General features: G+C 38.3%; 5 protein-coding genes and 1 pseudogene across 11 annotated transcripts; 3 read left to right on the top strand and 3 right to left on the bottom strand.

Annotated features, from left to right (window-relative positions):
• The first annotated feature begins 3,444 nt into the window (after positions 1-3,444).
• Positions 3,445-9,283, top strand: LOC146643188 (formyl peptide receptor 2-like). Of its 2 annotated transcripts, XM_085396799.1 has the most exons (4): positions 3,445-3,670; positions 4,302-4,452; positions 5,981-6,835; positions 7,792-9,283. In XM_085396799.1, the coding sequence occupies exons 2-3, from the start codon at positions 4,309-4,311 to the stop codon at positions 6,794-6,796; spliced, it is 960 nt and encodes a 319-aa protein (XP_085252925.1). In that variant the 5' UTR covers positions 3,445-3,670; positions 4,302-4,308; the 3' UTR covers positions 6,797-6,835; positions 7,792-9,283. The 2 variants fall into 2 exon arrangements, with proteins under 2 accessions (XP_085252925.1, XP_085252924.1); XM_085396798.1 differs by having other exon boundaries at positions 5,981-9,283.
• Positions 9,284-15,445: 6,162 nt separating this feature from the next.
• Positions 15,446-25,707, bottom strand: slc39a7 (solute carrier family 39 member 7). Its single transcript, XM_085396619.1, has 8 exons — positions 25,555-25,707; positions 22,887-23,384; positions 20,051-20,219; positions 19,327-19,407; positions 19,056-19,190; positions 18,733-18,846; positions 17,773-17,969; positions 15,446-16,605 (listed from the first exon to the last, which is right to left on the bottom strand). The coding sequence occupies exons 2-8, from the start codon at positions 23,373-23,375 to the stop codon at positions 16,351-16,353; spliced, it is 1,440 nt and encodes a 479-aa protein (XP_085252745.1). The 5' UTR covers positions 23,376-23,384; positions 25,555-25,707; the 3' UTR covers positions 15,446-16,350.
• Positions 25,708-25,875: 168 nt separating this feature from the next.
• On the top strand, positions 25,876-30,680 carry LOC146643190 (major histocompatibility complex class I-related protein 1-like). 3 transcript variants are annotated; one of them, XM_085396651.1, is made up of 7 exons: positions 25,876-25,965; positions 27,401-27,667; positions 28,137-28,415; positions 28,586-28,888; positions 29,530-29,634; positions 29,810-29,827; positions 29,936-30,680. In XM_085396651.1, the coding sequence occupies exons 2-7, from the start codon at positions 27,544-27,546 to the stop codon at positions 29,947-29,949; spliced, it is 843 nt and encodes a 280-aa protein (XP_085252777.1). In that variant the 5' UTR covers positions 25,876-25,965; positions 27,401-27,543; the 3' UTR covers positions 29,950-30,680. The 3 variants fall into 3 exon arrangements, with proteins under 3 accessions (XP_085252777.1, XP_085252775.1, XP_085252776.1); XM_085396649.1 differs by lacking the exon at positions 25,876-25,965 and adding an exon at positions 26,600-26,706; XM_085396650.1 differs by lacking the exon at positions 25,876-25,965 and adding an exon at positions 26,600-26,706 and having other exon boundaries at positions 29,939-30,680.
• Positions 30,681-31,129: 449 nt separating this feature from the next.
• Positions 31,130-35,697, top strand: LOC146643191 (major histocompatibility complex class I-related protein 1-like). 3 transcript variants are annotated; one of them, XM_085396646.1, is made up of 6 exons: positions 31,130-31,234; positions 32,572-32,838; positions 33,434-33,712; positions 33,861-34,163; positions 34,731-34,823; positions 34,939-35,697. In XM_085396646.1, exons 1-6 carry the CDS (start codon positions 31,189-31,191, stop codon positions 34,974-34,976), a joined length of 1,026 nt encoding a protein of 341 aa, XP_085252772.1. In that variant the 5' UTR covers positions 31,130-31,188; the 3' UTR covers positions 34,977-35,697. The 3 variants fall into 3 exon arrangements, with proteins under 3 accessions (XP_085252772.1, XP_085252773.1, XP_085252771.1); XM_085396647.1 differs by having other exon boundaries at positions 33,861-34,080; XM_085396645.1 differs by lacking the exons at positions 34,731-34,823; positions 34,939-35,697 and having other exon boundaries at positions 33,861-34,708.
• A 1,616-nt stretch (positions 35,698-37,313) lies between these two features.
• On the bottom strand, positions 37,314-55,913 carry LOC146643192 (uncharacterized; annotated as a pseudogene). The gene is made up of 8 exons (XR_014909425.1): positions 55,622-55,913; positions 54,769-55,047; positions 53,488-53,778; positions 43,472-43,741; positions 42,822-43,100; positions 41,125-41,454; positions 38,068-38,169; positions 37,314-37,876 (listed from the first exon to the last, which is right to left on the bottom strand). The product of XR_014909425.1 is annotated as an uncharacterized LOC146643192 (transcript).
• Positions 46,444-50,688, bottom strand: LOC146643193 (N-formyl peptide receptor 1-like). The gene is made up of 3 exons (XM_085396551.1): positions 50,581-50,688; positions 47,917-48,126; positions 46,444-47,262 (listed from the first exon to the last, which is right to left on the bottom strand). Exons 1-3 carry the CDS (start codon positions 50,686-50,688, stop codon positions 46,444-46,446), a joined length of 1,137 nt encoding a protein of 378 aa, XP_085252677.1.
• Positions 55,914-70,925: the final 15,012 nt, after the last annotated feature.

Raw genomic sequence — 70,925 nt, forward strand, 5'->3', positions numbered from 1 at the left:
TAATGTACGTGAACTATGCCCAGTATAGAAAATATTAAGCAGAGATACAAATAGTAAGTATCAAAAATGTTCAATTTCTTTCTTTATATAATTTGACTGTATAATGAAAGAAGAGCGCAGTTAATGCGGAGTCATTTCTTTGTGGTGACTGTGTCCAACACTTAAACACCAACTTAAATAAGGCCATTTTAAACTACTTTTACCATATTAATGGAGGTTCAGAATGTGTCTTTTCTCAGAGGATCACACAGTTTAATTCCAATGTGTCTGTATAGTTTTTTCTCTGTTTCAAATTCATTCTTTTATTGTCTGCACCTTTAAATGCAAATGAGCTCCAGCTAGTTTCACAATGAAGGGTGCTTTCCTAAAGTCCCTCCTATCTCCTTTTCCTACCTCCTTTTTAATGACCTTGATTATGTTTTCAGTAATAAATGGCAATGTAATGTAATGTACTGCATTAATCTTCTTAAAAGTAACTTTGTATGTTCCAGTATGTTACTTAATTACTCACCAGAGAAAATAATTAATTACATTACGTTCTCATTACTCAATAAAATGACATGAAAATCAGTGTCTCATAAGTTAACAATATGAACATGAAGCTACAGTCACGCACACCAACACAAATACTTATACTAATGAGGACACAAATAGGATCTTTCTTTTAGTGTTTACATATGAGCACAAAGCAGACAACACAAAGTAAAGATGACAGCTGGCCTAAAGACACTTAAAAGTGATTTTCACAATTTTCACACTTTAAAAACAAGAACCTACACGGAGGCTGCAGCCTGACTGCTCATCACTGTGTTATCATCACTCTTGGTTCTTGGCTAGCTTTGCGTTAGTATGCTGTATGTAAAGATCCTTGCAAAGAGCTGAGGTTGTGTTAGCAGTATAATGTGGTTGTTTCTGTACTGGATGCTGTTTGCACTTTACCATTGCATTTTTATCCTTTAGTGCATTAAAAATGAAAGTAATATTCATATCTCCACTCCTGAAAAGCTGTATCACTATACCACTGCAACATTTTCCTTTTTTCGAACACATACTGAAATTTCCTGATTGTTCCCCTAGTGCCCAGGAAGAAAAGAGTTTGATGGGGTTTTTTTCTTTTTATGGCATACAGATACCTGAAGTACCTTTAATTCTGGCATCATGGCATATGTGTTTGCAAGAGTTTCCCTTTGACAAGGATCAAAGCTGAATGTATTATGCATGGGTGATTTACTAATACTTGTGGCATGCAATTTAGTACAAATAAATGTAATGCTGAAGAAAGCAGTAACTTCCCTTATGTGTTTCAGGTTGTGTACGTCTGTGTGCCTTTGCCTGATTTTGACGTTTTGTACATCAGTGTGAATAAATGGCTCACCTTTTGTTCTCTCCATCTGCCTCCTGTGTATCTGTAATTAGGTTTTAATTGCATGCTTTGTGACACATTTTGTCTCTTTGTTGATTTTTGTTTTGCTAATGGAAATGTTGCATTAGAAAATGTCTGCCTATTAGGCTCCCTTCTCTTCTGTAGTGCAGCTAGATGTTGCTAGAACTGCACCCAAAATGCTTCACCAGATGATTTTCAGGCATTTTACCCCTGAGTACCTGAGTGTAGTGCTATATATAAATTATAGATTTTTGCCTCTATTAAGTTGTCATGTTCAATAACAACTGATGACTGATACACCAAAGGGATTGTGCTTTTGTGTTAGTGTGCCTTCAATTTAGGTTCAAATTGGTTTGATGTCAGGAAGGCAATAAGTGAACTAAGTCACCTCAAAGGTGAAATGAGAATTATCATACTCTTTCACAGAAATTAAAATGAGAAAATGATGGAATCGTTATGGTCCTAGATCATCTTGACCCAGCGTTCTCAGTTTTTTTTTTATTCTGTATGGTTCCTAGGTTGTTCTATTTAGTTTAGTTTATTAGATTCCCCCTTTCATCTTTGCCCTCTGTCTCCCTCTGTGTGTCTGTTTATTTTATTGTGAGTTCTTATGCCTTGTTTCCCCTCCTTGTGTTTCCCCAGCCCGTCAGGTCTGTGCTCTCCCCGTGTTCTCTCTCCCCCTCGTGTCTGCGTCTCTGTCTTCCTGTTTTACTTTGATAGTCTCCCGTCAGTGTACGTCACGTTGTGTTTGCTCCTGCTCTGTCTTGTTACCATTATCTGTGTCAGCTGGGTTCCCCGTGTGCTCCCACATCCCTCGTTTCCTTGAGTGTATTTATGTCCGGGTCTCCCTCAGTTCTGTGTCGTGTCCTCCCTCTTGGCTGTGTTTCCTGATGTGTCTTTTCGCATTATTAGTTATTAATTTTCCAGTTTAGTTTTGTACCACCTTTTTTCCCATTCAGCGAATATAGCTGCATTTTAGGTCGAAATCCAGTGTTCCACCTGCACACAGCCAATTTATGAAATTGGAATGGTAACATTTTATAAACTTCAAGACAGATGTCAACTTTACTGTGACGTCAAAATGTTCTGCAAAAACCCAAATTTCTTAAGAACAGAAAGAGCAGTTGTGACCTTTTGTGACACAGATACTAAATTCCTTCAAAGTCTTCAGTTTAAATTATATTTGTTTTTGTCTGTGGACAGACATGGATGCAAACTTTTTTTTCTTCCTTTGTTTCTATATGTGGTTGAAGAACATTCTATGGTCACTGTCATGCCATGTTTATTTCCCCTTTCACTGCAGCAGCTTTGCTTCTCTAAACTGAAGAAACCACCTTTGTGCAGAACAGCTTTTTCCTTTGAGGAGTTGTTGTTGTCTTCTTTTCATTTGCACTATAGATTCTTTTTGCACGACTAATGATAGGGCATGGTTGGAACATTATTTGCTTAACATGAGAAGTATAATTTTAATCTCTTGTAACGGGTTTTAATGGTTACATCCTATAGTTTATGTTAAACAATAACAACAATAATGGGCGGTGCTACCAATCGGAGGAGCATCTTCATGTGGATTTCTAAAGTTCTGAATTGATTTTTAGATTTAATGGATCAGGCCAATGACGTAACCTTTTTAACACTTTTTTAACCAAATATAATCTCCATAGCAGCGACTAGACTACTGTTTACCTAATTATAGATATATAAACTGGAATACTTACGTTGTTAACCCTTGGTAAGTTGTTGTCAAAGCAGAAGTCAAATATCTTCAAAGGTTTAGGTCTGAGGAATAAATCTCGCCATAAACACCACCTGGTACCATTTCTGGAGTTTTAGACTTTGCTGATGGTATTTGCCTAATGTTGTTGAATTGTGTGGGGGTTTTTTGTTTTTTGCATAGTTATATTGCATTGACCTTTGCCACTGTTTAAACTTAACTATTCCTCAGATGCCTTAAAATATAATTCAACCATGCACAACAGTAGTTAAATGTAAAAATAAAAATAGATAAACATGTAAGTTCCAGGTGGAGGCTGGTGGAAGACTGAGTCAGGCTGGCTATGAATGAGGACCTGTCCAGACCTGTCCTAGTTCCTGCTTCCAATGAGCTGTGCATTTAGCCCTGGGCCTTCCGGTGCGCTGTGTGAACGTGTTTCTAGGCTGAGAAGAGCTTGGCTGCGTTGTATATATTGTAAATAGCTTAAATAGACCTTTTTGTTGTTGTTGATCTGGTACCTGTAGGGGTAGGAAGTCGTTTTCTTTTAGTACATTTGGGGATTCTCATTATAGGTAAGGCAGTTCTGTTTCATTTCTAGAGTGTTTTGTTTGTTGTTTTTGCTATGCCCACCCTGACACTTGCTACCTTTTGAGTTTAATAAAAACCTGCTTGTTGTAAACCGTAATCCTGTGGCAGCGTTCGTTTTTCCTTGGCAGCAGGGAGTGTGGGCATTTTTACTTTCCTTTTTTTCTTTTTCTTTTTTGTGTTGTGCTCCGGTATCCCACACGGCTCAGACCTGTAGATACAGGTCTGCGTTATCATGCACAGCTACTCTTCCAGAGTTCAGGAATAAAAAGTATCTTATTATAACAGTATCACCAGGCTAATGTATCCCTTGAGATTAGGAGCATTAGCTTACAGATTTTGGCAAAATAAGTTCATGAAAACTTTTGCTTATATAAACTGATTTGGCCTTGCCTGAAATTATTTCTAAGATAATAATCTATTAAGATGACTTGCACTCCCAGATTTACCTCTTCTGTTAGGCTTCAGTCAATTATCTGTTTGTTTGTTTGTTAGTCAGGAAGTATGATACTATAGAATGACATATGAGGAAATCCTATGATTTTGTGCTCAGTGTCAGATCAGGAGTTACGTGGTTATTAATATTTTGAATTTTCTTTTCAATTCTCTTTTTTCCAGCAACGTAATGTCTTCCAATGCATCTCTGTCCACTAAGGACAATGATGACATCATCATTAGAAACATCAACTTTGTCCTCTACACAGTGACCGTTGTGCTCGGCATCACAGGAAACGCTGTGGTGATCTGGATGGCTGGAATCAAACTTAAGGTGAATATAGAGTGTTTTAAATATCTAATTTTGTTTGTCAGTAATATCTTCTGTGTCTCAGTGAAAACGCCAAAACGCGGCAAATCCCCGTTAGCGAGTTAACGTGGATCGGCCCGGGCGCTAACGCATTAACGCGCTAATGCGTTGGCGCCCGGCCGATCCACGTTAACTCGCTAACGGGGATTTGCCGCGTTAAAGCGGTTATGATGTTAACGTTGTATTAACGAGATTAACGCTGACAACACTACTTACATGTAAATGCAGAAACAAGAATATGTCAAACACTATACTCGTGGAAACACACTCAGTGACAAGTTTATCAAACACTCAATAGAGTTGAAAACTTTTTTTATGCTTAAAAAATGCTGTACAAAAAGTTTTAAAACTCTGTTAAAAAAAGAAAAAGCAAGTAATAAGAATCCTGTAAGTCTTCACTGTGAATATCATGACTAAGTACAGTACAGTACATCTAAGTTAAAACCCAGAATAAGGCCATATGTTCTTGAAAAAACAACATCATTAATATAAGTGGTTGCTAGTAACTAAGACTTATGAATAGTATTGTGCAAAAGTCTTGAGTCAAACTTCATTTCTTTATGTACAGTATACAATACATCTGGAAAGTTTTTACAGCCCTTCACTTGTTCCCTAATTCCCCGTGTTTCAGCCTAATTACACAGCAGATTAAAGTAATTTTTCATGTCAAAATTCTAAACGAAAAACCCCATAATGACAAAAAGTGTGCTTGAAATTGCCAGGATCCTGGCACAAGCATTTATTTGGCTTAGCAGGCAAATTCCAGGCTGATAGAATTCAGTGACTTTGCTTCCCATCTGTTCTTGAGTTCCTTTAGATCAGGGGTGTCCAACTCCAGGCCTCAAGTGCCAGTGTCCTGCATCTGTTAGATATTATCCTGGGTCCACACACATGAATCAAATGATTAGTTCCTTACCAGGCCTCTGGACAACTTCAAGACATGTTGAGGAGGTAATTTAGCCAATTAAATCAGCTGTGTTGGATCAAGGACACATCTAAAACCTGCAGCACACCTGCCCCTGAGGCCTGGAGTTGGACACCCCTGCTTTTGATAATGGCATGTGATGCTGTCTGACATCTTCTAGGCTACTTAACTTTGTCAGGTAGATTCTATTTAAGTGATTTTATACATGTTTTGCATGTCATTACCCTGCATGGACGTCTAAAACTAACACATGAGTTAGAGTACGTTTTTATTGTGCTATGAAGTTCCTTTTATATCTGCAAGAGCAACCTAAGTTTATGTGCTCTGGGAACTGAGTTTGGGCTAAAACACACAGTTTTACAAAGTGACATAATTGCTATTTAACAATATTAGTTGACACCAGATTTTACATCCACTTATTCACATGATCACTAGATGTGTGCATAATGCATGCTGCTCTGTTTATTGATAAATTGATAATGACTGGGGGGATAATAATATCAAAGTCTGGTTACTTGCGTCATGTAAATAATATATTATTTTACTTTGTCTCTTCTTTCTCTTCAGCCAGCAGTCAACAATGTGTGGCTGGTGAATCTGGCGATAGCAGATCTGATTTTCTGTTTCACACGAATCTTCTCCCTCATCCAGATGAAGTTAGAACGGTGGCCTTTTGGTCTCTTTCTCTGCCAGTTTCATGGTTTGTTCAAACACACCAACATGTTCTGCTCTGTCTTCCTGCTGGCTGTGATCAGTCTGGATCGAGTGCTTTGTGTCCGTCAGCCCATCCTCACGAAGCGTCGACGCACCCTCTTCGCAGCGAGGGTGGTGGCAGTCTGTGTCTGGATTATAGCGCTCCTCTTCAGCATTCCCTACTTCACCTTCCGCAAAATCTACATGGACAACAACAACCAAACTAAGTGTAAAATGGTGTGGGTGGAGAAGCCAAAGGAAAACAAAAACACCAAAGTTGCTCTCTACTCCATGCAATTCATATTCAGCTTCATATTTCCCTTTATGGTCATTCTCATCTGTTACATCCTGGTTGGCCTGGGCCTCCGACGCACTCGTCTGTCAGGGAAATCTCGGCCCCTTCGTATATTAGTATGTTTGGTCATTGCCTTCTTCCTGTGCTGGGCACCTTACCAGTGCCTTCTATTAGTAGACATTGTGTATAATGAAAACCAAGTGGTGAAAAAGTGGTACTCTATAACAAAGAGCATTGCTTATTTTAACAGCTGTGTGAACCCATTGTTATATTTCTGTATGGGGCTAAAAGTCAAGGAGGGGTTTAGACAGAAACTCATGAGAGTTTATAAAAGGGCTCTGAGAGATGATATGGATGGCCAGATGGCTCAGCCAACTGATCCCTCTTTGGATTAAAGCTCTGGGTTAAAACAGAGTAGGCGGAGAGGAGTGGATGTAAGTAAATTTTACCTTTCCCCAGAAAAATACATGTCCTTATACATAACCATTAATATAATATTGAAATGCCGAAATCATTTTTTGCTTCCATTATATGATCAAAACCAGTATTTCAGAGTGAAACATAAAAGGTGGGAAGACTACAGTAATGATAATCGGTCAAATTAAAAGATTTATCAACAAAGGCTCAACAAAACAGATGTGTGAACTCCTACCTTTCGCTAAATCTGTTTCACCATCACTATATTTAAAGTCAAGTCTTAAGAACAGTGATAATTTGTTTGTTGTTTATTTATTTATAATACCTGGAAAATTCATATTGACACCAGAAAATTCACCCTCAATCACTATGTCATATTTTACATATTGTATATTATGTTTCTTGCTTTTGCTTTTTTCTTTTGTTTATCTATAGTTACCTAATTATAGATAAACTGGAATAATTACGTTGTTAACCCTTGGTAAGTTGTTGTCAAAGCAGAAGTCAAATATCTTCAAAGGTTTAGGTCTGAGGAATAAATCTCACCATAAACACCACCTGGTACCATTTCTGGAGTTTTAGACTTTGCTCATGGTATTTGCCTAATGTTGCTGAATTGTGTGGGTTTTTTTTGTTTTTTGCATAGTTATATTACATTGACCTTTGCCACTGTTTAAACTTAACTAACCCCAGCATTAGCTTATAGGTTTTGGCAAAATAAGTTCATGAAAACTTTTGCTTATATAAACTGATTTGGCCTTGCCTGAAATTATTTCTAAGATAATAATCTATTAAGATGACTTGCACTCCCAGATTTACCTCTTCTGTTAGGCTTCAGTCAATTATCTGTTTGTTTGTTTGTTAGTCAGGAAGTATGATACTATAGAATGACATATGAGGAAATCCTATGATTTTGTGCTCAGTGTCAGATCAGGAGTTACGTGGTTATTAATATTTTGAATTTTCTTTTCAGTTCTCTTTTTTCCAGCAACGTAATGTCTTCCAATGCATCTCTGTCCACCAAGGACAATGATGACATCATCATTAGCAACATCAACTTCTTCAGTCTCAGCTGACAGCAGGTTTCCCCAACTTCATAAAACTCATAAAATTTTATAGTGGTAAAAAAAAATTACTATGAAGATAAAAGCTCCTACTTACCTACAATGAAAAAAAGAAACAAGAAAAAAAAAGTGTTTACCTGTAGCTTAAATGCCTTTTTTATTTTAGAACCCCATGTTACACTCAATTAAAAATGGCATATTATGTAATCAACTTTTCAACCAAAATACCAGATGGACTTTTCAGACCGTTACAGGAAGCTTTGAAAAATATAGAGCACATTTATTTACATATGTTTATGCCTGGCCTGAGTGTATACTGTATAAATAATACCGCACCCAGCTATCTTACTGATCTCCTCAGCTTTTATACCACTGGAAGAGCGCTTACATCAGCAGGCCAAATGCTCCTGACCTTGGTTTAAGACCACAGGTGACCACACATTCGCCTCTGTTGCACCCTACCCTCTGGAATAATCTCCCCGAAGCTATTCGCGTGTCTATTTCAATTCAATCTTTTAAATTTCAATTAAAAACTTATTTAGTGTAGCCTTCCCGGCTTTCTAGAGCCCGCATTTTGTAAGTCTGATTTAACCTTCAGCCTTTTGGCTTGTGCCTACAATGCCTGGTGTTAGTTATGTCTCCCACCTGTCAGTGTATTTATATTTGTATCTGTTATTGATCTTAATTGGTTCTGTGAAGCACTTTGGCATACCTCTGTTTTTTTGTGCTATATAAATTGTAATGTATTGTATTATATTTAACCTCACAGGACTTTTAAACAAATATCTCAACTATCATTGTCTTACAAAAGGGAGTCTATGTATACATCTGACAAGATGATACTGCTAATCTTTTTGCAGAGATTTATCTCCAGTGGAGGACATATAAGGAGGTACATCCCTTCCTATCTCTGTCCAGGTGTTCCACAGGTTTCACAAAACTTTGTCGAGTAAGGTCAAAGTAAAGTTTTATAACATGTTAACATTCAACATGATGTATCTTTTTTTCTAAGTTTTTCATCAACTGTTGTATAGTTCCCAATACATACATTTTTTATGCACACAAAATAAAGACAATTTATGAAAATTCTAGATATTTAAATATTTTGTTAAACATTGATCAACACTGCAACATATATTTGCCATTATAGTAAAAAGGAAATGACTTTCTAAATGTAATAATCTGTTCTGATTGTAATAATCCATTGTGATTTTAATAACTTGGAAAAACCCTGGAAACTGTGGCGAACGGAGCTCAGTCGATCCAAGTTGGTACCATATTTTTCGGACTATAAGGCGCACCTAAAATCCTTTAATTTTCTCAAATTGACAGTGTGCCTTATGATTGAAGTCTGGTTGTGCTTACTGACCTCGAACCGATTTTGTGTTGTACACGGTGCTCGAAAATCAAAACTCTGTCAAAAAACGTTTTAATACGACTCTGGTAAACTGCGAAGCCGCACTGCTTGATGGATTGTTGGAGTATTACCACTGTCGTAGTCAAGAGTTAGCTCGCTAGTATCCACCTAAACATGATATACAGTGGTCCCTCGCTATAATGCAGTTCTCTTTTCACGGCCTCGCTGTTTCATGGATTTTTTTGTGTGCAATTTTTCTTTCTTTCTTTTTTTACAGCGCATTGTGTTCTGCGTCCTGATCGTCTGTAGACCACTGTCAATCAATCTCATGTACAGTACAGAATGCATTCAGCATGTCAAACTTCCATAAATCTTTGATCGCTAGCAGTGTCAATCTGAAGTGCTGTACTGTATGTTTGTTTTCTCCCCAACAAACACAACAATGTCAGCTAAACGTTTTGCAACGTCAAAGGCACCTGCGGTAGCACCCGAAAGGCAGGGTGAGATGCTAACCATAAGGCACACCGGATTTTTATACTACATCTGCTTTCTGGTGACCTCTGACTCAACATCGCTGTCCTCAATCTCAAAGTCCTCCATGGAGCTGTAGCTTGAGTCTGCATTAGAGCTGGAGCTATGCTGGAAGGCAATTGAACAAACATTAGCACAAAAAATTATTTCTGTACAGTTAAAAGAATACAAATAATCTGTCTATGTAATATAGTTGCAAATACCCTTTTGCCTTGCAGGTAAGACTTCTGTTTTTCAAGTTTCTTTATCGCTTTGGATTCTGTGTCCACAATGGCTACATAATGTATGAGAGTGTGAATCCTGAACACAATGAACACAAAATAAGAATGTTAGATTCTCTTGGTGAGTATCAAAACACTGCGATTTGATGTAAGAGGTCACCTGTGGTATAGCATCGCAAGGAACTGGATCACAACTGAAACTGCAAATCCCAAAATAAACATGAAGGCAATTGGATCAATTTGGATATCATCTCCAAGTAACAGCGCTTTCAACCTGGAATCACAAGACATAAATGGTGCCCATTCTTGATAACACATCTTCCAACACTTACTTTGTTTCTCAGCTCTCGCAGCTCATTGGCCATCTTTTTCTGTTTTTCTTTGTCATCAGGCAGAGGTTCAAGATACTTCTTTTGAAGTTCTTCCCAGAATTTATTTTCCTCCTGGAAAAGTTAGAAATATTTTTAAGGTGTTTAAAGCTAAATAAATAGCAACAAAAGCTTTAGAGGAAAATAATATGTTCATTAATGGAACATATCTATAGCTTGTAAAGTGCCATGAATTAAAGACATTTTTGGGGGGCAAGGTAAGCATTTCTGCATGTTAATGAACAGTAATTATTACCCAAACACATAAATATCATACTATACATAAGACCATCATCATTTTGGGGAGTATGGGAGTAATGATAAATTCTAGACAGAGGTCATTTAAGCAAGGCAAATGAATTAATCAATAACACATGCACACCTGGTCGAGTGAGTCCTCTTGAAATGTCAGGTCACTCGACAAACTCTGGAGCTTTTCAATCCAGCCTGCTGAAAACAGCAAGGCAAAAATTATTTAATTGCAGTATATTTGTCTGATTTTAAAAACAAGCAAAAAAACTTTGCCAGGGTGTGGTTTGTGGCTCAGCTTCAATCTCATTGAGATTGTGAGACACGCCCATGTTCCCTAAACATAAAAGGCAAATTGTTCAAAGAAAATTGGCTGAAATTGTAAAGCTGGGAGTAATAGAAGAGTCACACATTAGCTATGTCCCAATTCCTAGGCCGCATCCTTTGAAGGACCAGGCTTTCGCGGTCTATGGGGGCCGGGTCCTCCGAAGGCCGGAAGTGCGAGGTTGTGAAATGGGACGATCTAGCCTTCAGATTTGCATCACCAGCTGTCTCAGTAGAGTTTAATAAACTCAGCCGTCTACTCCTTGCTCACTAAAATATAAGAGGACATTGGAGTAAATTCTCTACCATCTCACACTTCTGTTTAATCAGCTTGACATTTATTCAGCTGTGTAAACTTTAATCCATGCCAAACCGATTTACTCAGGAACAAATAAAACCCTGAAAAAAGACTAACAATAACATTTTTAAGCTATCTAAGTGACTTATATATCATGTTTAACCTGAATAGCAAAGGATTGCGGGGAGTTTCAAAACGATGTGCCGGGAGTTTGCTGTTCTCACTGGCTCTAGTGAGCCTTAAACCCCCGAAGTGGTGGTTTAAGGCTAACTATCGAAGTGGTGGTTAACAGATGTTTCCGAAAACGTTGGAGCACTTTTGCAAAAATGTGATGTCTTGATAGATTGAGCAAATATTTGAAGTTTACACAGCTACATTCTTGCCTGAAAATATCTTAAAAGTTTATTTTGTGACTCAGAAAGAGTAATATTAAAACTAAGTAGCTACCACCGTTGTTGGAAACTGGAATTGGCTGGGCCGCGCAATGAATTTTGGGATAGGATGGGGCACAAAGGATACACCCATCCTTCAAATCGAGGGAAATAAAGGACGTATTTGTCGGCCCCATTTGGAGCAGCCTTTGAATTGGGACAGCCTTCATGGCCTGGCTGTGACATTATTGGCCTCCAAATGCGGCCTTTGAAGGATGTGGCCTAGGAATTGGGACATAGCTAGTGTGTGGTGTAGCCCCATAGTTCTCGTAGTGAAGAAAGATGGGTCTATACAATTCTTTGTAGACTACAGCAAGAATGAGGTGTCACAATTTGATTCCTGTCCCATGCCCTGCATTGAGAGCTCCTGAACCCGTTAAGCATGATGATGATGATCCAATTGGTAAAGTAAAGGCACTTGGGATCTTTCTTGGCAAAAAAAAAAAAAGAGTAGCAGGTGAGCTGCACAGCTGTATAGCGTGGTTTTTTTTTTTGTTTGGTTGGTTTTTTTTGTACAACCGGTAGGCGACGGAGTAACAACTGATTAAGGTCAACATCCAATTACAACAGTAAATGAAAGGAAATAAAGTTTTATGGGTACATTAATGGTATGCCAGTCTTTTGCTTGCATGATGATTAGTGTAAATAACATCTGCAGAATGTAGGTTAGATATTTTCAAGAGAAACACATTTATGCCACTCCTTTGATAAATCAGTCAGTGAATGTATTCCTTTTTTTTTTTTTTTTTGCCTGTCCTGTTTGGATCTTTAGCCATCAGAATTGTTGTCTGAAAGCCAAGAAAGATGACAAGTGGATTTACTTTACCAAGTGGATCATCATGGCCTTGCCATATTGGTCCATTTGATTGACCTTTATTATAATTATGTATTTATTGTATTTTCGTTTTTTAAAGACAGGACAGACATGACTGTGGGATAGGACAGGGAGAAAGAATGAAAGAAAGAGAGGGAGAGAAAGAAAAACAGAGGAGGGGAGAAGAGACAGTGAGAAAGGGGGGAAGAAAAAAAAGGAAAAACAAACAAAACACCTGGATCACCTGTATGGAGATAAAAAAAAAAACAGAAGAGAAAACAAACAACAAAGAGCAACATAATAAAAACAACACCATCACAATAAACTAGCTAACAGTAGATACTAAATATTACATCTTATTGTGTTTTGTTTTTTCCTTTTTTAATTTCACCTGTTGAGAATGAAAAAAGGAAACAAGCAGAAGAAAACGAGAGCAACATAATAAACAACATCACGATGATCTATGGGACTATAAGAGTAAATACTAAATGTTAAACATTATTGTGCAGCACGTACGATTCGCACAGTGTGCTTTGAGGTAGGAGCCAAAAAGGGTGTAGTTTGTGTGTGTGAGCACCCGTGTGTACACCTGTGAGCATGGACGCGCTGGTTTTTAAAAGGTTCCTTCATGTAATGATTTGCTAGAGGGTGTGGGGGGGCCACTGCCCCGTCCTCCAGGGCATGAAGCAGGTATGGAGGAGATCAAAACTCCAGACATCCAGAGGCCCTCAGAACATAAGAGACCAAGGAAGACCCACAGAGGGGCAGCCGCACCACTGTCCCAGAAAGAGCTGAGGAGAGTCCCAGATGAGGGCTCACTCAGCAGCCGCGGAGCAGAAGCCAGGGGTTGCAGTGACGCGCCCGGGAGCCAGCTATGCCAGAGTGATCGAGCCCAAGTCCGAGAGGCCGAGGGCACCCACCCCCAAAGTGGCCCGAGCGAGCCCCAGGCTCCAGGCCCCGATAAGCGGCCGCCAAGGAGTGAGCCGGTGTGTACCTGGACGCCCATCCCCAGACACAAAGAACCACCAACGCACCGACACCTGAGGGAGTCAGTGAATGTATTCCTAATGTAAAACTGCAATTGGAGATAATGGATTTCGATAGTGGTTATCAGTTTCGACTGTTTAGCCCGGCTATCTGCTTCGGGCTCACATGTCACGTGACACCAAGGCACATGCACAAACGGATCCCTGTGAGTGCCTCCCACACCAATCTGAGATGTTACTCAATGATAAAATGGTCATAAACATCTTACACATAAAAATCTATAAGAACATAAAATTCAACACACTCTGCGTCTCTGTTTATTTACAGTGTGATGCCAACAGATTAGAATTCTGAAACTGGAATTATTTATACATTAAATTGCTGTCCTACAGACTAACAAAGGAATCACTTTATTAGGCTCGAAATCACTTCAGAGTAAAGTGATTTTAATTTTACTGATTGAACAGGTATTCTCTGTGTCTTCAGTGTTCTACTAGCTTGCAATACCAACATTGTAAAAGAGACTTGGCACCAGATTACATAATATATATAAAAAAAATAGACATTTTCTGCATCACCAAATTAATACATACAAATTCTAGCAATGCAGGCAGTTTGCATTGCTGTAAAATTGCAGCTGGGCTTCATTCTTTATGTTAGTAACTTGCATCTTAACAAGGTGCACAAATAAAACACTTATTATATGCCGTAAATTTAAAAAAACTTCTAGATGAGCCAAAACTCAGAACATAACGGTATTCTGACCAAGTTATGTGCTCAGCATAAGTTACCATCGTGATTTATCCAGGTAGAAATAAAATAATTTTTGTCACACAGAAAATTCTTGACTTTAAGATCAACACCTTGCTTTGTAGCAGAGCCCTCACACCAAAAGACAGCCTGTGTAGAGTAGGATGACTGAATTAATCAGCACAGAGCTAAATGTCATGTCACATTGTGACCTTATTGTTGTTTAAAGCTACCAGTTGTATAAAGATCAATAATTTTTTCACAGATTTCACAGGTTTGCGTGCATCAACAGGCTCAGTTTGTTTTTGTTTCTAGCTTTTCCTCGTTTTAAAACTGCATTTTACGAAACGTTGTTTGAAGGTCGTGGAGCAGGAAAGACCAGATTAGATCAGCTAAGTAGGTCAGGTGGGAGTGACCTGTTTGATTGGTATGGTTTGGCTAAACAACAGAGTTGATCAAATCTAGTGGCAAATCGCAGAGCAGCCATATAAAAAATGTTTATTTTGCCAAACAACTTGCCTTCTGAGTCTATAGTGAATTCTAAAATAACTAAATAAATAATTGTGATTAGCCATTTTGCCTAAACATGGTTAAATCTGGAGATTATGGTCTAAGGAGCTTGGAAAGAAAGTGACTGAACCCTCATCCAGGATCATTTTCTTATAAAGCCAAATGGCCTATTGGCCGTGCACCTCACCACATACACCAAGGTGTGGAAAAAGGCGTGGGTCATTCTCAGCAGAGGTTTTGGTTGAAACCATTGTGAAACCTTGGAGGTTCTCAGTCATCTAGGTCAGATTGTTCTGCCACTATCTTTAACTCTTGTGAAATAAAAAAAATAAACCCACAAACACACAAGTGTGTTGCTTCACAAGTCCAGCAAATGTCCTTTAAGGTGCTTTTAACATGATTTGAGGACGTGAGATCTGTCAAGCACAACAAATGCTGCGCGAGACATCTCTTACTCCCTCTTGTGGTCTTTTCTGAAAATAGCCACAAAAAACATCTTGACACATGCTCAATCATCCAGGTAAGTACATCTCCACAAGTTGGTTGTGTTCATCTGAACGTTTTCTCCCACTGAAAACGCTACGTCCAGATGAACAGAATCAACTTTTGGAGAGTCACAAAAAACATTTCTGTGTTTGGTAACATCACTTCTAACAACTTAAAACCATTTCATTATAATCTTGTTACGGTCAATTACAGAACATACAGAAAAATCATCAACACTTTGAAAATAATTACCCTTTATTGAGGATTTCAGAACAGCTGCAAGTGTTTTATTTATTCTTTGTCATCAGCTGAAAAAAATAGTTTGGTTAGGAATGTGAAAACTGCTTCTACTTTAACAAACAACCAGGTGAGAGTTTAATAATTTCAGAGTAATTATGTTGCCATTTGTAGCACATGCGTAAAAGCCACATTCACTTTTATTGTGTGGAATGTAAAAATATTGAGATTGGGTACATTCAAACTAAACAGATATTAATCAAGTAGAACAGAGCACTGAGTCACTTCAGTGGGAGCCACACCAGCACTGTCTCCACTCTTTCACTCACCAAAGCTTGAAATGAACAGAAGACCTGTTACATCTTAAACTGATATGGATTCAGATGGAAAATGTTTCTGACTTAGAGGGAAGTTACTTGTCAGCTCAGCATGTAGTTAGATGGCGGCCGGATGGTCGATGTAGTGAAGATGTTAAGTTGATACTGAGCCGTTGTACAGAAAGAGTCCACATCCACGTTCTTCCCTTTCCCAAAAATCCTTCCACTCATGTTATTTCTTCCAGCTGTCAGTTTCTTTAGTGGAGCAGTGTTAACAATCAAGAAGTTAACACTACTCCTCTCAAAAACCACAAAGTAGTTAAACAAATCAGGGATGTGCGCATGAACTGCTAAGAAAAACAGACACTACACAACAAAAACATTTCCACTTTCCATCAAGTAGTGGCGTTTGTGCCAAAATACAACTCAATTTAAAAAAAAAAAAAAAAAGAAACAAACAAGGAAACACAGCTTTGACAAAAATAATCCACATGATCTCTACGTGAAAAGGCTTTTTTAACCGTTTGACCTCTTCTCTCTGTCTCTCCATCCCCTGTGCTGTAAGAAGTCTGTGCGCTCTGCAGCGCCTCACTCGTACTCCGCAATCAGCACCATCATGCCAACTCCGAACAGCAGGGCAAGAATTTCCATTAGAGACTGGCCGAAACTGGAGCGACCCGCCAGCAGCTCTGGGAGCACCGTCACTGTGGCGATGTAAACGAACCCACCAGCCGTGAAGGGCAGGATCCAGGCGGTAGCAGCGGCACCCACACCTTCAGCCAACAGCGAGCAAGCTGTCCCAGCCAGAGCTCCCAGAGCGGTCAGCAGCTGTAGACACATGGCCTGCAGGCAAGGAGGGAGAAGACAATGCTTCATTAATTTTCTATAGTTTTATATATATTTTTAAAAATCTTTTAAAGAGAACCAGAATATTTTGGTCCCCATTTTAATCCAGTATATAAATGTCTATTTTTGCACCACATACTAGGTAATCTGCACTAAAAATAAAAAAAAAATATATATATATATATATTTAATTACTATTGAAAAAATAATTTTTCTATTTTAAAGCTAAAACCAGAGATAGGAGTTTATTCAAATCTTACAATTAGCTTTAAATATGTTGCATATATTCCAAGAGTACAGCTGTCATACTGTGCATATATCAAAGGCTTTTATTGTGAAAGAAAGGTGCAAGAGGAAGCTTGTTTTGCATGTGTGGACCAAAGCAGCTTCCCTGTACATATCAGCAAAGAGCACAGCAGCATCACACAGTCAGGGTGAATTTGTACCAAAAATATTTGTTTGGTTTGTTTACTACTTTTTGTCCTTATCTGTACTCTAATTTTAATACCTGTACAGTACTCTGCTTTGGTAACTACTGTCCATGATGTAAATATGTCAAAATTGTGTGTTTCTGTTCCGTGTCTTGTTCTGTTTGTGTATGTGGTTTGTTTTTTTTACTGCTGATACAACCAAATTTACCCTTGTGTGACAATTGAAGGATTCGTCTATTCTCTCCATTTTCAGCACTATGGAGTTTTACAGTTTCACTCAGTTAAAAGTGCGCTGAGAACTGTACACAGAAATCCAAGGACTTTTTGGCCTCTATACCAAAATTCAAGAGTTTCATGGTTCAAAAGCACAGTTGCCAGTCAGACCACATCAGGTTTTCCACTGTGTTTTATGGGGAAGGTGGAGCAGTGGCTTTACATATTTAATGACTGTGGATGCTGTTTGGGTTGTCATTTAGAGACTAAACTGACCACGAGACAAGATGTGTCAGTATGTGGGTGGATAACCATTTCCTGGTGAACACGCTTTACAGTTTAATTAGAAAACTGCATGTAGACAGGCTGTCTTTGTTTGAATAGTTCTTATTAATTCCTCCTTGTATGTAGTTGTTGTTTGCTGCTTGTTTATACTTTGTTAAGTATACTGACAAGTGTGTGTGTACACTGTGTCAACGACTTTGAGACTTTTTGCAGCTTTTTCATATTTGGTGGTTACCTTCCTCTTGGTGCAGCCAGACTGGACGAGGATGGCAAAGTCTCCGATCTCATGTGGGACCTCATGAAGCAGGATGGTGATGGTGGTGACGGTGCCCACAGCTGGACCAACCAGGAATGAAGCTCCAATTGCCAAACCATCAGTGAAATTATGTGTGAAGTCAGCTGCCAGGTTTAGGTAACCAGACACCTTGATATCTGCATTAGTGGAAGGAACAGTAAAGACCCGAAGAATATGTAAAGTGTTTAGTGGCTCATGGATTGATGCAAACAATGAGCTTTTTATGTTTCAAGATTCCCACAAAAAAAAAACATAAATAAGAACAACCCAAGAAAAATGTGAACATTCTTTCCTCTGACACGCACATTAAAAACTTGATTCCAAACAGATTTTGAAAGACCAAGAAAACATGTTTGCAGCTTGGTTCTGTTTTGTGTTACACACAGCTGATCTCTGAAGCTAAGCAGGGTCGGGCCTGGTTGGTACTTGAATGGGAGACTGCCTGGTACCAGTCTGTTCACCATCTCACATGTGAACATGTTCTGTTTTATCCTCAACTGCACATTTTTGCAGATTCCAGACAATCAAGAATCCAACCTCTGCGCCACGTTAATTCTATCCCAGTTCCATCTGAAGTGGGAATTTGGAAATTCAGAGTTCGCCAAAGGGGATTTTCCCCCTTAAAAAGTCAGAGCAGCCATACCACAACCCAACTTTACAATCCAAGATGGCAGCAATGGGAATAAACAGTAGAAAATGTCATTTTTACTACCACTATTGTGTAGTTATGACTCGTAAAAATAAGCCACACACAGGCTGACGCACACAGTGACCAAGCTCTATCAGTGAACGTCCTGCAGCAGCATTTTTAAGAAGCTCAAAGAAGTGTGGGTGTGCGCAGGTTCAAATTCTGTTTGAAATCAGTTGCTTCAGCACAGAAACTACACTTCAGTGCTTCACCTGTACTCTTTTTCTCCTCTTTCTTTGATGGTTTCTGATCTTTGCTTTCTTTCTTCTCCTTCTTCTTCTTTTCTTTTTCCTCCTCTCCATCACTGTCCTTCTCTTTGGTAGCAACTGAAAAAGCCACACAGAACAAAGTTCAAAACACCTACAGAGAATATAGCTGGGAAATCTAGTGAACATGCAGTTTTACAAAAAACTTCTGAACTGAAAACAGCAACAAAATAACATTTACTATATGCAGGAATCTGGTTTTGTACACAACTGATCTTTCAGGGCAATTTAAAGGAGCTTGATCAAAAGAAGAGTTTTCTCCAGCGTACCGTGAGAGTGTCCATGGGAGTGTCCGTGGCCATGTCCTCCCTTCAGCAGACGCACAAATTTTTCCACCACTAGGAAAGCGATGATCCCACCGAGAACCCAAAGACCCACAGACATCATATGACCGTGGGCCGCTCCTATACAGGTAGGGAATAGGGAGCACTGCTTCATGAGCTCTGCTTGGCTTTAGAAACTTTTTCTTTTAAAATCACCGGCAAATAACCAGACAACACACAGGCAACATTAAAAAAAGGAAATCCCATTAATGCATACCGTGAGAGTGGCCGTGGTCATGCGACTCTTCAGTTGCATGCGAGTGTCCATGATCCCCATCTTCGTGATGTGAGTGGGGCTCTGTGCAAAACAAATATGACACGAGGAGACGTCAGAAAGACAAAGTGAGGATCGTGCTGCTCTGTTTTTCTCTCTCAGCTGTTTAACAAATCTAAAAGTTAAAACCAACAGAGACACCGAGCTGCTCATTTTACCATCACAGGCAATTATGGCTTTGACAGGAGTGCCAAAGCTGTAAAGGCACCAGTATACCCTCCGCATGGGTCGCGTAGCACGCCGCCGCAACATCATCACGCAGTCACTTCTATTTAGCCGTTGCAGTATTCTCCTGAACGACAGGTGTCGCCACTTGGACAATAACACCACGTAAGTGCTGATACAGGAAGAGAAGAAGTCAAAACCAGACGCAAAGACTTTGCCCGACTACAACCTTACTTTTTTCCACAAAGTGTCATATTTTCTAACTGTTGCAACATCTCTCGCTGTATATATGTGTTTACTTTTTCAGTGCCCGACGTGCAAAATCACTGGACTGAATATCACTGTAATCAATTAAAAACTATTGTCTCTGTCATACGATCTTTGTAATTAACGTGAGCATATTTGAAACACTTTATAAATACTTAAAATCTTCACTTACATAAACTTACAGTAAAAAAAAAAAAGAAAAGAAAAAGGAAATGAGAATGGAACTCGTACTCACCCAGAGCATGTGGTATGAGGTGGAGGAAGGCGTCACCCAGCAATCCACCAGATGCGAAGCTCAGCAGCACTTTGAGCAGATTCTGGTGCTGGTCGCTGTTGGACTGAACTGGGATCAGAAACAGGATGAGGAAGGGAGCTGCACTAATGAGCAGGGTGGCTCCGACAGCCTGCAGACAAAGATGAAGGAGGGAGTTTAAATTTCAAATGCTTTGTATTCATGTGAAAGATAATCCTTAACTCACTAAAGAAGAAACATGAAGGAAAATATATAAACTAGGAGAGGAAAAAAAAGGAAAGGATACAAATATAATATAAAATATAAGGATAAAATATAATATTCTGAGGTTTTCGGATCGGTCAGCACAGAGCTGATGACTGGAAAACAAAACTAAAGAGCTTCTGGCTCACACAGATACAGCACCAAGGAGCCATTTGGATGCCGACTATAACTCCAACTTTGTTCTTCAGTAGTAACAATGCACCACTGCAAGGCTGTGAGTCATTCAGGGAACAGACAGCACATTCAAGTTCCTCAAAATAAGAAACAAACGAGAGCCAGGGAAACTCTTTAGAGAAGATACAGATAAAGGCACACAATAAATTGCATACAGATATCACCCAGTTGTGCAAAACTCCACAATTCAATTCGTTATGAGATCACAACGAGTCTGATTTTGTCTCAAGAATCCTGCTGCTTTGCTGCACAACTATAACTTCAAAAGAATGTAAACCATGATCAACAGCTTGCAATAACAGACCTCTCACTACAAACTAAGGCTTTAAAAAGCAATTTCATTTATGAAGCCTTTGCTGCTTGGAGGCTTATGAGCAGTGTTGGGTAAGTTACTTTAAATTAGTAACTTAGTTACACTACTAGTTACTTCTATCAAAAGTAACTCAGTTACTTCAAGTTACTCGTTACTTTCAAAGTAACTAGTTACTAGGGAAAGTAACTTTGGTTTTACTCAGAATTCTCTTGTTAATGTGTTGCTTCCATAACTTTGCCAGTCTTCTAGCTTGCTTACTTGCCACAAGTGCGCTGTGCCACCTACCAATAGAAAGGAAAAGATAATGTGCATATTTCCACGAGAGAAATCCCACGCCTGGACCGTCATTGACCGCCGCCATGATTCTAGCCTACGTCACAGCGTCATGTGCGCTTTTTACATCCAACACAAAAACTGCAGTCGTGGTGCTTTCGATTGTACTCAGAACTGGGAAATTCTGCCTTCTGAATAGGAAGATGTAGGTAACACCAGACTGCAGATGAGCTGCATACAGGGCTGGACTGGGACAGAAAATTGGCCCGGGCATTTTGACTAGAGACTGGCCCACCATTATAGCAAATATCATGAAGCCTTTGAATGAAAACAAACGCTGTTGTGACAGTGATGTACACTGTTCTGATGGTATATATGTATCAATCTATCAATCGTTTGTTGTAAGATTCAGATGATTATTTAATAAAAGCTAGACATTTTAAATGAGAATAAGAAAGAAAAGTATTTCTTTGTGCCCCCCTTTCCCTGTTAATGCCCTACCTGGCCCCCTGGCAACACTTTGCTAGATCCACCCCTGCACAGTTACCAGCTGTCAGCTACCTAAAAAAGGATCCTGGTGTTATTTGTCTCTCAGAAACAGTTCATAACTTCCCTTCAACTCATTCATGTCACCTAAAAGGTAAACCTGTTTCTCCATCACTGTTCAGCTCTGATGATTCAGTAAGGACATCTCCTGGTTTCATCTTCATGTTTCCCTCTCACCAGATAACCAAACTGATAATGACCAGCAGCTTTTACAGCTGTGGCTCCAGCAAACATCAGCTGATAGTAGAAATTAATACTGAATAAATTCTAACAACAGCTGATCAAGCTTAAACGTGCTGCTGTTGTTTTTATTGCGACATTTCCTGGTTTCCTCTTTCTGGCGCAAAGTGGGCGATAAACAAACAAGACAGCAAAGACGATCAGCTGATCATTGATCAGTTTCATGATTGAAGTAGAAACAGGAGAGGGAGGGGGGAGAATGAGAGGAGAAGAGGCAGCTGCAGCGTCATGACAGAATAACTCCAGCTTTGTGTCTTTTTCCATTCTAGCTGAATTACGGGACAAACTGTTCCTTTTTACCTCAATACAAAACGCATGATATTTTCTCTGAATACCAGACGATTCTGTTTTTTACAGGACGGTTGGCAACTCTAATAATTAACCTTATGAACAAAATAAAGTTCAACATCATTAACTTCATAGCACCCACCCAGCTGTATAGAAACTCAGTCATGCTAGCTAGTAGGCAGTAGGAAAAAAGTCAGAATAACGAAAATAAACTCCACCTAAACTTGGTTTATATCTGACCCAGATAGACTGCAGGTCATAACTTCTTACCTGAAGTTCAGTTCACACTCGGACCGGCGGCCACCTCGGGTCTCTCTTCCTTCTGCGTCCCTTTTCTCTCCTCCACCTGCTGGCCTCCACCACTTGCTAATGTTACTGAATCTGTGGAAGCTCCGCGATGCCACCACACGAAGTAACGAGTAACGACCCTATCTAAATCCCAGTAACGACTGACGCGTTCCTGATTTTGGCATAATAACTAGTTACCGTGCTCGTTACCACAATAATAACGTAGTTACTGTAACGCGTTACTTAATAACGCGTTAGTCCCAACACTGCTTATGAGACAGACGTTTCTTGTCTTCATGCTTTATAGAGTTTTACTGAGAAGTGAACATTGTATCAACATACTGAAATCATCAGCAGGAAAAACAGGTTTATGCCACTATGATTAATTTGTCTTCAAACCCAACTGCTGAACCTAAACAAGCAGTCACTCACCTGTGTCCAGAGCTCCACCATGTTCCTCTTCTCTTTGCCTGCCTCCCTCTTCGTCCTCTCCCCTCCGTGTGAGTGCTCGTGTCCACCTCCCTCCTTGTGTACTCGAACAACATTCTCATGATGAGCATGATCATGTCCATGATCGTGGCCGTGATCATGAGAGTGGCCATGGCCGTGTCCGTGATCGTGCCCGTGTCCGTGATCGTGCCCGTGTCCGTGATCGTGCCCGTGTCCGTGATCGTGCTCCTCTTCCTGCAGGTTGGCCTCAGCGCTCCACTTGCTTGCTCCATGGAACATCTTCACCTGAGAGCCATGGGAGTGCCCATGGTGGTCGTCCTCGCCGTGTGAGTGGCCATGGTGGTGGTGATGGTGGCCGTGGGTATGTCCATGGTCACCATGGGAATGGCTGTGAGCAGTGGCTAAATGGGATGCTAACAACAGTACTGCAGATGTTGCCAATGTCAATGCCAGCAGACGTAAACAGCCCATATTAAAACCCTGGGATGTAGAGAAAGGAGAAGAAGACATCTAATAAATAAAAACCCAGCAGCATCAAAACTGAAGCCAAAGTGAGGGTGAAGAAACAGACTCTAAGTTTAAACTGTCCAACCAAATGACATTAAGGAAATCTTTAAAGGTTTGATGCAAAATTCACTATGAAATTCCCTTCTGTGGACAGTTTCCACATCCTTAACAACAGAGGGTCAATCTGTTTGTAACACTGCAGTTTAATTTTCTTCAGGCTTAAGATTAAGGCTGCTGACAGACAGGGAAATGCAGCTGATCAGGGTCGGGTGGACCACACTTTGAGTCACTGAACTGGACCTCATGACTCCGTTTGTGTTGTTATTGCCTTATTGAACAATTGTCAATGAAATTGTAATATTTTACTAGTCTCATCTATATTAAGCAGTTTAAAAATGCAGCTTGGTAACCAAGCTAGCATCAGCTGATAACTACCACCTTCTACTCCAAATATAGTAACTTCCTGCTCCTTTAACAAGAAGAATCCAAGACCAATGGGTGATGCAATAATGGTTATGTTCCTCATTTATATACAGTTATGGCTGTAACTCAGAGGGCATGTTTACATCTACACTCAAAGCTTCTCAGTTAGTCTCAGGCCGTCTTTGTAGAGCCTACGACGTAACCTGTGTAAGTTGCTGAACTTTACTGGCATTTATGCTTGTGCCTGGTGCATTATGTGTTAATTTCTTTGTGGTCATGTCCTGATGTTTTATATATGGTGGTTTGTTAGAACCAGATACAATGTTGGGACTTCTTTCCCTTCTTGGTGCCCACCCTTTGTTTTGATCATTTCTTGCAAACATATTTGTGTTAAGCTTTTTTCACTTCTTTATACATTCCCTTTTGTTTCACCAGTCTCTCCCCAGGAATTTGCTGACATTTGTGAGTCTTTATATTGATGCTATGATTATTCTATTCCTTATAGTAAGATGATGACTGTTATTCTCTTACTGACAAATTCAAAAACTGAGGCGAAAAATTAGATGAAGGAATTGACTGTACTCAACAGGACAGTTAAAACAGTTGTGCGCTGCGTAGAGCCGATGTGTAGTTAGGTGCATGTTTGGTTATGTTGTAGGTTATAGCATAGGGTTCAGAGGGGTTTGTGGTTATGACGTAGGTTTCCTGCTGAAGCACAAATCCCCAGTCACTCTTTGTTGCACTGTCTACGCATGTACAGACAGTGCAACAAGTTATTGAGCATAGTCCTCAATGTTATCTTTATTTAATCAGTAAACATCTAGCCATATTTTAGGATCACGTTCTGTTCATGGTGAGTTTAAAAATCACAAGAAGAACAGAATATGAGTCAGAATCAATCTTTGGCCCTAACAGTTTGTGTGACATCCAAGGTATTTCAAGAGGAAATTAGAAACTACGCATGTACAGACAGTGCAACAAGTTACTGCAGAAACGAGCACTTTCTTTAAATGCAGGATTCGAGCTATTCGCCAAGATATGAGACGTCAAAAAAATAAGCCTTAATAAGCCTAACCTATTAATATATGACTATGTATGTCATTCCGTGCGTCTTAGGACGCATTTCCAGTAAGAAATGGGATCCGCACCAAATGTGGCGATTGATCAGTGAACTGATCAAGATAACAGCGAATTATCCTTAATACATCAGAGTTTGCATGAAGCCGTTGCAACTGTCCACTGCTGTGACTCCAGACTGAAGCTCTTCAAATCAAAAAGCAAACTTTGTAGCTTGTGTTTTTTGTGCTTTTAGCTGGTTTGCTTTGATATAATACTGTAATACATCGCTGCATGTGTATGTATGTGCACCAGCATCTGCTGATGTGTGCTTGCAGCCGTATCATTTTAGCTGTGACGATACAATGAAGTGAAGGTAATCTGACTTTGATTGAGCTAGCTTTGTCTTCTCTTGTGATTGTTTATTTGCTCACTGTTTGGTGGGTGAACGTGGATAATCCCTGTGGAGAGCATCAACTTTAATCTCAAAGTAAACAGCAAAAGCCGCTCAAAGAGGACCACTGACCGCAGGTTTCAATTAGCTGTTAGGAAAGTCTGCTAGCTGGCTAGCTAGCTAGTTACTAAACTTGCTAGCATGTTGCTGCAGCAGAAACAACATGTCTGAATGCAACATAACAGAAAAATATAAAGATTAAAATCTTACCAGATCGTGCCAGATATCACCGAGTGTCGGCCACTTGATAACTTGATCTGTCCTGGGCTCAGAACTACCAATATTTCTGCCTACGTTGATGATGCTGGTGGCTGAGAATAAGACGTGGCATTTACTCAACTAAACTAAACGAAACCTCGCGGGAACGCGTTCCATTCAAAGTCTACCTCCTCCTTTCGTGGTGCTTTTGAGACACCTTTTTACTCACTACTTAGATTCAATTATATTTTATTGCCTTTTTAAAGCATTATAGTGGCATATTAAAACGTTTAACTCAAAATAAAAAGAGTACAATTTCTTCTCATTTAAAGGAGATAACCAAATTATCGCGAGATATGTGATACCGACAGCACCAACCCGGAGACAAGGAGGATATAAACATCGTGACTCGATTAACTGAAGGTTTGTTTATTTATGTAAAGGAAGGAGACTTTTTTTTATGATAGAGAGGGAGTCTATCACGACATAAATAAACAACAACAACAACAACAATAATAAGATTATACACATTTATATTTTATTAATTGTCAGATAACTTTTATTTAAAAGCGGAACATAAAAAGAAGTTGCTTTAAATCCAATGATAATGATCGTTTGATGAAGCAGTCATTACTGCATTATAAATCGCATTTTTTTAAAAAGTAATTAATTGAAAATAAATTTCAAAAAAATCTACATTTTTAATCAGGAGGACAATGCTTTTGTCATTTAGGTCCTAAAAGTTACTTACAGTAAGACACATCCCTGACATATGCTGACCTATTTTAACGAGTTTTTGAAATAAAAGGCAGATGTGGTAAAATTGGCAGAAAAGCTCAACTGCTGAATCCTAAAAGAAAAAGAAAAAGAAAAAAATACCCAGAAACACCCCCCCCCCCCCCCCCCCCCCCCCCACCCCCCACCCCACCCCCAGCTTATTATGCAGTGCTTCACTTTCGCACTCAGCACGATAAGTTATGACTGGTCGGCCGGTGTGTTCTGCCCTCATCTAAATGATACGTTATTGGTCAGAGACGCTTTCACACCCCCAGTTTCTCTCTTCACATTTCTTATCAGCGGCCTGTTTTAGGACCCATCTTATTTATACAAACAGGATGAACAGCCTGTGTTTTTTTCTCCTCTCCTGTCACGTTTCATCTGCAGGTAAAATCATCCCTTTTTATTTCTGTAAAGCACGTCTGTGCTGCAACAGCTGTTATTGTCCTTTCTTCCTGTATAACGGTACTCTGATGCTGCGTTTTTAGTTTTACTTTCGTCTTTAATTTTATCATCTCCTAAATTACAATTATTTACACGTAGGAGGAAGTTAGGAATGGCTCATAAATGCACTGCTGAAACATCTCCTCCTAATTTAGTTAATATTATTGATATTTAATTCGCAGTTATCACGAGGAAGAACTGCTGACATTGTCAACCCGTTGATATCGTCACACGCAGTTCCCATTAATGTAACTAAATTAGTTGTATATCAGCAACAAATAGTACTGCTACTCCTTCTTGTGATACGGCTGCTACTACTATTGAGTTTAAATGAGAATATTAGTAGATCATTTGTTATTATATACTATATATATGGTATATATAATATGGTTATTATATATACCATATTTAAACACTGGGGGGCAGTGTAGCCAACAAAGCGACAATCTGCTATTTTAACCTGAGACAGTCCTATAAAAAAGGAGATAGAAGTATATAATACAGATATGATAGATTTGACTTAAGATGAAATTAGCTTAAAATTCACGAGAAGGAATTTTTTAAGAGCAATAAATATTGAATTATTAGTAAAATTACATTGTAAATAAATTCATTAATGGCATGTTTTCCTCAACAGTGAAACACTCCCTGAAATATTTCATCACTGCTTCCTCTGGGATCTCAGACTTCCCAGAATTTGTTGGTGCGGCTTTAGTTGATGGGGTTTTAGTGGGCTACTGCGACAGCAGCATCAGGAGAGCTGAACCCAAACTGGACTGGATGCAGGAGTTAATAAAAAAAGATCCTCAGCACTTGGAGTGGTACACGCAGAAGTGCTCTGGGAATCAGCAGGTCTTCAGAGCCAATATTAATAGTTTGAAGAAGCGCTTAAACCAAACTGCAGGTACACTAATATCACCCTTTACCTAAAATGTTGCTCTTTTCATTCACACACACACAGCGAGACTTACATCCTCCCATCATAATTTATTTCATTTTATTTGGAGGTTTTCATTTACACACCTAAAACACTCAGTCTACCACATAAGTAAAATTACAAGTAAGATATTTACTCTGTTCTAGTGACCAGAATAAATTACTGACCTAATTTAATTTGCTCTGTTAGAGGGATGGCAAGAAAAATCCCTGCCATATACAAGGTCGCTGTCACTGTGTACATCAACAGTAGCTGAAGTAAATGGTTACTTCCAAGGACAAGAATAATAAAGATGAGAATTTCTTTTCCTCTTATGATGCGGGTGTTGTTTTGATGATAAATATTGACGACTCGCAGCAGGATTTACTTTTCTGATCATCTTTAACCATCCACAACTTTACTGCCTCTGCATTCTCTCTCTCTCTCTCCCTGTCAGGTGTTCACATTTTTCAGAGGATGAATGGCTGTGAATGGGACGATGAGACTGATAAAATCACAGGCTTTAATCAGTATGGTTATGATGGGGAAGACTTCATAGCGTTGGACCTGCAGACACTAACATGGATTGCTCCTAAGCCACAGGCTGTCGTCACGAAACTGCAGTGGGATACTGAAAAACCCAGATTAGAGCACAACAAGAACTACTACATCAACAGGTGCCCCGACTGGCTGAAGAAGTATATGAAATATGGGAGGAGCTTTCTGCAGAGAACAGGTAGAATTACATATGCTATTATATTTCGTTGCAAAAGCTTCCCTTTCTGTTTCTATTCTACAGCACCATTTCAAGGAAAATGAACCAGTGCATAGACAAGCATTTCATCAATGACTATCAGCTGTCCCAGATAAAGCCTCTCTCCCTATTTTGTTTTTATCTTTTCCCAGTTCTTCCCTCAGTTTCTCTCCTCCAGAGGACTCCCTCCTCTCTAGTCAGCTGCCATGCTACAGGTTTCTACCCAGAGAGAGCCATGATGTTCTGGCGGAGAGGTGAAGAGGAAATTCATGAGGGTGTGGAGCATGGAGAGATCCTCCCCAACCACGATGGCAGCTTCCAGATGAGCGTTGAGCTGAATGTTTCATCAATCAAGCCAGAGGACTGGAGGAGGTACGACTGTGTGTTTCAGCTCTCTGATGTTAAGGAAGACATCATCACCAAACTGGACAAAACAGCGATCCGGACAAACTGGGGTGAGAAAGGCTCAGGAATTAAGTTCTGTATCTCAAAGTTTACAACACCATCATATTTAAAAAACAAACAAACTCTGAAACAAATGTCTGCATGAAATTCTTGAGTCAACAGAAATTCATTAGTGATGTCATTTTAATGTCAATAAATTACAACTGTATGTTATGTAAAATATTTTGCACAGTGTCAGAGGAAACAATGGAGACATTAATTAGGATGAAAGGGAGTTTAATCTGCTAAAGTTTCTCAAATGTGCCAAATCTGATCGTAGGCATGAACCAATATAATGAACACCAAATATTGTACAACCTCATCATATAACCATGTATAGAAGAATGGTGCTAACATTTACACTAAGGAGAAGTTTGATAACAAAAAAGCCAAAAATGCATAATTAAATCAGGCTGAAGCAGTATTTACAGTGTCTGCTTTTACATTGTAAACCATCCTAAACACAAACACTATTTTTCTTCTTTATGATCCAAACTGAGATCTGGCCACTACAGATCTCATGAACCACACCATTGAAGAAGAAAATGTTCTTCTTAACCACATACAATGTTCAGAAGTGATGCATTAACACTGGAAACAGCAGCTTGGTTTGGCAGCAGTGTGAATGATCTTACATTTTGGACCTTTTCAGTTTCTCCCTCAGTGTTTCCTGTTGGTCCTGTTGTTGGAGGTGCTGGAGGAGTTTTACTCCTCCTGGCAGTCTTTGGTTTCTCCATCTGGAGAAGAAACAACAATGGTGAGATTACAGCAGATTTTACTCCAATAATGAATTTGGAATTTATGCACCTTGTAGTTATATGTACTTACATGATATTTTTGGTGATATTTTTAGTGAGTGATTTGATAATTTGGCTTTGCTAAACTCTGTCATGTTAATCATTTTGTTTTTCATTATTCTGCCTGTATTTCAGGGTTCCAGCTTACAAACAGTGAGTAATGTTAATAAAATGCCGCAACTTGTTTTTACTTTGTTAGTAACTGATACTCTGTTTACTGTAACAGGAGACATTTCATTTTCTGTTCTCTGTTTGTCTTAGCAGGGGAGCAGTGACGGTGAGAAGAACACCGAGTTTCATCACATTTTCCCAGAAAGGGAAATATTTTCATTTGGAGAGTGCTGATGACCCACCAGCTTTCATTAGCTGAACATACAGTATGCATAGAAAGATGCAGCTTTCAGGTTTGAAGAACAATGCAAATGCAAAGCGTTAAACCAGTGCAAAGTGGGAGAGTTATCTGACTGTATGGAGGACAGCCAAACAGCTGCTTTACATTTTGATCTCAGTAAACAGTTTTCTGATGAGTTTATAATCTCAGTCACTAATTTCAAGTGTTACAACATGACGCTCGTTCAGAAACTAGGGTATGCTTTAGGATGGGCCTAAATTGTGTAGTTAGCATAAAGTGCCTCATTTCTCTGTCCGCTCCTCAATCAGCAATGGCCAAAATGCTCCGTTTGAAGCTGCAATGATGTGACTTCACTAACATCTGGATGATGATATTGATAATGATATTTTAAAAAAAAATTATTTAATAAGCATATTAAGTGTGTGAGAAGAGTTAAATTCCATTTTTGTTTTCTGTGCTTTTTGGTACATGTTCAGAGTTTTTACAAGGTCTGTTTCCTTCTAACCAGCTATTTATTCAATATGATGTAAACATATATGGTACTGTGCCCTGCATAGAGAGTTGCACATGATTGTTTAAATATTTTTGAACCTTTATTTTGATAAGAACTTAATTATTATACACAGAGATAACATGCACAACAAAATAAAAGAAGCAGACTTTTATCTTTTGCTCTGTTGCTGACTGTGTTTGTCTCTGTTCTAAACCTCTGTTGTGTGAGTTTAGGCTCATTTGAAAACAACACACATCAATCCTGAAAATAAGTTCTGTCTAAATTGAGGGTAATGCAAGACATTAAATACAAAAATTGAATTATAAAACAGAAATGAAATTATGTGGATGCATAAATATCTGATTAAATCTTCATAATTGCTCTGTCTCGCCAATACACTGAGTATCAGAAGTATACCATATATGTATATACACTACAATTCTGATAGCTGAAACGGTTTTGACTGAATAGTCTTTTGTTTCAACAGTTTGTGATTAGATATTTCTATTTAAATGCGTGGGAACTTTGGTTGTGATAGTTGATGTAGTGGTAGCTTCCTCATGAGGACAGTGAGACTTCAGTCTGACACGCCCACATTCCACAGGTTGAGGACGAAGCATGTTTCAAATCTGCTGACAAAGGTTTGAGCTCCAGGATTTCCAGAACAAAATGAAGTTGCTTGCACTGCTCCTCTTCTGTAACACTGCGTCTTCAGGCAAGATCACATCGTAACTCTTACTGTTACTTTCTGCAGGGATTGTTGGAAGGGTTGTTTGATTTGATTACATTGTCTGTATTTGGTTACTATCCTGTGTAGCAACAAGCTGTGGAAGTTTTACTTTCACTTTTAAAGCGAGTGTTTTAAAGTTACTTTGCTTTAAAAATGTTGCGTTTGTCTTAGAGGCAAATCAGATTAATTAAATTAAATTAAAATAAAAAATCTTTCCCCCCTTTTGCAGAATTATCATCTGAATGCACTGTTGTGCCAAACATAGCTCTATAGACTTCTCTTGTTTGTGTGTGTTCATTTGTTTATTTATTTCTATTATTTATTTATTTATAAAATACTATTTTTATATTTATATCTATTACCTATTATTTTCAATGTACACGTGAAATATGGCAATGACAGAGCTGAAATTCGAAATTAATCTAATAAAACAGAAATTATACAAGATTAACCAAATTACAAGACAAGATTATCAATAAACCAGTCACTCCTTGTTGTTCCCATGTTGAGACTGAAACGCCAGGGGGACCGAGCTTTTGCTGTTGTGGCTTGCAAATGATGGAATAAGTTGCACCTCCATATTAGGGTGGCCCCAACACTTGCAATTTTTAAATCACTTTTAAAAACAAACTCTTTTGCCAAGGCGTTCTAGGAGTATAGTACCAGAGTTTGTAGTCTTAGTCAGTTTTTGGTTACTTTTAATCTTCTTTACTTTGTTAATTTTATTTATTTCATATTTTAATATCTATTTATTTTATTCATGTTTTACAAGTTATTTATTCATTTTTTAAAATCTTTTTTCATGTATTTATTTATTTTACTGTTATTTAATTTTCTTTGTGTGTTTAATGTATTTTTTTTTTTTTAAACTTTTATCATTGTTTTTCACTGGAAAGTACTTCAGTCAGCCATGTTGTTTTTAAAGTGGTCTAAAAATAATGTTGGATTGGAGTAAATAAGAAGAACAACTGAAAAGAAATAAAGGGTGAAATGAACATACAGGTCCTCACTGAGAGAGTGAAATGGGTAGTTTCAGCACTCATGGAAAAATACTGTAACTGTGCATAAGTATGGTATGTAATTAATGAACAATTTTTGCTGTCTCATAAAACATAGTCTAAGTGGAAAATGGCGTAAATAACAAATACTATTTTTCCCTTTCATTTGATTCTCTCTGTTAATGTACAATCTTTATTTTACATGAGTAAAAATGACAAAAATATTAGGTTTATAACATGTTCTTTAGTAACCCACTGTGATAAAACAGCTTTGAAAACACTTCTAAAATGTATCTTGAAACTTAAAAATTTCTCTCCTCACAGTGAAATACTCCCTGAAATATTTCCTCACTGCCACGTCTGGACTCCCAGACTTCCCGGAGTTTGTGGCTTCTGCTTTGGTTAATGGAGTTCAGGTGGGTTACTGTGACAGCAACACCAGGACAGCCGAACCCACACAGGACTGGATGAAAAAACTAGTAAAAGACGACCCTCAGCACCTGGACTGGTATTCTGAGAAGTGTTTTGGAAATCAGCAGGTCTTCAGAGCCAACATTGATAGCTTGAAGCAACGCTTAAACCAGACTAGAGGTAAAAAGATAATGACATATATATTCTATGTGTACGTCCATGTTTAACTTTATCTTGCTGTCATTATTTTAGGACTTAGCAGATATGCTTCTCTCAGGTGTTTTGTCACTTTGGTGTAGTACAATGTAGTAGTCAGTGTAACCACATGCAAACACATGCATGCATTCATTAACACATTTTTTAAGAAAAATAAAATAAATCACAAGAGATATGACTTTTTTTGTTATGTTTTGTTTATCTCAAATCTGTCCAAGTCCAAATAACAAAACATATTTTTTGTTTAGATATTCATGGAGAAGTTCTGGTAGTTTTATTAGATTATTTACTGCTGTATGGATTTACATTATGCAATGCCATTCTTGCCCAAGAGTGGCTCTGATTCTGTTTATGCCTTTGCCATTAACTAAAATCTCCATCTAAGTGTCTGTGACAACCTCACAGTGTCCCATGTAGTCTAGAACTGCTCAGCATTTTCTTTATTGTTCTCCTGCCCGATATATGTATATTGTAATGATTATATTAGTCAAAAACTAATTTAATCCACCTATGATAATCAACTTATGACATTTGGCTCTGCTTCAATCTCTCCTTACAGGTCCTTACATCTTACAGAGGATGAATGGCTGTGAATGGGATGATGAGACTGAAGAAATTAAAGGTTTTAATCAGTACGGTTACAATGGTGAGGACTTCATAGCATTGGACCTGCAAACACTAACATGGATCGCTCCCAAACCACAGGCTGTCATTACAAAACTGAAATGGGATGCTGAAAAAGCTCGATTAGAACACAACAAGAACTACTACATCAACAGGTGCCCTGACTGGCTGAAGAAGTATGTGAAATATGGGAGAAGCTTTCTGCAGAGATCAGGTAGGATTATATTTCTTAGTCTGTGCAGACATATGTCATGTACCCATTGTATCTCTAATCCACAATAACATTCCAGTGAAAATGACAAAAATATCCCATGACATCTGTTCAAAACATCTGTCTCAGTTAAGACTCATTTGCTTTACAGTTCTTCCCTCAGTTTCTCTCCTCCAGAGGAGTCCTTCATCTGTAGTCAGCTGCCACGCTACAGGTTTCTACCCTCACAGAGCAAGAATGTTCTGGAGGAAAGATGAAGAGGAGTTTCATGATGGTGTGGACAAAGGACAGATCCTCCCCAACCATGACGGCAGCTTCCAGATGAGTGTTCAGCTGAATCTTTCATCAATCAAGCCAGAGGACTGGAGCAGGTACGACTGTGTGTATCAGCTCGCCGGTGCAGAGACAGACATCATAACCAAACTGGACAAAAAAGTGATCCAAACCAACAGTGGTAAGACAGGCTCAGAAGTCATGTTATTGCTGTTAAAATACTGTAGCTATAGTGTCTTTGTCTTCTTTATATGTCACGTAGCCGGATATGTCAAAGTTGAACTCTTGTACTTATTTCCAGCTGGATTTTGTTTTATTCTACAAACCTGCTAGAGTAGCTTTACGTGATGATTCATAGTTCAAGACAACTCCTATTTAATTTATGTATCCTAAAAATACTGCTGGATTATCACAGATGAATGTTACAACAATAAAATGTTGTTTGGGTTAGGCTTTAGGGAGAAAGAGGAACAGGAGTGTGGAGCTGTGTGGCTGTTTACAAAGCCTGATTTTTTTTCTTTTACCCCCTGAGTTGTCAAAGTATATTTTTAGACTTGTTCTTTCCTAGATTCACATTACACCATCTCATTTGCACCCTGTGAATAACAAACCAATCAACTAACAGAAGAAAAAAAAATAGTATTTTATCCAATAAGAACTCTCAGAACTGAGGCATTGAGATTGGAAGCTCCTTTGTTAATTGTGTGAATGAAGCCACATTGTGGGACCTTTTCGGTTTCTCTCTCAGAGTTTCCTGTGGGTCCTGTTGTTGGAGCTGCTGCTGGAGTTTCACTCCTCCTGGCAATCTTTGGATTCTTTATCTGGAAAAGAAACAGTCATGGTGAGATACAGCTGATTTTTCCACTTAACTTCATAATTGTATGTACTCATATAACAAGAGAGTCCTAGAAAATATTTTTATTTTCATTATTCTGAATCACTCATCTATATTTCAGGGTTCCAGCTTGCTGACAGTGAGGAAACAACAAATTGATCTTGTTTTTTTCATTTTGGGAAACCACACAGTGACGACATTTAGCTCAACAGGTGAACAGTGACGGGCTCAGTTTAGAACAGCAATGTGCACACATATGTGTGTGCGTGTTTACATTTGTGTTGTAATGATGCACTAAGCTTGAATAGATCCTCTAAGTTATCTACAGGTCTTTATGAAGCATTGGTATTGCTGTATTGCTGTGCAGTCCATATTCTTGCATGTATTTGTACCTTCTGTTGTTATGCATATATTTCTCTTGTTTGTATATATTTCTCCTGTATGTTATATTGTAAGACAGGAGATTAAAGACCGTATTGTGAGAAACATTAAGCTAAATGTAATCATAAACATACAGTGATATGTTCACTAAGCACTGAATAAACTGAAATTTTGAACTTACGAGGTTCGTATGGAAAGGTGACGATCAAGATGCCGTTTTTTTTAAGATATGGAAAGGAGGACAAAAAGCTGAAGTACAACAAATTCTTGTTTTGTTTTTGTTTTTTTTACATTTTTTCTTTTATATATTTTCTTTTAGGTGCTCTTGTTTGTTTTCTTGTAGTTTTCTTAACTGTTTCGATTTTATTTAGAGTTGATCAATGGTATTTTATGTTTTAGTGTTGTGAAAACTTTTTGTTAAGGTTTTACTTGCGCTTCCCTTCATCTCCTCGTCCTGCATCCGTACCTATTAAAGTAAAATGAAGTAAAAACTGTGCTCAAGATCAGTTCAAACTGCTGTTAAAGCTGAAACATTGATCCTGTTTTCTTACATGGAAATAAAAAATGATATAAATCAATTTATCATCTATTTATCTTTTAAACTTTCAGACCAAGAAAACTATATCAATATCCTGTCGTCTGTCCAAAGTTTCAGTCCTCTGAAAGACTGAAATATAATTTTAACAGCTTAATAAAAATATTAATAAAAAATGAAGTATAATCATAGTTCCCTCAGTGAGACTGTTCACTGCATGAGGACCTACTGAGAGTTGTGTTTTTTCTGGGTCTTGGGTAAACAAACAAATATGCTTCAGTGATGTACAGAACTAAACCCTGAACTCTTTTTTAAAATGAATATTAATTAAAATATTACAGACAGGAAAGACACGACTGGGGGATAGGAAAGGGAGAAAGAAAGAAAGAGAGGGAGGGAAAAAACAGAGGGCGAGAGGGACAGTGTTGAGAGAGGAAAAAGAAAGAGAAAACAACCGAAAATAGAACAACACAATACACACAATATTGTTGCAATAACCTAAATAAATGTAAGTAACAGTAAATACTTAAATATTGAATATTATTTTGCAGCACGCAGGACACAGCTCCGTCCCCCAGGGCATGAAGCAGGCATGAGGAGATTCAGGCCCCAGACATCCAGAGGCCCCCACAGCACAAGTGCCCAAGGAGGACCACTGTGCCACCCTCCTGGAAAGAACTGAGGAGAGCCCCAGACATGGGGTCACAGAGCAGCCACGGAGCTGAAGCCAGAGGGGGCTGCAGCGACGTGCCCGCGGGCTCTGCCGGTAGCCCTGAACTCTTTCCGTACGTTTAACATGCAGCTCTATCAAACGAAGGCAACTAGTTCTTTCATTTTTTTTTTATTCACTGTATAATTTATGTAATAATTATTAATCATGTTATTTATTAATATTTGTTTCCAGCCAACTGGATTATAATTTTTGTCTTTGAAAAATTATTGGCATATTGAGTAACTGATATTCTAATATTGTGTGACCTTGTAAATATAGTATTTCGTTTTCTATTAATTGATTTTATTTTTCACTTTTCTTCCTAAATATTACCCCAGTATGCACATTAGGGACCAACAGAATGAATGACACATTGCAGTCTCCATAATTTACAGATGTTGTTGCCGCTTCTTGAGAAGTTTGAGAAAATAAATCATCTATAATTGTAAGAACGGCACACTCTTCCCTCTGTTGGACTTTACTTATTTCGATGTTATTTTGACATCGATAATTATAATACATAAGATAGATCCTGTTTATGTAGCTGAGAAAATCAATTCCAAAAAATCTACTGGTGTTGGCCAGAGGGGCCGATGGCGCGATATGGCAGCCTCGCTTCTGTCAGTCTGCCCCAGGGCAGCTGTGGCTACAACCGTAGCTTGCCTCCACCAGTGTATGAATGTGAGAGTGAATGAATAGTGGTATTGTAAAGTGCTTTGGGTGCCTAGAAAAGCGCTATATAAATCTAATCCATTATTATTATTATTAAATAAAATATGAGAATCTTTTTTTCTTTTTTCCATGAAACACAAACAAACATTCAAACAAACAAAACGTTCATAAAGTTAAACAGACTGAAGCTTAAACGGATAACTTTAATATGACAAAACATATTTAATAACAAAACTTAAATCAAATATAATAATAACAGAGGGCAATATATGAAACTACACACAAAAATCTCTTTTTGTGGATTTCTTTTCACTGACTGCACTCAAACATAGAGAGCAGCTTTAACAGTTTTGATAAATCAAAATCTTCTGAGAAACATATCACTGGTATCACATGACACAGAATCTCACATTTAAAACACAACAACCAATAGGAAATGAAGCGGTTCTAAAGAAACAGAAATAGAAAGACAGAACCACTCTAACAAATTTGTTGTCCCTACAAAAGCTTAGAATAGAACAAAACAGTTTTAGCTGTAATGATACAGAGACTCATAGACAAAAATGAAAATGCCTAAATGTATTGTAAACATTTGAACATTCTTTTTTTAAATAAAACAATTAAAAAGTAAACAAAAGTCAAGTTCATATAACAAAATTAAAAAAACAACTTTATTCTTATTTAACTGGAGAGTGCAGAGTCCTGCGTTTGTCTATTTAACCTGATTCAGTTGAATCTGTTCAGCATTGTTGTCAGGAGCTGTTAAAGCCAAAGAAAAAAAATATCGGTTACACAAATAATGTTTTAAATCCAAACTGTCAGACCAAAGCGGAAAATACAAATAACAAACAATAAAGTCGTACTTAAATTCAGGATAACCATGTTTAATATAGACAGTAATACAGAAATAATGTAACTGAGCTTCGCACTGTTGCTTCTGAATCTCTCACCTTTCTTCTTTTTGTAAACAGCAAATCCAGCAGCAGCAACGATGATGAGAACAAAAACAACTACTGCAGGAATGATGGGAACTGTCATATCAGAGGGGTCCTCTGCTCATAAAAAACAAATAAAAAAATCAAATAAACAGGATAAAATGAAAGATGTTAGAATAGAAAGAAAATCCACTCATCCTGCGGTATTCATCTGGTTAATCTATAATTCACAGGCTTAATTGTTGAAGGGAAGTGAACATTCTTTAATCAGAGCATCAAGTCAGTTAAACTTCTGAGATATTGATGTAAATTGGTAAATGGCCTGCATTTGTATAGCGCTTTACTCAGTCCCTAAGGACTCCAAAGCGCTTTACACTACATTCAGTCATTCACCCATTCACACATCAACACACTGGTGATGGCAGCTACATTTTAGCCACAGCTGCCCTAAATATTTATTTATAAGTGACTTATGTATGTATGTATGTATATATATGTATATATTGTACTATTCTTAGTTAGCGTATTGTCTGTCTTGTCTTAATGTTGGTTTAAAATGGAGCACTGTAACAAAAAATAATTTCCCCCAGGGATCAATAAAGTATTCTGATTCTGATTCTGACAGAAGCGAGGCTGCCGGACACTGGCGCCACCGGGCCCCCTGACCCTCTGATGTGGTCATTTAAGCAGCGGAGATGGGTGTTATTCAGTTTCAGCTGCTTTGATGGTAATGAAATGAACAACAGGTGCCGTAGAGGGGCAAACAGGAGTGTTTCCTCCTTATCCAAGTTTTTGCATTCAGCTAGGGTCAGCCTCACTGCTGTCAGAATGAGGCAACACCTGGATGCTACCAGAGTTATTAGTTTTGTATTTTCTAATTAGTTTCCATTTTTGTTTATTTACTAACTCTGTTCAGTTTCATTACGTTTGCAGAGTTTATTTTCATATTTCAGTTTACTTTTTATTGTTTGAAAAATGCTGTGTTTCAGTTTTAGTCTTTTTAATTATTATTGTAAGGAGGGCAGGTCAGAGGCAGAACTTAGGAAAACTCACAGCTTTTTGAAGTTGCATGCACATCAATGCCCCCCACACACATAAGCTGGAATAACAGTTTTACCAGCCTGCTAGTCAGTTACTCCAGGAGAGCTCTACAGGGATATAGAAGGTTTGTAAACATGTAAAGCCTGATCCAATAATTGAAGTGTTTATTGAACCTTGTCTGTGAACGTTCCCAGTCATCCAGGTCATCGTCGTCAAAGGAGCTTGCAAAGAAAAGCGTCTGGGCTTCTTTAAGTTGCTTGAAGACGTTTCACCTCTCATCCGAGAAGCTTCTTCAGTTCTAAGATCAAATGGTGGAGAGTCCCAGATATAAACCTAGTGGGAGTTTCCCCCCAAAGAAATCCTCTAATCGCCTGAGCCAAGGTGTGAAAATGGGTGTGGGTCACAATCAGCCAGAGTTTCAGGTGAGTTCATTGTGAAACCTGGCCCCACCTTATCATGCGAATTCCTGAGGTCAGATGGCCCAGGATGTGAGTGGGCGTTAAGGCGTCTGGGGAGGGATCTCAAAACTGGATTATAGATGGCAGACAGTTGGTTTCGTAAACCCCCGCCTCTGTTCAAAGATGGTCGCTCTTCTTTGCAAGCTCCTTTGACTGTAATGAACCTTCTGACAGATAAAAAAACCCCAAAAACAAAACAAAACCACACTGCATGTACATTTGCATGTTTTTGTTTTTGCATCCTTAGCTTTGTACAAAGAGAAGCAGGATGAGCCCTATAAAATAACCTCCAGTAGGCAGCTGTGGCTCATGGGGCAGATCAGCTACTGATCGGAAGGTTGGTGGTTCGATCCTTGGCTTCCCCAGTCTGCATGCCAAATATCCTTGGGCAAGATACTAACCCCAAGTTGCGTTCATCCGAGTGTGAATGTGTGTGAATGTAGTTTAATTTGCACTTGTGTTTAGAAGGGAATGGGTGAATGTATACAGCTTTCAGTACTCTGGGAGAGTAGAAAAGCACTATATAAGAATCAGTCCATTTACCATTTCAGTCCACTGGTGTGAATGTCTGTGACAAAACATCACAAAGAGACTTCATGGGGACTTTATAAGGGTCTAACATCCTCTAATGGGTCCTGTGCTCACTGTGCGGCACTGCAGAGCCTGAATGGCATTTACCAGAATACCAGAATCAGTAGGTCCACCCTGTGATTTTGACAAATGAGAACAGGCTGACTCTGAGCAAATGTATCAGACATGAAAGGGTCTGGAGAAGCTGTGGAGAACATTATGCTGTCTGTAATACTGTCCTCGTGGCCAGTTTGTTGGTGGATCTGTGCAGGTCTGGGGAGGCATATCCATGTTGTTTGCCTCCCTGTTTGTCAGACCCTACCCTGCAGTGAATCCTGGGTTCCTCCTGGTGTATGACAATGTGACAATACAACTGACTGGCTCCATGCTCATCTGGAGCCAGTCAGTTGAGACATTATGTCTCTGAGACATTATTGTTATCCAGCGTCTCATTAGCAGCATGCCCTGTGTTCCAAAGTCGGGGCCATACATTGGGGCCCAGCTCTGAAGTTAGGTGTTAGGTGAAGTCGAGGTGTTTCTGAATTCAGAGTCAGCAATGTTGCATACCTTTGTTGTACCTTTGTTTCTAACACAATACCCAGTCATTATATACCCAAATCCGTATTTGTGGATTATAGACATTTGTTTTTATTATAAATTATAATAAAAAATAGACATTTTGGGGGAAAAAATGAAATATAAAATTCCAAAAATCACTGTCATTTACATGGTCTAAACAAATTCTGAAAAATATTTTCTTAAGAAGGTTAAGAGCAGTAATGGATTGCATTTAACCAGTGAAAAAATATTAAAACAACTTTTTTTTTCTTCTGTGATAAAAAAAAAGTGAGGCTGACCATTAGTTATTCCCATAGTAAGAGCTATTCTTCAGGACAAAACATTCAAGCATTACAGTCAAAGGACTGAGAACCTTCACAGACATTCAAGCATTACATTAGCCAATCCACAATATCAGCAAACGAATCATATGAGCTTCACTCACCTCTGCCAGTCCTAAGTATGTTTTCTCTCCAGTTGGTTCTGATCATTATTTCCTTCAGTTTGGTGACGATGATGTTCTCACCACTCAAGAACTGAAACACACACTCGTATCTCCACCAGTCTTCAGGTTTGACTGATGAAACATTCAGATCAACAATAATTTGGAAGGTGCCATCATCATTTGGGAGGATATCTCCTTTTTCCACACCATCATGAATCTCATCTCCATCTTTTCTCCAGAACATCACGGCTTTGTCAAGATAGAAACCTGCAGCGTAGCAGCTGACTGGAGAGGAGGGAGTTTTCTGGAGGAGTGATACTGAGGGAAGAACTGGACAGAGGGATGATGGGAAAGAGAGAGATTGAGAATGGATGAAAGAAGTAAAGTCAATAAAGCAGAGAAGGAAAGGAAACAAGAAAAGAAAATTAAATAGGAACATATTGGAACAATTCGAGCCCGTCCCCAGCTTTCTAGCAGCTGCATTATGACATACTTTTAAGCCAAATGTAACCAAACACAGTGATATATGGTCACTGGGTACCACATAAAGCTAAATGCTCAACTAGAGAAAGTACTAAATAAAAAGAATCATTAGTTCCGCTCATGTAAATATTTTATTTCAACCAAAACATATAACATTCATATGAAGTTCTCAACAGCATGTGAAGCTAAAAAAAAAGGGGGGTTGGTGAATTAGCAACAACCATTAGAACTGCCTGGAAAACACAGATAAGCTATGGAACAACTCCATGAAAGATGTTATTACAATATGCAAAATCACCTGTTGACTGTATTTTTTTTTACTAACGTAAAAGTAAAAAGTAATCATTTAAAAAAATGTAAATTAGATCACAGAAATGTTTCTGTGTTTCTTTGGTTTACAAAAGCAAGGGCAAAGAAGCCCAAAACGCAGTTGTTAAAAATTGTTGTTATTATGCAAGTTAAAAAAATACTTACAAAATAAATACAATGCAAAATGAAATAGTCTGTATATCCACAGTATTTGTTATAGCTGCAGTTTGTCTATGTGCTGGCATCCTTGTATTCCTTGTTTTCACTTCCTGTTTTATTTTGAAAATTACTGTTCTTGAGGGTTTGTTCATTTCTCTAACTTGTGCCTCTTTGTCCTGCCTGCAAACTAGAAATCCATCTCAGTACAAGGATGTCTAAGTTCAACACATAGGAGAGGAGGAGGGATGAGACAGGTTTGTCTCTTCTTCTGACAATTGTCACTTTTTTTTTTTTTTTTACCTTTGATCCTTTTTCATCCTTTTTTTTTTTTGCAGCACCTGTGTGGACTTTGCTAAGTTACACTGCTTGTTTGCTGATTTTTCATTACTTTGCTAGCAGGACTGATTAGGAAATTTAGAGTTTTTTTCTGTCATTTATAAATCTTCTTTGAAGATGTTACTGATGAAAATGTTGAACTGCAATTATCAATAAAATGTTGTTGCAGCTTAGCTTTGTGTGATTCCAGCCTTTAGAGTTACCTTCTGAATCAGTAAATAAAACTCAGCCTAAATATTCTGCTTTTAAAAATGATGATGATGATGATGATGATGATAATAATAATAATAATAATAATAATAATAATAATAATAATAATAATAATAATAATAATAATAATAATAATAATAAATATAATAATATAAAATAAACAAAGTGATTCTGTGGAACTGTGACTTGTGCGATTCTACCTGTCCTGTGCAGGGATCTTTTCCCATTGTCCACATACATCTTCAGCCACTCTGCACAGATCTTAGTGAGAAAGTCTTTGTTCTTTATTATTCTGACCCGATCAGCATCCCATTTCAGTTTGATCATGTCAGCCTCTGGTTTCAGTGCGATCCACGTCAGTGTCTTCATGTCAAATTCAAGAAAGCCTTCTCCGTTATAGCCATACTTCAACACTCCGGTCACACTGTCAGTGTTTTCATCCCATTCACATCCACTTATCCTCTGTATGATGTGGACACCTGAGAGAAAAATAACAGAGATGGCAAAGGACGATGAAGAGTGTAAACTGTGTGCGGTTATTTTCAGAGGTTTATGTAATGTTCCTGATTCAGGCCTTGAACATAACTCTGAGTCTGTCAGTGTTTTTAATAATAACGTAATGCGCTTTATATTATTCAAGTGTCAAAAACGGATTCAATGCAGGAGTCATCTGATAAATATTTCATCTCTTGCAAACAATAAAAAGCAGAAAAACGTAGTATATCCAAAAACGAACCTAGTTATTTTCAATAGATAAAGTATTGCAAAATGCACATTTTAAACCACTCAGTTTTGATCAAGTATATGATTTATCAGGATTTGAGATCAGGCGTAACAGAAAATACTGCACCTCCACTTTGGTTGAAACGCTGCTTCCATATAAAAATGTGGCCTCTGAAGACATTTGGCTGATCCTCGAAACACTTCTGAGTGTACCACTCCAGCTGCTCAGGATTAGTTTGTAATATTTTCTTTGCCCAGTCCAGTTGTGGTTTTAATGTCTTATTGCTGCTGTCACAATAACCTGTCTGAATGCCGTCAAACACCATTACAGCAATAAACTCCGGAACATTTGGGAGTCCAGAAGATCCACAGACAAAATACTTCAGTGAGTGTTTCACTGCAGGACAAACAGTGTTTATAATATTAAGGAATTAAGCACAAAATATACAAACATCATCAGAAATATGATGCATTCATTATGACCCAGCTATAGGAGTATTCTCATTTAGAGCAATACTGTGTAACCTTTATTTTGATAAAAACATGTGGGCACAGGACCAGTATCGCTGATCTGCTTTGCACGTGTCAACATCAGCATCTATCCAAAGTAAACGAATTAGAAACTTTGTTGTAAATATGCTTTAATAAGCTATTTCTGACATGAAACTTTCAAGAATATATTCTAAATATGTACTTTTAAAGCTGTGTACGCCAAAACGTTTTTAAACACTTATGAAAAACTGGAACTAAAACTCAGTTCTGGTGTTGTGCCAAATATCGCTTGATGCGAAAAACTGATTTCCAATGTTTCCGTGTGCTTTTTTAATGTGTAATATCTTTACGTTCGTTGGTAAATAGACTTCGGTGAACAGGGTTTACAAAGGGGTTACTTATAAAATATATGAAATGATCAGTTTTTTAATTACCGTGTACAATTGTACTTACATTATAACCAACCCGGTCCTTTTTGTCCACTTAAAATATGTTTACGGAATTGTCATTGTTATATTTCTGAAAAAGACATTTTTAATGTCAACGAGATTTTTTTAACTGCATAAATAAAGGCTATATAAAAGTCACTGCCAAAACCTGATTGCGGCTTCTACTTTCATACGGGAATATTGTCTGTGCCTCAAGATGACTTGATATCATTCATGAGGAATACATTTGTTTCACATGGTATAGAGCAACACGATATTTATAGTAATTTAAATACGAACAATCCGTTTTTGGCAGGCGATCACTTTTTGGCACAACACCGGGATAAAAACTTCAGGTTTGTCCGAGTTCACTAAAGTAGCTCTCTTTCTACCTGTCTAAATCACAATGTTAACTTGGAGCAGGTTATGGTCAGAATTTCAGAAGCGCGATGTGTTTACAGAATTCGCTGCAAGTTTTAAACGCAAGATCCTCTGCTGAGGAAATATGTGATTTTGTTAAAATCGCCGTTTCTTACCTGCCAATAAATCACAGCATAACTGAAGCAACAAAAGTATCTTCATCTTTCCTTTATCCTTAATTTTAGAACGATCATTGCTCATGTTGCAGAAGTATAAACCGGAAATAAGTCCTTATTTAAACTTCTGCAAAGATTATGAAAACAGCCGATGCCGTCGCCAGCGTTTACCTGTACCAGCTTGTACCTGTACCAGCCTGTCTGCCGAAACCAGGCGAAGGGAGAAATGGTAGCGATAAGGAAGCCGGAAATGCATAAAAGGACACAGTAGGCCTCTTGTGCAACTTACTATGATTCCTATAATAATATACTAATAATAATTAAAATAATTTCTTTATATCATTTATTCATTGCTATTGTGTTTTCCTCCTTGTAGTAGTGTTATCTGTGCACGCAGTCTTTTCTGCCCTTTTTAATCGCTTGATGTAGCAATGGACAGTTTTTAGTTGATAAATAAAGTTTTAATTTTTTTTTTAAAGTACTCAGGACTCAATCACAGCCACTGTGAGCATTTCCTATTTAAAAAAAAAAAAAAAAAATTAACTCTCTTGATGACAAGAGCCTTAACGTAAGAGCATATGAACTCATTTATGGTACAAAAAATAGAAAATAAAGTCTCAGAGAGTTAAAGAGTTAATAAAAAAAAAACATTTGGAAAATTACAGCAGACAAAGAAGATAAAGGAAATATGTTGCAACACAATTTAAAAATTAATATTAATCGAGAATGTTATGTCTTGAATGTTGTCTGGTGCTTTCCTATAGACATTATCTAAGTATTCTTTGCTATTTGAGTGAATTAAAGGGTCTTTTTCTCACTGGATCAGAACACACATCCATCGTTGAAACAGTATTATCTTTACTCAAAAAAAAAGATTACAAAATATTACACAAAAGTTGTGTTCCGAAAAGCAAGAAGCACTTAGTACCTCAGTGCAAAATCAGAGCACCTGAAGGTGCTTTAGGTAAAAGCTCTACAATAATACAGAGAAAACCAACAGTCAGACACCCCCCTATGACCAAGCACTTGGTGACAGTAGGATAAAATGAAGGAAAACTTGAATTCACTTTACACTTTACAGCAGGAACAGCCATAACAACCGATATGGAAAAAAAAAAAAGTCTCAGCGCAATAATAAACAATAATAATAATAACAAAAAACAAATTTCAGTGATTGCTTTCAGACATGCCCACCCAAAGGAGAAAGAGATTATTCACTTGGCATTTGATGTGCATTAAAGTGGACGTAAAACACTACATAGCCTAATTTACACCACGGAGCCTTCTCCCCCCAAAATGTCACAAATTTAATACTTTCTGTGAGGCTGTGATTTAAAATACAGTTTTTAGAGCATGGGCAGTGCCATCTTGTTAGAAAACAGAATATGACATTACTAGGTTGGCTGGTTGCTGATAGTAGTCCTACATTAGTCCAATAACTATGTTGTTGACTGCCCTGTAGACATCATTTGGGTTGAGATCTGGATTTTGAACACTGTAGTACTTTTGTGTTTCAGGTATTCTTTTGTTGATTTGTTGTAGCTCTTCTGAACTTCAGGATCATTGGAAGAAACTTAAATTTTAGTCAGTGCTGTCTGACTCTTTCCTACCACTACAAGACTGCTGTGTTTCAACCCTGAGCTTTAATCTAATGAGCGATCAGTGGAGTGAGTCATCTGGCCGTCTATGTCATCTGCCAGGCCTCTTTTATAAATTCTTATCAGACTCTGTCTAAATCCCTCACTGACTTTTAGCCCCATGCAGAAGTATAACAGTGGGTTCACACAGCTGTTGAAGTAGGCTATACCCTTTGCTACAGGGAACCAGATTTTGAACAGAGCGTATTTACTGTCCACCATCTTCACCAGTAAGAGGCAGTGGTAAGGCGCCCAGCACAGGAAGAAGGCAATGACCAAACATGCTAGTATACGTAGAGGGCGGGTCTTCCCTGACAGGCGGGTGCGTCGGATTCCCACAGCGGCCAAGATATAACAGACCAGAATCACCATAAAGGGAATTATGAAGCCGCACAGGAAGCGGATGGAGTAGAGAGCAGCTTTGGTGCTGTTGTACCCCTCTGCCTTCTCCTTCGGATCCACAGAGCACTTACTCAGGTTCTTCTTGCCCAGATAGACTTGGCGATGGATGAAGTAAGGAATGCTGAAGAGGATCGCTGCTATCCAGATACAGACTGCCACCACCCTCGCTGCCCACAGGGTGCGACGACGCTTTGTGAGGACAGGTTGACAGACACAAAGCACTCGATCCAGACTGATCACAGCCAGCAAAAAGACAGAGCAGAACATGTTGGTGTATTTGAAGAAGGCATCGAACTTGCAGACGAAGAGGCCGAAAGGCCAGTGCTCAAAGAAGAGCTTCTTAGTGAGAGAAAAAACTCGTGTGAAGCAGAAGATCAGGTCTGCTATCGCCAGATTCACCAGCCACACGTTGGTGACCTTTGGCTGTGGATGAAGAAGAAAATAAAACACGATGGAAAAGTGAAGAAAGGAAAAACAAAAATGAAAGGTAGTATTTACATGAAACAGTAACCAGAATGGGATTTTATCAGCTATTATGAGGTCCTATTTATATAAATGTTGCTACTAAACATAATCCTCTACCTTATTTCAGGCTCAGTCGTCTTAAACTAGTCCAAACGCTAAACAAGTGCCTTTTGTACATAAACTTAATCACATCGCTCTTGAAATAGAAACATCATAACAGAAATTAAGTTCAAAACAGTCTTCTAATTTATGTGTCACACTTCAGAGTGTGGGGAGTTTTGTTGGTATTTCACCTTGGAAACACCATCCATTACTAATTCTGTTCATCTGTGTGAAATGAATGTGGTGATAACCTCCTCCCAGTAGGTGAAAGAGGTTTATATTTATATGCATTGCTCACTCAACACACACACCATAGCTATCACATCCCAGGCATATGTTGTGAAACCACCTACACCTATCTCCTACACCAGTAAAGGTCACAGTTTCTTAACCCCAAGTTTATTTACTGTCTTTACAGTAGAAAATAAATATGACCCCACAGACTTCACTAAACAGATTACTAACAAACTCAGAAGGTATTTGAAAGGTATTATCCACTGAAGTATTCACCTTAAATTTGAATCCAGCCACCCAGATGACCACAGAGTTTCCTGTGATGCCGAGCACAACAGTCAGTGCATAGAGAATGATACTGACATTGTCCATAATGGCACTGATGCCCACCATAGTTTCCTGGTCATCTTTAGAAGGCTTGACTGTGTTGGTGGGCAGAGAGTCATTGGGAAACATGGCGGGGCTGAGAAAGAGAGAACAGGAAAACTGACAAAATGTTACTCATCCATGTATTTCCTCAACTAACTGACAGAGAGGAAGAAACGATAATATTACTTTACTTGACTTAATTCTTGGACTCTGCTAGAGTAGCTGTGCATGATTCACAGTTTTTAAAAAGTCCCTGTTCATGATGATAGTTGCCCACTTCCTTGGGTTCATCCTCGGTGTGGAATAAGTACATTTACCTTTTAGCTACCTTTCCTCTGATTGGCTGGTCCACACAAAAAGGTTTGGACAAGTGGGTGGGACTAAAGTACTTATATTCAGAGCTGCATGCATGAGGTGAACACATTTACATCCGGTCTCACTGATATCATACAAATACAAGAATGGAGAAGCTGTCTGAAATAGAGTCAGACAGCTTATCCTATTCTTACAACTTGATCTCTATTGTCAACATACAGAAAGTACTGTTTAACAATTTAAACAGTCGGAAGCTTGTTAAAACAATTTCATATTGTGTTTGACATTTGTCAGTTTTTAGTGTCTTCCTTTTTTAGAGTAAGCTGTTTGTTCACTTCCTGTAATTTTCTTATGCATCGTTTTCTTTGTGACTTTCTTGCCGCAGATAATTTATCCAATTCACAAGGTTTAAAAGAAAGGTACAATTGGATATCATCTGCATACAGATGATAGGAAATGATAATAAGGCCTAATGGAAGGACATATAATGAGACAGACCAGAATGACTGCAGATTTACATTTTTTATTTTAAAAAAAGGATATATGTGGACTCCTGTTGACTTTGGTATATATTCAACATTCAATAGAAATGGTTGAATAGCTTATTAGTTAACTTTAAATATGTATTAGCTAACTTCCATTATATGGAAAAAGGGGATTCAAAGAAAGCTTGTAGAATTTCCATCTTCACTTTTTTAGCACAGACAACTAAAAATGGCCTGTCTATTTCAGAAGCTTTTCATATCTGCAGTAATGCAGTGGGTTTACATCACTGCATCTGATGCTTTGCATTGCACGTGGTGATGTAGAATTTGGATGGCGCAGTTCGACCTTGGAAACACTTTCCACACTATCACAGTAGCAGGCAGGAATTCACTCCTTAGAGTGACACATTCTCTAACAATTGTTTGTAGATGCAGTCTGGAAGCCTTGGTGCTTGATTATATACACCTGTGGCCCTGAATGTCATTGGCACACCTTAATTCAACGATTTAGATGGTTGAGTGAATACTTTTTGCAATATAGTGTATATAAGATCCTGCATATCATCCTACTTTGGACTTCTGGCCTCTTCTTTAAGGTTAAATAAAGTCCAACTTTATTAACTATGTTTAAGAAATAAAACTGTTATATGGGGATTTTAAATATCACATCATAGGTTCCTTTAGAATATTTTGTTACTTTTGACCTCTGATTTCAATTTTACATTTCACATCTGCTTTTCATTCAAGCTAATCCCAAAATGCATCGTTTTTACTGCACTGCAAACTCATTGATGTGCTTAAAAAGAAGAAAACAAAACACAGTATAATACTATTCCCCTCAAAGTACACACTGCCTTTGAGCTTGCTTCAGGAAAGGTATCTGAGTCAAAACTCAAAACATTGGATGAACTAACCCATGACCATGAAACCTTAATTCTATCATTAATGATGAAGAGTATATAAAGATAAAAGATCATAACTTCATGAGATTAGATAAAGATATATATTCATTATACATGGATTTATGATTTTGAGCACATTAAACCATCAAACAAAACTACAGGAAACTGTCTCAAGATGTTAACAAAACGTGATATAAAACAAGGTATGTTCAGGAAAGTGTTATGCCAAGAACTGAAAATTATTAGTCTTACCAGTGGAAACAAAAACAGCAGCTCTTCAAAAGAAAAGATCTGAGATAATGAGCACAAAGGCGGTTTCTGCTGTTCAGAGATGTAAAGCTGCAGCAGTCAAAGGAGAAATAAATATGGCACTGCAGGGACTGCACAGTTTTCTTCAACCACACACAGGAAAGGGAAGAAGAAAACCACCACTGTATTGTGTTTCTATGTTCAGCCACTCAAATTAAAGCTTACATTCACATCTGTCCACCAAACATGACTCTGCAGATTACGTCTTTGACCCTTAGAAGAAAAAAGACATATGGCCTTGTGTTGTTTTTGGTATGTATTCAACATTCATTAGAATTTGTTGCATAGATTAGCTAAATGTAGATAACCAGTTACTCGTTTCCATTATATGGAGGAAAAGGGTTTCAAAGAAAGCTTGTGGAATTCCCCTCTTCTCTTTTCTAACACAGAAAGGTGCAACTAAAAATGGTCTGTCTATTTCAGAGGTTTGGTTATACTTGCACTAATGCAGTGCAGGTTTGGGGAACTACTCGTTTGTTGCTAAAAATATTCCTCTGTGTGTGTTTGGTTGATGATTAATGGTTGATCAGCAGCTAAAGAAAGCAAATGACACCACTTACCCAATTCAGAGTTGTGGGAAGCTGCAGCCTGTCCCCACTGCGATAGGACGAGAGGCAGGGTACACCCTGGACAGGTGGCTGGTCTGTTGTGGGGCTAATTACAATCATTTGAACCAATATTCATTGCTATAGACAATTTAGAATCACCATGACCTTTGGGAGAAAGACAGAATATACAGTCACAGGGACAATGTGGAAACTCCACACAGGAAAAACCTGAATTTGAACCTTGAACCTTCTTGCTGTGATTTAAGAATGACCAACAACCACACCGCTCTAGTGCAACTTAATGATTTGCTGTTTGAAAATTAACAAAAAGAAACTCTAATTCTTACAACTTGATCTCTATTGTCAACATACAGAAAGTACTGTTTAACAATTTAAAATATCATATGATATTTGACCTCTGACCTCTCCTTTAAGGTCAGTAGAATGATTTGATGGCTAAAGTGATAATGATCCTATACGAAGCTATTTAAATCAGTTTCTTACTGCCATTGTTGTATTAAACAAATGTGCATATAGGGAAAGATACACTATATCATTCATCTGCCTTCAAACAAATAAAATATTTTGACCAGAAGCATATTTTGTGAGGTCAGACCAGTGAGGTCAGGTCAGTGATCTGTTGGGTTGAGTCTGGACTCAGTTATGTCTTCCACACCAGACCTTGCTTAGTGCACAGTTGGAACAGGAAAAAGTCATCCCCAAACACTTCCCAGAAGTAGAATTATTTTTTCTAAGTGTGGTAGGACTTGACTTAAGCGGTCAAAGAAGTGCAGGAGACTGATGCTGTCCAGTGTAGCAAGTGATTTATTCACCATTTTGTGACCCAAACAATATTTACAAAGAAACAAATAAGAAACTCAACTCTATAATAACCTCAGTTCAAATAAACATAACTGAACTTAAATCAACGGAAATTAAGGTCAAACTGCACACAGCTACACTGACCTGAACCTTTTTTTTTTTTTTTTTTTTTTTTTTTTTTGTCCTTGAAACACCTGAGTTATTCTGCCTAAATAGTCCACTTAACCAAACAATTTATCCTCTGGACTGTTCCATTCAGTAGGTAGGTAAGATGAACATGATTATATTCAAACCTCTACTACTCCTCTTTACTGGCAACATAAACTCTGTGGTGTAATCAATACATATTACAACAATAAATCTATTTCTTCATAAACCCTCTAAAATCAACTTTATTAAATTATAAGAGTTCTTCCCCTTCTGCACTTGGTCTCTTCCTGTGACCTCAGATGAACCCAGAAGCTATAAAGCAGGAAGTAAAACTAAATTTCCTCCTTTTGTTTCTGGAAGACAGGTAGGTAAGGTAAGTTCTAAACAATACAAATTAACAGTTGAAATAAAGAACATGTTAACTTAACAAACTTGTAGGGATTGATTTAAACCAAGATGTTATATTATATAATCTGTAAAAGTGCAAAACATAAACAAACCCGGGATAGTAGATGTTTGCCTATTGCAGATTACATGTGAAATATGGTTAAAGCAAAACAAGAATGTTAACTAAGAATATAGACAAATGGTCTTCTCACCCACTTTGTCACACTAAGCAATTAATTGATTACGGAGAGAAGAAATGAATTTACTGGTTAACCGCTCACTGACAAGTGCAGTTCATTAGGTTTTCTAGGTTTACAGTGTTTTAGGAGGGTTTGTGGTTACAGTGTTATGTTTAACTTATGTGGTTAGCACATCTCAGATCAGTTTCACTTGAATATCTTCTGATCTGCCTGCACTTCTCTGCCTGTGGGGGCATGTCAGTAATAAATAACAGAATAAAAGAATGTTAACAATTTGGGGCATTTCAGAAAATCTAAATACCTGAAATACAATGAAGTGGAAACACTGCTTTGAAACTTTTTCCTGTGATTTTTACTGTTTAAAAGTGAAGAAATCTCTGTGTGCAGGCTTATGTGGTCTCTGGATTCAGTCTCTCAGACAGTTCAGAGAGGTTGTTAGGAGCTGTAAAATGTAAAACACACTGTTAGTCCTCTGATCCTGGACTGGATTTTATGTACAAAATAACTGAAAACAGCTGGTACTGTATGAATATAGTTTTTCTTCACAGACACCGCAGAGCAAAGAAAAGAACTGAGTCTTGTATTATCACTTCCTTCCTGTTTTAGTGAACTGCTAGCTTCAGTTTTCCAGTCTTTTTAAAAACATCAGCTCACCTCCTTTAGAGCTCTCACATTTCTTCTTTTTGTAAACAACAAATCCAACTGCAGCAACGAGCATGAGAGGAACACGAACAACCACAACAGCAGTGATGGGGATCTTCGTGTCAGCACGCCTTTCTGCTCAGTAAAACATGAGCAAAACATAATTAGATCATAATTTATATACAGTACATCCTTCCTCCTATGACACAGAGTATTTATGCAATACTGTAATCTCTATGGTGCTACATATATGTGAGTATGTGTGTCTGTAAAAGTATATGTATATAATATATATGTGCAAGTGTATATAGTATTTACTGCATACTTCAAAGCAGGTCTGAAAAATGCTAATAATAGTTGTATAATTATAATATATAACAGTAATGTGAAATTGGAAAAAGAGTTAAATTCTCCCATCATCTGCCCAGGGATTTGTAAAAGGCACTTTTTGCTAAATAAATGTAAATTTCAGGTTCGTTATCCACATATTTGGTGCTGCCTCTTTTGATCTATGAAGCCAGTGAAATGGCACAAATCTGAGTGTATAATAGCTAAGGGAGGGTGGCAGTTTTTTTTTTTTTTCTTTGTATCTTATTAGGCCATCCCTGACTAACTTTTCCTCCAGTCAATAAACGGTAATGATATTTTTTACTATTCTGAGAGCACAAAAACATCAGAGCACTGTTTCTCACTTTCATCATTGCTAATTTTATTTTACCCCAATTGGTCCTGATCGTTGATTTATTCAACTTGGTGATGATGTTGTCCTCCACACCAGAGAACTGGAACACACAGCTGTAGCTTGTCCAGTCTTCAGATGGCACTGATGAAGCGTTCATCTTAACACTTAACTGGAAGGTCCCGTCATGGTTGTGGAGAATCTCACCTTTCTCCACATGGTCTTGGATCTCCACTCCATCCTTCCTCCAGAACATCATGGCTGTATTAGGATAGAAACCTGTAGCGTGGCAGGTGACTAGAGCGAAGGGAGTCTTCTGGAGGGGAACCACTGCAGAGAAAGATGTATTTAAAAAAGACTTAATACATCTTTGTAAATGAATAATGCTCCACAATTTGATTTGAAGTTTGTGAATCTTATAACTCAAGGAGGAAGCCACTTAGGATTTTGAAATTCATACCATAGTTGCACTTCCTAAAAATAATTTATTAAGGGAAAAAAGATCAATCGTGTTAAATCATGAATTACCTATGTGATATCTATCAGTTTTGAAAGCTTTAAAAAGCCTCTTTTGTCCCTTGTTCCCTTGTTCCCCGGGTCCTAGACATGTCTTTGTGTTTTGCCTCCCATTTCTGTTTCCATGTTCCCATGTCTGTTCCTCCTCCCCGGGTCCCGTGCATCTAGTCTGCATCTTAGTTTGTTTCCCATTTTATTTTGACAGTCTCGTGTCCCATATTCATTTTGTTCAGTTTTGCTTCCTCCTGTGTCATGTCTATTCATCCTGGTGTGTTTCCACTTCCCTCGTCACCCTCGTCATCTGTGTGTATAGATTGTGTGAGTTTCCCTGTGTTCATCGTCAGATCATCTGCAATCCTTTCCTGTGTCTCCATGCTCCCTTGCACTCCAGGTTTCTGATTGTTTAACTTTCCCAGTTTAGGTTTTCATGTTTTTTAGCACCCAAAATAAAGGGTGAACATTTTGTTAAAAGGTCTAGTTACTCTTTTAGTGTCTGCATTTGGGTCCTTATAAGCCACACGGTCTGCAGCCTCAGACCGTGACAGGTGGTTATGAAAGAAAAGAACCCAGAACAACATCTAAAGAACTGCAGGCCTCTCTTGCTTCAGTTAATGTCAGTTTTCATGATTTAACAATAACAAAGAAAAAATGTCATCCACTCAAAAGTCCCAAGGCAAAAGCCACTGGTTAAAATCAGCCTAAATGTTTTGCCATTTTCTCTTTAAAAAACAACTGTATTGTAATGAAGATAATCCAACATAAAATGAACATTACTACATCCATTTGAAGACGATGTGATTCTACCTGTTCTCTGCAGGAAGACGTTCCCACTGTCCACATACATCTTCAGCTACGTTGGACACATCTGAGTGAGGAAGTTTTCATTGTGTTTGAGTACAGACCTGTCAGCGTCCCAGGTCTGTTTGGTAATGAGAGCTTCTGGGTTCAATGCAATCCATGTCAGTGTCTTCACATCAAATTCAAGAAAATCCTCTCCATTCCATCCATACTTTATCACACCTGTCACCTCACCAGTGTTTTCATCCCATCCACAGCCACTTATTATCTGTAAAATCTGGACACCTGAAGAAAGACAGAGAAACAAAAATTGCACTGAACTATCTGAATATTCTACATTATGTGGCACATGAAAAAGGAAACTGGGTCAACCCAGGACTGATCTGACAGACATCCTGCATATAAACTCTAAGACGAAGAATGTAAGGTTAATAGTATTCAAGACATTCTTTTAATACACATATAAATTCAGCAAATCTATTATTTTGTCATGTTTTTAAATCATATTGACATTGTAAGGGTTGATGACTTAAGACTTTAAATATTTAACAATTTAATGATTAACAAAATTATTTTCCATACATCAACTTTATTGAGGTATATTTATAATGATTTATAATGATGCAATATAATGATGCAATACCAAATTCTATGTGCAATAACCCATCTGTATATACATAACACTATTTATTACATATTACTTTTTTTTTTAAAACCAGCTTGTATATTTGTACATTTTATATATATATTTTTTCCCTCTGTTAATACTGTCCATGTGTGTATAGTGCTGCAGAACTGTGCCCCCACCCCCATTCTATTCTATTCTATTTAATCTAAAGAATAACCTTTAATACTGCACCTCCACTTTGGTTGAACTGCTGCTTCAAACTAGAAATCTGGGTTCTGAAGAAGCTTGGCAGACTCACAAAACACTGCTGAGTGAACATCTCCAACATCTGAGCCTTTTTATCAAATATTTTCTTCATCCAGTCCTGTCTTGGTTCCAGTGTCTTGCTGTTTCTGTCACAGTATACTGTCTGAATGCCATCGATCACTATAACACCCATAAACTCTGAGATATTCGAGTCTTCATAGGATCCAGTGAAGAAACTATTTAGTGAGTGTTTTGCTGTGGAAAGAATATATCTCATATTAGTAAATAGTTGAATAAAACATAATATTATCAGACATGTTTCCTTTAGTATAATTCAGCAGATTCTTACAAAACCTTAATTACAAGAGATCCAACTCTGTGAGTGTGATCAATTAAAAATAGCCTTATAAGAGAGAATCTTAATCTTATTTATATTTTGACAAATACATGGTGAAAAAAACTGGGTCCGACTAAAATGTGGAGTAACAGCTCTACTCTGAGCCCCTCCCAAACTCCCAAGCTCTATTTCTAAGGCTGAGCACAACCAATCTTTCAAGAGACGTCATTTCCACTGCTTGTATTGGTGATCTCATTCTTTTGGTCACTATACCTAGAACTGTCCATGGGTGAAGGTAGTAACATAGATCGACCAGTTAATTAATAGCTTCACTTTCATGCTCAGGTCTCTCTTCTCCACAATAAATCTTCGTGTCTGTTGCCGTTTGACAGTGTCTCTTCATTCTTGAAAAAGACAGTGAGGCACTTGAATTCCTTCACTTTGAGCAGTAACTAGTTCTAGTTGAGTGGACATCTTTTTGCAAATTTAGACCATGGTCTGAGACTTTGAGGTACCACTTCTTATCGCAGCTATACTTCACATTTGACTGCAAGCCATGCCAGTGTGAGTTGCAGGTCATCGCTCGATGAAACCAACTAAACCACATCGTCTCCAAAAAGCAAAGACAAGATTCTGAGGCCAATCATCCAGACACGCTCTGTTCCTTTGGTTATACCTATAATTTTTTTTTGCCCAGATTCCAGATTCTTTCTCCAGGTATCAGACTCATCAATCAGTTTTGGACAGGTGGTAATGCTTTTCTTCTTGTGCCAACAATAACAACATATTCATTTTACAAAAAACTTGTATGTTTTCTTCACATAAGTGTTGTGAAATTTCTCATACATATGTTATAGAAGCTTGTTTGATTTAAGATGGACTAACACATACTTCTTCTTTTTACAGCCATTTTTTTTCCAATAAAAAGATTGCAAAAGAAGATGAACTATTTGGACTTGTGAATATGTAAACTGGAAATAATACAGAGATTAAATATGTGTCAGCAACTGAAAAACAAATTTAGAAAAATAATTTAAAAACATATTCAGTTGTTAGAAAACTTTGTCAGTGTGCATCTGATATAAAACCTAGAACATTTATAACTTTGCAGATTTTTTGATGTAAATATGTCAAAATATTGTCTGGTGCTAAAGTCCAGAGCACATCATATTACACCAAATTTGACACACCTCACATGATGCAATACCTCATCTCTGTAAATCAGTAATCGATAAAGATATATTGATAATGGAACTGTAACTGCTAAATTCATATCAATTGCCATCCCAAATCCTTATACAACCTCTCCAAGAGCTTGGTCCGCATAGCTGGCAATAAGTCAGACTTGTAAACTTGGTGTGTATTGTATTGTATTGTACCCTGCCAGGGCTTCCCTTTGTCACTGATTCTGTTCATAATTTTTATGCATAGAATTTCTAGGCTTAGCCAAGAAGATTAAGGCTCTTGGACAGTCTCAGAATCTTATCTCTGCCTCAGATGATTTGGTTGTTTTGGCTTCATCAGGCAGTGGCCTCGAGCTGGCACTGGAGAAGTTTGCAGCTGAGTGTGAAACGACAAGATTGAGAACTGGCAGCTCCTAGTCTGAGGCCAAGGTCCTCAGCTGTCCTCACCCTTAGAGATAGGGTGAGGTGTTCGGCCATCGGGAAGGGGCTCAGAGTACAGCTGCAGCTCATCCACATCGAAAGGAACCAGACTATTGTGTTATACTGTTGCTTCAGATTTTCGGTGTCTGTGTTACGCCCCTAGTCTAGGCGTGTAGGGACGCACATAAGGTTGGAGGAGAGAGACAAATCCCCGCCCTGGTTCCCAAGCCAAACATCCAAACCAGTTGTGAGTAAAAAAAAGGTGATTTTATTTAAGGACAAGAAGCATAGCTCCAGGGTGAGCCCAGGCCAAAATAATAAACAAAACCAACTAAGTCCCACCAGAAAAGACGAACTAAACCCTAGGAAATAAATAGAACAAACAAATGACAGGGCTATCCCTCGCTCCCTGACCCAGAAAACAGGAGAAAACGATTCCAAAAGAAAAGGCAGCTCACCCCTTCCGCTTCAGCCCACGAGTGCCTAAGCTCTCAGCTAATGCACTAGGAGCGGCTTTCACAATTCACACTCACACAAATACACAATATAAGCACAGGCTGGGAAAACCAGGGTCAGGACCGCGACGGCTGTCAGGCTACTCGCTCGTTCCGCTCGTTCCACTCTCTCTCTCTTCCTCGGAGCTGTCAGAGCGGCTTTTTGAAGGTGGTCAACCGCTCCATGGTCCAATCAGTCGCTCACGACTCCTCATTAGGGGAGGGACCTGGAAAAAGTCTTAAGCACAGTACAGAAAACACAGACAGAAAACAGCCCACACAGTCCTCATGGCCACAGCCGTAACAGTCTGCAACCACATTAGGCAGTTTAGATAAAAAAAAAATTAGCTAGAAAACCAATGTCATTTCCTGTGCTGAGAATGATCACTTCAATTATATGATTAGATTTGCCTCAGTAAATTTGTCAATGGTCACCATATCACACATGACCTCAGAATTTATTTTTTCATGTAAAACTCTTACACCATTAAAGAAACCCTATGATCCATCCATCCTTGGGTGAGAACACTTCAAAGGAAAAGGAAGAGCTAGCACAATGCACAAACTGCAGGTCAGATCCTGAAATGGACTGGAAGCCAGTGTAAGGAGGCCAGTATAGGTTTAATGGGATCACACTCTTTCTTGTCCAACAAAAGGTGAGCTGCTGCATTTTGAACAGCAACAGCAACCCGACCGATCAAGTCCACACAGTTGAGCTTGACAATTGGGCAGAATAACAAGAAATAAAACAGCAAAATGGTCTGAAAGTATCACAAATCTCAGTGAGACAAAGTTTAAACCAATTGACAACACAAGGTCCAGTATGTGTCCCTGCAAATTCAAAAAAGACTTCTTTGCTGAATTTAGCAAGTAAAATTCCAGTTTATGACAAATGACTGCACTTCAAACGTGGAGGAGGGGTCAGATGTTGACTGTCAACATCGGAAACTGGATTTTAATACAGTTGTTAGGCCCAGACCTGTAGTTCGAGGGGAACTGGAAAACATACAGTCAAGAGTAAAAGTTCTCAGAATGGGGTGAACTCTCCAGCACGAAGCCAAGTCTCTGTCAGAAACATAAAATCCAATTCACTAGATGTGAAGGATTCATTTAACTGAAAAGTATTGTTTATTAGAGATCTAGCATTTATAAGAGTCAAACGAACAATTTTCTCCTCACAAACTGTTGTAGAGGTGCAGCTCAATGGGCAAATGTTCCCATCATTCACATCGCAACACCTGGTCTGTTCTATTTACCTTTTCTTTATTTATACATTTGATAAGCATTCAAATATCTTAATGAATACAGAATATAGATCTAGCACAAAGCAAGAAAGCGCGAGATAAAGCTAATCAAAAAGGTATTGGCTGGAGCAAATGTGTGTTATGCCAACCCTTTTAACAAAAGATAATTTAGGAAGCAGCTCATTTACAGGCCTTGAAGCAAAAGAGTAAAACAAAACAAAACAAACAAACATAAAAACAAAACAAAAACAGTCCATCTTAGATGAGTAAGTACTTTAAATTAAATTTCATGACGATAATCCACCCAAAACAACCAAGAGTTTTAGTCTTATTATTATTGCTCTTCTAATTCTTGATTTATACATTTTTCTAATCTCTGGTTTTAAACATGTTTTAACCACCAGCAAGTTAGGTAAACCCAGATGAGCAGGAAAGGCAAGATGGATCCACTGAAGCCCCAGTGATCGTTGAGTTGGGGAAAAAAATCCACCTGAATAGCAGAAAGAATTAAACCAACAGCCACATCTCAGGTAAGATTTAGCTCTCAGCAGAAGACCTACACATCTCCCCCTTCATCTGAAAGATTAGATGACAGCAGACAAGTGAACAAGTGTGCCGGTTTAAACACCAGTAAAGGGGTTGAGGTTTGATCACCCACATTATGCTTTATCCAAGTTTTGTGGGACGACTTGATATCAAAGAGTGCTTGGTCGTCATATACCACAAGAGCAGACACACATTGGCAACAAACACAGAATAAAACAATAGCAACTGCTAAGTAAGTTTCAGTAATTACAACAATGAGAAACTACTTCTTAAGTATGTATGGTGTGCCATACTTGAGGGTGCAAGAACACATAATGCTTACAGTAAGTAATCAGTATTGAGAGAGGGTTTACTCTTTTGTGCTAATATTTTGGGTTGAAAGAGGAGTGCTCATAGCTCACACAATCACTTAATCCCAGTTTTAACCCAGGCTAATATAACAGTTACTGTACATTGATTAATACATTGATTAAAAGGCAAAGTGACAGGATTTGCTCTAAAAGCTAGAGTGCATAGTTATTGTCTTCAAAACACTAAACTGTAGTGTTACAACCACTGCAGTTTAGTGTTTTGTCCAATTTGATGATGATGTTCTCATTTGCACCGGAAAAGTGAAACACACAGACATATTCGAACTGAGCTTTTTCAGCTTCCCATCGCAGTTTGGTGGTGACAGCCTGTGGTGATGTGGCGATCCATGTGGCGATCCATGTCACTGTTTGCAGGTCAAATGATAGAAGACTTTCTACATCATGCCCATACTGATTGAAGCCATTTATCTCTCCAGTCTCAACACCCCATTCACAGCTATTCATTCTTTGCAAAATATGAACACCTGAAAAAGAGAGACAGATGAGATCTCAGCACATCTTACAACTGATATCCACTCCAGGTGCCGAGGATCGTTCTTCATAAGGTTTTTAATCCACTCTGTTTTGAGTTCTGGTCCCCTTCCATTGCTGTCACAGTTACCTCCATTATTGTTTTTTATTAATGTTTTATAAAACGTTACTAATCTTTGTCACATTATTGAAATAAATGCGTGGCTTAATTTAGATTTTAAAAAAAAGCGGAAAATATTACTTAGGCTAAACATTTGTAATTCTGTTAAAGCTCTGAAAAAATCTACTTCTTCCAACTTACATATATGTTATCGTTAATTGATGCATTCATCACTCGGTAACTTACAGAATCTTCTTGATAGGCAAACTACTTTGAGCTAACAGGAAGGCAACAATAACTCAAACAATCACCCATTACAACCAAGCAGAAGAACATCTTTGAATGAACAACACACTGATCTGAGAAATATAGGGCCAGTCTCATCAAGTGCTGACACAGATACACAGATATATAAATTACATAGGCAAATCTATGTACTGAATGCATAATGTACTGAATATATGATATATATTGATAATAGCCACTGGGGGAGGGGAGCAGCTCTGCTTGCCTTTCTGTAAAGCCCCCACAGGTCACTGCAAAAACCCACGGTATGCTCCGCTTTCTCTCTCCCATCACATTCAGTGTTTTGAGCCTCCCCTGTGTTTGTGCAGCATGGCTGAGTCACGTGATGACACAACAACAAAACACAGCAAAGCAGTTATGGTTAAGCTGCTTTCACAGACATATCAGACACATCTTTGATGAAACTGAAACAGTCTTCTGAACGTAAAAGAGAAAATTGACTGAGAATTGATTTAACCACGCTATTACTGACCAATACCAATGTTGGTATTAATACTATTGATTTAATAATTGGAGGTTATCATTGTGCAGCCAGCACATATCAATACATACCTAAATTTATTTATTTATTAAGAAAAAAAATATGTATATGTAAATGAGCTGCTTGCTAAATTATCTTTTGTTAAAAGGGTTGGCATATTAAGCACATGCTTCACCCAATACCTTTTTGATTAGCCTTGTCTCTTGCTTTCTTGCTTCGTGGTCATTTTTTTCTTCTGTATTCACTGAGACATTTGAATGATAATAAAACCCTCCACTTCTACAGCTTCTCTCAGCAGAGGAATAGCAGAAAGAAAGAAAAAAATGGACTGAAAGATTCATAACCAAATTCAAGGCCTATACTCTCTGGCCAGTTTAATAGGTACACCTGTTCAACTGCTTATTAACACAAATATGTAATCAGCCAATCAGATGGCAGAAAATGTAATTTAGTGAATTTAGGGATCTAGACTTCTTGGAAATATAAACATAGCATATAACAAAAATAAAAACATAATTAAAAAAGAAAAGAAATCAAACGTTGTGGCGTACACGTCACAATCGCGCCCTCTCTCTCTGACCCAAAAATAGTCATTGTGTATAACTTTAATTTAACCAGGAGAGGGCAGTGTTGCTTTCCTTTTGCGTGATTTACACGTGTTTTTGTTGTTGTACAATATCAACCACCTGGGATCCCAAATTCTTAAATCCACTGCAAATGTAATAACCTTCCAAATAAAGCTGAGCTCTGTGTATTGCTGAATTCTAAATTTCAGTGCTAGACTAAAAATAAATCAAATAAATGTATTGTTTTGCAGATACAAAATAGCATTTTAACTCTTTTCAATTCCACTGACTGCAATCTGTCTGAGTGTATAACTGAAATCTAACAAAATTGTAAAAATCTATTTGAGTTAATCTGAAATCATACAGATTAATTGTATGATTTCAGATTAACTCAAAAAATGTAAAAATTAAACATAATTTATGGACACCGTTTGATTTCTTTGCATGTAGCTATATTAACATTTATATATTTAATAAATCATGAAATTAATACGCGCATGTTCTCGTAACAATGCAACTAACTGTTTGCTCTTCATTCAGTGAAGTGAGCATCACACGCTGCTCATATAAAACATATTCTGACAAACAGCCGCACAGCTGAGGAGCCTTTTTTTTTTTAAAGAAACTTGAGGGATAACTTCCCAAAGTCTGACCTGCATCGGACCATCCGCTCAGTGTCCGTGGTTACCATGGTTACTGCAGAAGCTGCTATGAATTAAACAGTTGTCCCTGAGATAACTTACCGGAGACATGAATGTTTGCTTTTCCTTTACAAAAGAATTGGATGACTTGGATAACTTATAGGAGTATCAGACTCCACGTGCCATGTCCTCGGAAATCTGGACTCGTGTGGATTTTTCAAGGACAAACTGGTAAGAGTCGCACACCACTATACTGAATTAAAGAAGCTATTACTGAAATACACGTGCTATATTATAAACTATGATATAAAACTTAAGGTTTAGTTATAAAGGACACCTTCCTACCTTTAGTCTTATTCATGAGCAGTATCAGTTGTCTTCTAACATCCAAGAGTCTGCACGATGTGTTTCATAGGTCCTAACTAGAGATGGACGGTCCGATACTGACCTAAATTACTGGATCGGATATCGGAGAGAAATAAAAAATGTAATCCGATCCATTAAATATCAAAAAAGCACCTCACAAAACTTGCGACCTGGCGTAACTCGGCTCATAACCGTAGCACGTCGGAGCATTATGCATCAAGTGATAGAGTGGCTGTGGCGTGCAGGACCTGTCACGGTCTGGTTGAGCATTTGGAGCCTCGCCACCAAACCGGCATTTCATCATGAAACTGATTAATGATCAGCTGATCGGCTTTTCTGTCGGGAGTCCATCTCTCTTGTTTGTTTGTGCCAGAAAGAGGAAACAAGCGGCTGAACAACAGCAGCATGTTTAAGCTTGATAATTTGTTGTTAGAATTTATTTAATATTACTTTCTACACCAGGATCTTTTTCTATGTAGCTGACGGCTGGTAACTGTGCAGGGGCGGATCTAGCAAAGTTTAACCAGGGGGCCGATAGGGCATGAACAGGGAAACGGGGGGCACAAAGATATACTTTTCTTTCTTATTCTCTTTTAAAATGTCTGGCTTTTTCCTTTGGGACGGTACCATCTGTGCATTCTGCAATTCTGTTGAAGAAAGATGTTGAATCTATTCAAATATTGTAGAAAAATAATTGATTTCTGTGCATTTTTTTTCACACTGCATCAAATTAAAGTTGATTACGTCGATTAAGCATCATGAGGTGGGGGGTGGTTCCCTTTTTTATTTATTTTTTGCTGGGAGTTTGCAACCCTATTAGTTAGGTTGCTTACTCTTTTAAATACCAGAATAGGGAGGATGGAGTAGGTTTAAGTTTATTAGATTCATCAGTTTTGCTGAACTATGGAATATTTTGGGTGCAGTGTATTTTTTGCTTACAGGTATAACAGAATAGCATTAGTGTTTTTTTTAAACTTGAGTTTGGACCCATACAAAATGCAGCAAGATATTAAAAAAACAGTTTTATTGATTATAAAACACACTATATTGGATTCATATCGGTATCTGCCGATATCCAAATTTATAATATCGGTATCGGACATAAAAAAGTGGTATCGTGCCATCTCTAGTCCTAACATGAGGATCCCAGAACCAAAAAATAACCCAAAGGGTTAAAAAGATTTCCACATTGATGCAGATGATGTATATGATTGTGGGACTTGTATAAAAAAAATGTATATGCCATATTTGTCTGTGGAGGTTCTCAGTCATCCAGGTCATCGTAGTCAAAGGAGCTTGCATAGAAAAGCGTCTGGACTTCTTTAAGCTGCTTGAAGACGTTTCACCTCTCATCCTAGAAGCTTCTTCAGTTCTAAGGTCTAATGGCTAGAGAGTCCCAGATTTAAACCCAGTGGGAGTATCCCCCCAAAGAGGGACAAAAGGACCCCCTGATGATCCTCTAATCACGGTGTGCAAACGGGTGTGGGTCCCAATCAGCCAGGGTTTCAGGTGAGCTCATTGTGAAACCTGGCACCACCTTATCATGCAATTTCCTGAGGTCAGATGGCCCAGGAAGTGAGTGGGCGTTAAGGCGTCTGGGGAGGGAACTCAAAACTGGATTATAGATGGCAGACAGTTGGTGTCGTAAACCACCCTCTGTTCAAAGATGTTCGCTCACAGTGAACGTAAATGGCTTCTTTCACTCCTCTTTCAAACCATCTGTCCTCTCTGTCCAAAATGTGAACATTGGCATCCCATTTCACCGAAACAATAACGTAGCGCACAGTGTGACGTCAAAAAAGGCGCACACATTTGACGCTGCGCTTGTCTGGAGGAACGGAGTTTTCGAAAATCTCCACCCTGGCAGGTGGTTTTAAAAATCTCAGTTTTCAGTGACCAAAAACGCCATTTACGTGTGGACGAAAGGTGCAAAAATATGGGTCTTCAAAAATACCCGGGTACATGTGGATGTGTGGACAAAGCCTAAGGCTACGTCCACACTAATTTTTCTCTCCGTTTTGGCCTCCCATCCACACTGAGATGGCGTTTTCACAGATGGAAAACACAGCGTTTTGAAAACACATACATTTCAAAAGGGTGCTTTCCGTGGCAGTGTGGACAGCGAAAATGGAGACTTTCTAAAACGATGACGCATGATGCAGTCATGTGATCAATTAAACTAAGGCTACGTTCACACTGCAGGCAAAGCGCATCAAATCCGATTTTTTTGACCCTATGCCACCCATATCCGATCATGGTATGACAGTGTGAACGGCACAAATCCGATATTTTCAAATCCGATCTGGGTCACTTTCGTATGTGGTACTGAATCCGACACATATCTGATGTTTTAGAAAGCGACTGCTGTTTGAACGGTCATGTCGCATTAAATCCGTCTTTTACGTCACTGACACAAGACAGACGCCAATTATCAGCGCCGGGGAAGCGCCCGAGAAGACATCGCGAACGCTTCCTGGCCATCCCGTGTAGATGTTAGTGAAACTGTTGGGAAGACAACGTGAACATTTTATTTGTACTATATAATCTGCAGATTCTGACAGAAATCTGCAACTATCCTTTGAAGCACCGCTACTCTCTAAAACAGCAATAAGGATCATTATTAGGTTATCTACATTATTATGTAAATAACAAAATAACTTAAAGCAAAATTTGGGAAACGTAAAGTCCGAAGTCTTTCTATTAAGGGCCATCAGTCAAACAATATTGTTTGCTTTGGGTCTAAACAGAGCGCGTTGTGTATGACATCTTCTTTTGCGCATGCGGGCCGCATCGAGCGTTCACACTAGAGCACGTTTGCTGTCGCATTTTATTTGTAGTGTGAACAAGCAGACAAAAAAATTGGATTTGATCAAAACATCGGAATTGAGCATTAAGACCTGCGGTGTGAACGTAGCCTAAGATAGCGGAGGGCATTATATAGCAGTTGTTTTGTTTGCTCTCAATTTTGACAGCCTATTAAAGATTAATATCAGTCTGTACATGCTCCAAATAGCTTTTCTTCAAATTCTTTAACTTTCACTCGCTTTTGCAACTTTGTACTTTTGTGTTACTTGCAGCAACAACTGTACCTCATTGTTATTCCATTTAAAAAACTTGGTGCTTTTCCTCAACATTTTGCTGCGACGTTTCAAAAAGCCGGAAAGTAAATAAGCGGCAGACAGAAATGAGGCAGGTCAAATCATCTTGGGTTTCACATATGAGCAGTACTGGAACGTCAGCGTTTTCGGCTGTTTCAATGTGGACGCACAACTCTGTGAAAATGACTGAAAACGCTACTGTGGACGCGGAGCGTTTTCACACACGAAAACGCCTTTCAAATCTATCCGGGCTACTATTAAAAACCAAAACAAACAAACAAATAAAAAAAAACATTAAAAGTCACAAAAACCTACAAGGGCACTTAACACCACACACAGTCAAACAAAATACACAAAAAAGTATTAAACAGAAAAAAAAGTATACAATCCTAGTAATTTGCACCCCCACAGGTGAACTGCTGCCTGAGCCAAATGTAGTTGTTGTGATATTTGATCCCAGCGCACTCCAAAAAGGAATGTAGAATAGTTCTGTGGCGACTGAAACAAGTCAAACATCGCTGTAAACAACCATCAAAACGCACGGGAAAGGATCACGAAAGCCCGACTACTTGGGCACAACAATTATAAACCGTCTCACAAAATAAAACTGTAGACAGGACAAGATAGCAGTTCCTTAAAGGAACCTGCTGCAGGCGTTTCCCTCATCCTGACACATATCTTTATATGCTTCTTTATATTTTGCTGGGCAAATTTGGTTACCAGGAACAGTAATTTCTTGACAAATGTGCAATCATACAGGTGTGGTGAAAAGTTTAGATTCACTCCTTATGGGTATGAGTGTTATGGGAATTTGGGTTTTTAATGATTTAGCTGAACTGTTTGTTTTTTTTTACCTGAATTGTATGATTGTACAGTATTGTATCTTTAATGACTTTAAAAAGCAAGAATTGGGTGCACACGTTTTTAATTTACTGAGGAGAACAAATGGCTATATGGCAGCTGTGTCACTGACAACTGACAATCTAAATGTTCTTGCTTAACAATGACTGTAAAAAAATCAACATTGATCAGAAACTTTTATTCCTCATTTATGCAAACAGATTGAAAATTGGAATTATTTCAAATATACAGTTATGTTGTTTAAAAATGTTCAGTATAAATGAGTTTTTAGCTTCAGCCTAAACTGAAAATGTATACACAATCTGAAGACAAATAAAACAAAGCTCAAAATCAAGATCTTTTTTTTATTTTTTGTTTTTTATTATTTCAATTATTTCAATTCAATTCAGTTCAATTCAATTCAATTCAATTCAATTCAATTCAATTCAATTCAATTCAATTCAATTCAATTTTATTTATATAGCGCCAAATCACAACAAAAGTCGCCTCCAGGCGCTTCAGAGAAAAACCCAACAATCATATGACCCCCTATGAGCAAGCACTTTGGCGACAGTGGGAAGGAAAAACTCCCTTTTAACAGGAAGAAACCTCCGGCAGAACCAGGCTCAGGGAGGGGCGGCCATCTGCTGCGACCGGTTGGTAATTTGTTGGTATTTGTTGGTAATAATTTCATGTGGTCTTTAGTGAACAGTTCCACAAGTTCTTGTTACTCTTCTGGGCTTTTAAATAAAGTGAGTAATCTTCTTTGTCACGCCACCATTTGTCAGGTAAACTTTAGCGTACACATGAAAACATCCTAGAGAAGATATTTGGTCTTCTCAATGGGGCCTTACTTTTGAAAATTCTGACAATCATTTTGTCAAGTCTTGGATTTCCATTATTCATTAACCCCAGGACATTGTCAGCACCACTCCACTTTTCCCGGAGTTCATTGTATACTGTCACAGTGAGATCTTCCATGTTCTCCAAGGAGATTTCAAGATTTTGGGACACAATTTTAGCCCAGATCTTTTCGGTAAGCCTCTGTATAACTTCTTCAGCTGGACGCCATTTCTTCAACCCCTTTATGTTGCTCATTGCGTGCATAACCAGATCTCTGGCAAAGCGTTCCACAAGTTCTCTGTACTCGTCTCGGTTTTTAGATAAAGTGAGTATTCTTTTGGGTAATGCCAGCAGATGTCTGGTGAATGTTGGGACAGTAATATCATCCTCAAGCTCTTCCTTCAGACTTGAAATCAAATCTTTTTCCTTGCACTTATGCACTTTACAAAGATTGGTGAAAATGGCTTTCGCAATACTGGGCAGCCTCTTTGGACATAGATCCAAATGTTTTCCCTCAATTTCAGGCCAGATTTTCTCCATCAGACAATAACAGTTGGGAATCCTTGTGGAGTCTTTGTGTTTAGCAGAGACTTTCTCTAAGGCCCGTGAAACTACCAACTGAGTAAGTGCATAAACAAACATTTTTTCTGCAGACACATCATCAGATGCCAGACTGATGACAGAAGAAGAACCAACTTCTGACTCATGTACAGCTGGAATCACAGGCTTTTCCACGGGACAAGCTTCTATTTTGTCCCAGTGTTTTGTATCAGCTGTGGGCTTTTTCTTCATACAGCTTTTCTTTGGTTCTGCTGTGGCTTGGGATTGTGTGTCCACATGCTGAAGACATTTGCCGGCCTCTGTCTTCAGTTCTGCAGTATCTGTTTTTTTATTATCACCGCAGTTGTCTACAGATATTTCTTTCAGGATGCTGTCTTTTCCTCCTTTTGCCTCAGTTTCCTTGCATTTATCAACGTCTGACTCATATGCAGCTGGCATTGCAGGCTTTTTCATGGGACAAGCTTCTATTTTGTCCCAGTCTTTTGTATCAGCTGTGGACTTTTTCTTCATACAGCTCTTTCTTGGTTCTGCTGTGGCTGTGGTTTGGGATTGTGTGTCCACATGCTGAAGACTTGCACTGGCCTCTGTCTCCAGTTCCGGAGTTTCTGTTTTTTTATTATCAACACAGTTGTCTACAGATATTTCTGTTACCATGTCTTCCTTTGCTCGTGTTACCCCTGTTTGCTCATGGGAATCGGTGTCCACTGACTCAAGACACTCCTCTGACTGTGTGGACACAGGAGCTCCCTTCTCCATGGTTGTCTCTGTTGCATCCGCTAACATGGAGCAAAGTTTCAACATGTCCTGTAACAAAGTGGAAGGCAGCTTAGAGTTGCAGTACTCTGGGTTTGACTGCAGAGATCTCCACTGTGGTACAATTGTACCAAAAAAGTACTCGCTTAAGGACTCCCATGTTTCCACTGAGGAGTAACTGTGTGGAGTTGTCATGTTGAAGGTTGTATTTCTACTTCTTTGACTCTGAATTGGAGAAGTGGAAACAAATTGCTGGGGGGTTGATGTTGTGGCAGGTATGTCTGCTCTTTGTGAACTAAATGTGTTTAAATGTTGCTCGCTGTTCTGATGCATGAATGCGCTCTGAACTAAATCGCAGGTGTTTATGGAGTTCTGGAGTTCTATTTATAGGCTCGTGTCCTGTAGGCCACGCCCACTGCCCTTTGATAATCGCCAAGCCCCGCCCACACCGAATGACTGTTGCCTAGCAACCGCTAGACGATAGTAGCACGGATGGGCACAGCCACTGTGACGTCATCCAGTGTTCTTTGATCAAAGAGAAGTAAGTGTTGGCTTTCTTGCTGCTCAGCAATTGAAAACAAAGAACCTTGAAATGTGTATTTAGCTAAACTTTGACACAGCTGCAGGACATTAATAATAATGAGAAGCTACTTAATAATATATATATATATATATATATATATATATATATATATATATATATATATATATATATATATATATATATACATATATATCTATATATACATACATATATATATATATACATACATATATATATATACATATATATACATATAGTAGCTTCTCATTATTATTAATGCCCTGCAATAAATAGATAAATACAAAGAGGTTTTTTAAAAGTGTATAAGAGCCAAAGTGAATCTTTATGTTTTGTTTATTTATTGTGGTTGTACAGGTGTTTAGATTTTCCTGCACCTCAGGTGATCGCGTGTTATTTACGTGACACAGGCGTACTCATCAGGGAGGAGGTGTTTCTGATCGGGTGTTCACCCACTATTTTCACAACAGTGATGTGTATATATGTGTGTTGTGGGTGCACAAGTATGCATATATGTCTGTAAATTGTATATCTTTTGACGTATTACTGGGGTTAAATAAATAAAAATTACATGCATTATGTAATGTAATTGTAATGAATTTCTGAGGGAAGAAAAAGTGTTGACTATTAATTTGACTATTAATTACTAAATAGTGGAAAGGGGGTGGGATTAAATAAGCTTATGCTTCTTCCTAGTCCTTTTGAACATGTAAGTTACTTATAAATATTGTTGCTTTGTTTTCCTTTTGTTTGTTTGTCTCTTTTTTTCCCTGTTGTTTTTATTTAAACATGTTTAAAATAAAGATTCAATATAAATACAAATGCTCACAAACGATGTAAGTTAATACATGCGCTATTTGTTTTGATTGAAAGCAAATGTTTATTGTTTAAGTTTTAAATAAATACGTGAAACACAAGTGGGACTTAGTATGGCTTATTGGAGACGCGTCACAGTACAGAAACAAACTCAGCCGGCAGCGGCTTTATTTGTGGATAGAAGTCGCAACAATGGGTTAAGATATTTTCAAGATTTAAATTTAATTGCAGTCCGTGCGTCTGTGATGTCTGGGCGGGCGATGCTTGGACCGACGCGGGACAGCAGCTC

The sequence above is a fragment of the Rhamphochromis longiceps genome, linkage group LG22, assembly GCF_057381845.1.
Source record: "Rhamphochromis longiceps isolate RC_006_pf linkage group LG22, R_longiceps_female_GT1.1, whole genome shotgun sequence".
Taxonomy (NCBI): Eukaryota; Metazoa; Chordata; class Actinopteri; order Cichliformes; family Cichlidae; genus Rhamphochromis; species Rhamphochromis longiceps.

Coding starts and splice junctions, on each gene's coding strand:
- LOC146643190 (XM_085396649.1), top strand. CDS start 26,658: ATGAACAGCCTGTGTTTTTTTCTCCTCTCCTGTCACGTTTCATCTGCA. Junction 27,668..28,136: donor GCGCTTAAACCAAACTGCAG/GTACACTAATAT, acceptor TCTCCCTGTCAG/GTGTTCACATTTTTCAGAGG. Junction 28,889..29,529: donor AGCGATCCGGACAAACTGGG/GTGAGAAAGGCT, acceptor GGACCTTTTCAG/TTTCTCCCTCAGTGTTTCCT.
- LOC146643191 (XM_085396645.1), top strand. CDS start 31,189: ATGAAGTTGCTTGCACTGCTCCTCTTCTGTAACACTGCGTCTTCAG. Junction 32,839..33,433: donor ACGCTTAAACCAGACTAGAG/GTAAAAAGATAA, acceptor CTCTCCTTACAG/GTCCTTACATCTTACAGAGG. Junction 33,713..33,860: donor AAGCTTTCTGCAGAGATCAG/GTAGGATTATAT, acceptor TTTGCTTTACAG/TTCTTCCCTCAGTTTCTCTC.
- LOC146643193 (XM_085396551.1), bottom strand. CDS start 50,688: ATGATTGTAATTAGCCCCACAACAGACCAGCCACCTGTCCAGGGTGTA. Junction 48,127..50,580: donor TTCCCACAACTCTGAATTGG/GTAAGTGGTGTC, acceptor ACATTTTGTCAG/TTTTCCTGTTCTCTCTTTCT. Junction 47,263..47,916: donor TGGCTGGATTCAAATTTAAG/GTGAATACTTCA, acceptor CTTCATCCACAG/CCAAAGGTCACCAACGTGTG.
- LOC146643188 (XM_085396798.1), top strand. CDS start 4,309: ATGTCTTCCAATGCATCTCTGTCCACTAAGGACAATGATGACATCATC. Junction 4,453..5,980: donor TGGCTGGAATCAAACTTAAG/GTGAATATAGAG, acceptor CTTTCTCTTCAG/CCAGCAGTCAACAATGTGTG.
- slc39a7 (XM_085396619.1), bottom strand. CDS start 23,375: ATGGGCTGTTTACGTCTGCTGGCATTGACATTGGCAACATCTGCAGTA. Junction 19,191..19,326: donor TGACCACGGCCACTCTCACG/GTATGCATTAAT, acceptor CTACCTGTATAG/GAGCGGCCCACGGTCATATG. Junction 16,606..17,772: donor CTGGCTGCACCAAGAGGAAG/GTAACCACCAAA, acceptor CCTTGCCTGCAG/GCCATGTGTCTACAGCTGCT.